The sequence below is a fragment of the Geotrypetes seraphini genome, chromosome 16 (assembly GCF_902459505.1).
Source record: "Geotrypetes seraphini chromosome 16, aGeoSer1.1, whole genome shotgun sequence".
In the NCBI taxonomy this organism is placed as follows: domain Eukaryota; kingdom Metazoa; phylum Chordata; class Amphibia; order Gymnophiona; family Dermophiidae; genus Geotrypetes; species Geotrypetes seraphini.
Window position 1 is genome coordinate 8,786,475 of NC_047099.1, and position 72,089 is coordinate 8,858,563.

General features: G+C 40.6%; 7 protein-coding genes across 7 annotated transcripts; all 7 read right to left on the reverse strand.

The window, feature by feature from the left end:
• Nucleotides 1-6,047: 6,047 nt before the first annotated feature.
• On the reverse strand, nt 6,048-6,968 carry LOC117350219 (olfactory receptor 4S2-like). The gene has a single exon (XM_033924337.1). It carries the CDS (start codon nt 6,879-6,881, stop codon nt 6,048-6,050), a length of 834 nt encoding a protein of 277 aa, XP_033780228.1. The 5' UTR covers nt 6,882-6,968.
• An 11,120-nt stretch (nt 6,969-18,088) lies between these two features.
• Nucleotides 18,089-19,893, reverse strand: LOC117350491 (olfactory receptor 4E2-like). The gene is made up of 2 exons (XM_033924786.1): nt 19,812-19,893; nt 18,089-19,037 (listed from the first exon to the last, which is right to left on the reverse strand). Exon 2 carries the CDS (start codon nt 19,019-19,021, stop codon nt 18,089-18,091), a length of 933 nt encoding a protein of 310 aa, XP_033780677.1. The 5' UTR covers nt 19,022-19,037; nt 19,812-19,893.
• Nucleotides 19,894-31,160: 11,267 nt separating this feature from the next.
• LOC117350492 (olfactory receptor 4Q3-like) lies at nt 31,161-32,090 on the reverse strand. The gene has a single exon (XM_033924787.1). It carries the CDS (start codon nt 32,088-32,090, stop codon nt 31,161-31,163), a length of 930 nt encoding a protein of 309 aa, XP_033780678.1.
• A 6,646-nt stretch (nt 32,091-38,736) lies between these two features.
• LOC117350493 (olfactory receptor 4E2-like) lies at nt 38,737-39,684 on the reverse strand. The gene has a single exon (XM_033924788.1). The coding sequence runs from the start codon at nt 39,682-39,684 to the stop codon at nt 38,737-38,739; it is 948 nt and encodes a 315-aa protein (XP_033780679.1).
• Nucleotides 39,685-48,591: 8,907 nt separating this feature from the next.
• Nucleotides 48,592-49,533, reverse strand: LOC117350494 (olfactory receptor 1509-like). Its single transcript, XM_033924789.1, has one exon. It carries the CDS (start codon nt 49,531-49,533, stop codon nt 48,592-48,594), a length of 942 nt encoding a protein of 313 aa, XP_033780680.1.
• A 10,735-nt stretch (nt 49,534-60,268) lies between these two features.
• LOC117350496 (olfactory receptor 1509-like) lies at nt 60,269-61,207 on the reverse strand. Its single transcript, XM_033924790.1, has one exon. The coding sequence runs from the start codon at nt 61,205-61,207 to the stop codon at nt 60,269-60,271; it is 939 nt and encodes a 312-aa protein (XP_033780681.1).
• A 5,286-nt stretch (nt 61,208-66,493) lies between these two features.
• LOC117350497 (olfactory receptor 1509-like) lies at nt 66,494-67,432 on the reverse strand. Its single transcript, XM_033924791.1, has one exon. The coding sequence runs from the start codon at nt 67,430-67,432 to the stop codon at nt 66,494-66,496; it is 939 nt and encodes a 312-aa protein (XP_033780682.1).
• Nucleotides 67,433-72,089: the final 4,657 nt, after the last annotated feature.

The following is a 72,089-nucleotide window of genomic DNA, read 5'->3' on the forward strand; positions in this document are numbered from 1 at the left end:
ATGTATAAAAAATATGTATTTTAAAAAATGATCTGAGAGAGCTCAGCCTCTATAATGGTCATAGTTAGAATTGAATGGAGCTGGGTGAAAAAAGGTCCCCTTTTATCAATCCACATTAGGGTTTTTTTTAAGCAGTCGCCAGTGATTAAACCCCCCCCCCCCCATAACACAGCTTGTTAAAATGGGGCCAAGATGGATCCCTGTAACAACCTGTCTCCCAAAATAGCAAAGACCTAGGGTAGAGGTTGGAAATCTCTTTAAAGCTTCAGTAGCCAAATCCTGCCAAATCTATACAGAAAATCGATCACAATAAAGAGCAGTAATGTCCAGGATTCAAATAACGACAACGCTGTAAAACTCTCTTATTAGGAGAGGTTAAAAGAAGTGATTGATGGGTGAAACAATTAGAAGGGGCCAAGGGGAATAGAATAGGCTTTTTATGAGAAATTGTATGCTACAGACGACAAATCATCAGAAGTATAAATAGTTATTTGGGGAAGGTACAACTCCTACAGCTGGCAATGCTGGATCAGATCTGAATGCCTAGGGAGATACAGGAAAGTGAGATAATGGCCACAATATGGGATATGGCATCAGCAGCAGAGGAGGATGTTTCTCTTGTGGAATTTTATAAATGCATGAAAGATCAGGTAGCCTCCTTGCTTACCAAAGTGTCTGTGTTTAAAGTGCAAGTTGTAGTTTTACCAAAAGCCAGGGAAAAACCCTGACCTATGTTCAAGTTATAGGTAATGCAGATATGAAAATAGTGAAGGTTTTGGCTGCTTGTCTCGAGAAACTTTTACCTAACTTAACCCCCCCCAAACCCCCCCCCTTTTACTAAGTTACGGTAGAGGTTTCCAAAAGCGTAGAATGTTTTTTAGCGCTGGCCGCGGTGGTAACAGCTTCAACGCTCATAGAATTCCTATGAGCATCGGACCTGTTACCGCGCGTGGCCGGCACTAAAAACTGCGCTACGCTTTTGTAAAAGGGGGGGGGGGTAAGTTAAGTACCTAGATTAGCTAGGTTCCTCAATCTAGGTGCATAACTTCAGGCTCTGTTTATAGAATCAAGTTTCAAGTTTATTCAAATCTTTAGATACCCCTTATCGAATATCAAAGCGGTTTACAATAATAGCAAACAGGGGAAAAAAAGGTAACTTACAAATACACATATAAAATCAGTCAATTAGATACATCAGGATAAAAGGGGAGAAATACAACCTTGTAGTAGCATTAGGGGGAATGGGATTAAGTTGGCAGCCTTTTCCTTACAAGGGGTTAGACAGTATTGTCCATGTCATTCCAACTCTTCACCTTGGCAGCTGAAACCCCTAGCCATAGCAGTTCGAAGTGATGAGTGAATTCAGCCAGTAGCAACAGGGAATGAGAACCTCAGATTTTGTTATACGTCGATGTTGCATTCATTTTTGAGAAATGAATCCCTGGATCCTTTAAAAGAGGCTCTGGATCTGTGTTGATTTTTTGTTCATCGCTGGATTTGTAAAATTAAGCTTGAGAACATATAAACATAACAACATAAGAATTTCCACTGCTGGGTCAGACCAGTGGTCCATCGTGCCCAGCGGTCCACTCCTGCAGCGGCCCTTAGGTCAAAGACCAGTGCTTTAACTGAGTCTAGCCTTAACTGCATATGTTCTGGTTCAGCAGGAACTTGTCTAACTTCGTCTTGAATCCGTGGAGGGTGTTTTCCCCTATAACAGCCTCCAGAAGAGCGTTCCAGTTTTCTACCACTCTCTGGGTGAAGAAGAACTTCCTTACGTTTGTACGGAATCTGTCCCCTTTTAACTTTAGAGAGTGCCCTCTCGCTCTCCCTACCTTGGAGAGGGTGAACAACCTGTCTTTATCTACTAAGTCTATTCCCTTCAGTATTTTGAATGTTTCGATCATGTCACCTCTCAGTCTCTTCTTTTCAAGGGAGAAGAGGCCCAGTTTTTCCAATCTCTCACTGTATGGCAACTCCTTCAGCCCATTAACCATTTTAGTCGCTCTTCTCTGGACCCTTTTGAGTAGTACTGTGTCCTTCTTCAAGTACGGCGACCAGTGCTGGATACAGTATTCCAGGTGGAGACCCTATTGTTCGATAGCATGGTAGGGGAGATGTAGAGGGTTTTTCGCTTTCAGGCGGTCCCTCAAGGATTCTGATATTTAGGCATTAAATTACAGTGAAGCTGGAAGAGCTTTATAAGCTCAGTTACTTGCCCCTGTTGGAGAACATTTGGAAAGACTTGGAGGGTTGGAGCAAATTAACTTTGCTATAGTGGGGGAGAATTGCTATGATCAAAATAATGATCTTTCTGAAATTTTTGTTTGTATTCATACAACTGCCTGTTGTAGACACTAGAGGCATCTTTAAATATTGGAATCGTATGTTGATTCATTCTTGTGACAAAAGAAAAAAACAAAAGTAAGTGTTCTATACTATCCCAAACAATCTACACAGTTGAAAGAGGTAGTACTCCCCAATCTAAGGCAATATTACAGGCCAAGGAGAACTCAGACTCCATTAACCCATCCCCCCTCCCCCAATCAAAGGCCATCATCAATGTGAGATGAACTCCACATTGGGATAAGTACTCCTTTTAGTCAATTAAATTCAGAAACAATTTAATTATTTAGTTCTTGAACATTGCTCTCAGCATTGCACAAGGCTATTTGACGTCACCCAGTTGAGAAGTTTTTTTATGCTGATGAGATAACTCACCCCGGTTGATTTCTCACACATTGTCCTGTTAAGGTTGGTGTGGGAGGAGTTCTGAGGCTTTTTCCTTCGTCCTGGGGTGTTTGATATGTCTTTGAGCATTGCACTGTCAGAGATCGATATACCAGACTCTGTTTTAATTCATCATCTGAGGAGTATGTTATTTGATATAAGGGTGTTGGATAGTTTACGATAATTGGTCACACCATTAAAAACCAATTAAAAACATATTTTAAAAAATTAGGTACCACTAGTTGCAATTCGGGATCAGCACCAGGCTCCAGCCTAGAAGTGGGTGCATTTACGTGCGGTGACAGACTTCAGCATCACTAGGCACCACTGGCTGCAACTCTACAAAGACCCTAGCTGTCAGAAATATAGCCCTATATAGCCTCAGCCTACATATCTGGTGCCTAGGGTCCTTGCTAGCCACCAATCTATAGGAACACCTGTCTGTGATTGACATGTGGCAGTCACCCTTTTTACAGGTCCCTGCCACGTCAGGCACCACTTACAGAATCCAGCCCTTTTACTTTTTTACTTTAATTTATCTCATTAGGACCACAGAAGGGCAGCTGAATTGTTGGAAATGCCTGTGCAATGGAATTAATTAAACCACCTACCCACGTAGAGACCATCAGAAGGAAACAGGTTTCTCTCTTCATTATCGTGGTATAATGCAAAGGATGGCAAATGGCAACATAGCGATCATAAGCCATCAGGGTCAGGTGAAAGCATTCTATGCCCCCGATTAAATGCAAGAAAAACAATTGACAATGCAGTCACTGAATGAGATGGTTTTACTTCGCAAAATAAAATTAACAAGGAATTTGGGGACAGTGACTGTGGAAAAGGAGAAATCTAAGAAAGACAAGTGGCTGATGGGTGGGTGCAGTTGAGAGTCCACATATACGGTTACCAGGATATGAGAAGATTCCCAGCTATGGTGAGCAAGTACATCACCAGAAATAGCACAAAGAATACAATCTGTAAGCCTGACCGGAGTTGCCCACCCCTGGACTACACAGTAGATTGGTTGCAGTTCTTGATGAATTCCCCCCTTAGTCACATTGTGGATAGAAGCCCTGAAATAGGTAGAAAGGATTCAGATCTGCAGGGGGAAAAAACACCCAAATTGTTTATTTGTTGAGTTAAATAGTTTTCAGTAATCATTTATCAAGCAAATATTCCTCTATTAATTCATCTCAAATAACTGTCCAGTTAAAGATCACTGAGAAAAATCTAATTAAACTAAACAGGATATTTTTTTTTCATCGTACAGGTAGGACAAAGTACACATAAAACATAATTTGTTGATAAGCAAGATACACAAAACAACAACTTCAGAAGGTGATAAGCAAGATGAGATGCAATTCAGGAGACAAAGCAAGTGACAAGGTTCCGATAAGGGTGAGGATAAATGTCTGATGGTCCAATAGAATGAGCATCACATCTACTCACATCCAGTTATTTAAAAAAAAAAATCTGCATTACGGATGACCATACTGTGAACCATCACATAATAAAAGTGTTCTGGAAGACAAAAGGTAACATAAAATAGGAAGCATTTATTTGGTTGATATATGTATATATGTGTGTTGGGGCATTTTCAATATGATGTCCAAATCCGATCTTGGATGTTTTGCAAAAAAATATCCAACAATTCAGTCTCAAACATGGCCATTTTCGAACCTGAAGAATGTCTACCATTTTGGCTTGAAAATCGCCCTGTTTTAGAAGTTTTTATACTCCGTGCATCTTTCTTTTAGGTCCAAGGGAAAAATGCATCCAAACAAACCATTGGCATGTCTAGGGAACAACAGTTTTACTAGACTGGCCACACAGACATCTCGGCACAGCAGTGGGGCACACTAGGAGACAATGCAGTGAAACTCACATAAAACATCCCATAGCCCCCTTACATTATATGGCGAGCCCTCCAAAGTACACCCATAACCCACTGCATCCAACTGTATAGCACACCAATATCCCTTATGCCTGCAGATGACACCTAGGTATGGGTACAGTGGGATTGGAATAAGGTTTTGGAAGGCACACAAGTAGTAGTGGCTAGAGTGGAGGATGGGTCTAGGACCCCTTCTCTATAGTCCACTGCATTGACCACTGTGCTACTCCAAGTTTATTAAGGGTCATAGCCTTCTGGGCAGCTTGCAGTCTAAAGAGCCAAATAATTACACAGATCTATATAAATAAACAATCTGAAATTAAATTAAAGTTACAAATCAAAAGCCAATACAACAAATAATAATAAAAAAATAATTCTGATATCTAATTTCTAATATCTGATGTCTCCAAGGTTCTCTCCATACCAAACCCCCATTTACCATTCTCATGTTGGAAAAAAAGAAATGTTCTTAGATCTGTTTTAAATTTATCTAAATTTCCTAACAGTCTAATTGTTACAATTCCAGAGTTGGGGGCATTTCACGGAAAAAGTTGCTGCTACTAGATCTGGCCATAACATCTGAAGCTGTCATACAGGCAGGTTTGTACTGTTTCAATCCCATCCTTGGAGGGTGGGAGGGAGGGTCAGTGACTACTGGAGAAATAGGAAGGTTCATGATTACATTCCTCCAGTGACCATCTGGTCATTTTGCTCACCTTTTTGACATTTATCGATTGTTAAAACAGAACTAGCCCGGATGGCCAAATTGCGCCATGAACATATTCTTAAATGTTCGATTATGGCAGAAAAATGTCCAAAGTCATAAGCCGACAGTTCTAACAAGCCCTCTTGATCAGTGGCATAGTAAAAGGGGTGTGGTCTGCCCCAGGTGCGGTCTTCCTCGGGGCTCTGCTCTCCGTCCCCCTGCTGTCAGCTTCAACACTCTCTGATGACACTTCTAGGACCCACGCCTAGAAAGTGACACAAGCAGCCACTTCATACAGGGAAGGGGCGCAGGGAAGAGGGTGGGAGAGGGGCGCCACCTCCATTATGCCACTGCTCTTGAGATTTAGATGAACTGCAGATGACAGAATAGAAATCCTCTAGAAAATAGGTTTTGAAAATAATGAGCGGGAAGGACATGAGGAAAAAATGTCTATCGGCTATTTTATGACACTTTTTAGATGTTTTTCTTTTTCGAAGATGAGCGTCATAGCTTCCGCTTTTCATTAAAAGAAAAACAGAATAATACGTTCTGTTTTATGAACCCTTTCAACAGAAATTATATTTAAAAATTAATTGATAGAAAACTAATCAGGTTTTTTCAGAGTAGATTATAGAACATACATTAATCAGAGAGAACAATCAGTTACACAATTGTGTCTTTCTTGACGTGGAAAGGAAATCAGTTTGTATACGTCCCCTAAAGAGACACCTTCCTACCGCCCAGCCTCTTCATGGCTTTTTTCACTTCCTGGTTTCTGAGAGTATAAATGAAGGGATTCAACAAAGGGGTCACGATGGTGTAAAAAACAGAGACCAGTTTGTCAGCAGCAAAAGTCACCGAAGGTCTCATGTAGATGAAGACAGAGGGGCCAAAAAACAAAGTGACCACCAGGAGGTGGGAGGCACAGGTAGAGAAGGCTTTCCGCCGTCCCTCAGCCGAGCGAATTTTTAAAATAGTGGAGATGATATATCCGTAAGAAATGAACAACACCAAGGAAGAGCCAAGGGCTATGATTCCACTATTGACCATATCGGCAGTTACGCTGATAAAGGTGCTAGAGCAAGCCAACAAATATAAGGCGTGGGTTTCACAAAAGAAATGATTTATCTCGTTCGGACCACAGAAGGGCAGCTGTATTATTGGAAAAGCCTGCGCAAAGCCATGAAGGAAACCGCCTACCCATATGCAAACCACCAATAAGACGCAGACACGCCTGTTCATTATTGTGGTGTAACGCAAAGGGTTGCAAATGGCGACATAGCGGTCGTAAGCCATCAGGGTCAGGTGAAAGCATTCTGTGCCCCCAAAGAAATGGAAGAAGAACAGCTGAGCAATGCAGTCATTGAGTGAGATGGTTCGGTTCTGCGAGGCAAAAGTAACAAGGGATTTGGGGACCGTGACAGTGGAAAAGGACAGATCTAAGAAAGACAGGTTGCTGAGGAAGAAATACATGGGGGAGTGCAACTGAGAGTCCACATAAATTGTTAATATGATGAGAAGATTTCCAGCTATAGTGAGCAAGTAAATCATTAGAAACAGCACAAAGAATATTATTTGTGTGTTCGGATCCCTGGAAAGTCCTACGAGGATGAATTGTGTGATTGTGGTTTCATTCCTAGGTGTTGTTTGCTCCACTTTAGCCACTGTAAGGAAATAGAAACACAAGAGAGAATCAAAAGAATGCATAAAACAAGATATATGCTCAGAGTAGTAAGGGGGGCAGGGGGTGGTCTTCCTCGGGGCGCTGGCACCCCTCATCCTCTCTGATCCCCTTCCCACTCCTCCCCCTGCCTCCCGCGTGCCCCTTCCCCCGCATCTTTTAAACTTTGGCCCGACCAGGCATGAGCTTGCTGCCTGCGTTGACTTTGGCGCTCTCTCTGACATCACTTCTGGGGCCACGCCTAGGAGGTGACATCAGACAGAGCGCCAAAGCTTATGCGGGCAGCAAGTTTATGGCTGCTTGTGCCGAACTTAAAAAGGTATGGGGAAGGTGCAGGGGGCAGGGCAGGGGGTGGGAGAGAGTTGCCAGCACCCCGGGTGTCGCTCACCCTCACTATGTCACTGGCTCAGAGTACATTGCTATTCTTTATAAGAACTTCCTGAGTTGCTCTGTCTCCTTCTATCGCTAATACTTTTAAAATTCAGGTTAAAATCTCATCCTTTTGAGATTGCTTTTACATCTTGACCACTTCTCTATAATAGGTTCTTCTTGAATCTTTTCTTTGTCATAAACTTTTATTTTGACTAGACTGTAAACTCTATGGAGCAGGGACCATCACTCTTATATGTGTCTGAACAGTGCTGCATATACCTGGTAGTCTTTTAGAAATGATAACTAGCAATAATAATAACAACTTTATTTTTCTATACCGCCACAATCTGACGACTTCTCAGCGGTTTATATGAAAGAGAGCTGGACAGTCAGCGAAATGCAAAATACAGATGGCAGAAGTACAAGGTTTTTCTTGAAAATTATCAGAACAGAGTTATTACAGTATTAAAAGATTAATACAATTTCTATTTAGGAAATAAATCTGTCGAATAGTACAGTTTTAATTTCTCTCCGAAAAGTCAACCATAAGTCAACCTGGCTCCATTAATGTAATTATCAAACCAGGCCTACCGTTTACTTGCTTGAAACATAAAAGTCCTGTCCAAAATGACTTATATCTACAACAGGTGATGTTTCAATATGCAAATACATTACGGTTTCTGGTATTCCTCGTGGGATAGTATAATACGAAGTGAGGCAAAAGATAGATGGGGGCCAGTCCCCATATCAGCTTGAAACAAATACAAGAGAATTTGAATATTTCTCGTGCCTCTATCGGTAACCAGTGTGATGATCTGTAATAGATGCTAATATGATCTCTTTTCTTCAGTCCAAATATTAAACGAATAGCCGTGTTCTGTACTATTCTCAATTTTCTCATTGTTTTTTTTTTAGGTATACCTAAATATACGATGTTACAATAATCCAATATGGATAGTACCAATGCCTGCACCACTAGTCTAAAGGACAGAGGATCAAAATATTGTTTGATAGTTTTTAATTTCCATAGTGTAAAGAAACACTTCTTCACCACTAAATTTGTATGGTCCACCATGGATAGATGTGTGTCTAAAGTAACTCCCAATATTTTTATAGATTTAGAAATTGGGTAATCGTGACCATTTAGATCAGTGGTCTCAAACTCACGGCCCGGGGGCCACATGCGGCCCGCCAGGTACTATTTTGAGGCCCTCGGTATGTTTATCATAATCACAAAAGTCAAATAAAACAGTTTCTTGATCATATGTCTCCTTAGCTATAAATGACAATATTATTATTAAGACTTAGCCAAAAGGAAAGATTTATAAACTAGAAAGAGTTTTACCTCATGCAAAATTGTCATTTCTTTAATAAGACATGAACTATTTTTTTCTGAGGCCCTCCAAGTACCTACAAATCCAAAATGCGGCCCTGCAAAGGGTTTGAGTTGGAGACCACTGATTTAGATGGAGTGATGTTCTAGTTATGTCATCCTTTGGGCTTGCTAAAAAGACTTAAACAGCCAGACTACTTTGGTTTCTCGTCTTCTGTCTTCTATTCTATTTTATTTTAGACATATATGAGCCATTTTGTAAGCTCAAGACACACTCATTAGCTCCCCCATGAGTGAATTCTACTGCCCTATTCTTAAACAGTAGACGTTCCACAGTTCTACCTCAGTAAGTCTTCAGACAGCAGCATCCAAGTGTTGAATTATGGCCCAGTATAACATAGTAACATAGTAGATGACGGCAGATAAAGACCCGAATGGTCCATCCAGTCTGCCCAACCTGATTCAATTAAAATTATTATTATTTTTTTTTTTTTTCTTCTTAGCTATTTCTGGGCGAGAATCCAAAGCTTTACCCGGTACTGTGCTTGGGTTCCAACTGCCGAAATCTCTGTTAAGACTTACTCCAGCCCATCTACACCCTCCCAGCCATTGAAGCCCTCCTCTGCCCATCCTCCACCAAACGGCCATACACAGACACAGACCGTGCAAGTCTGCCCAGTAACTGGCCTAGTATACTTTCTTTGATTTTAAATTGCCCTTGAAAACATAGTTTCAAAGACTGATTGCATAGCTCATTGCCTTAGATCAAGTTCTGCATGGTGATCCTGAGGATTGAGAATAAATATTTGCCCCTCCGCAGCCAAATCAGGGGCTCATTTTAAAAACTCTGTCCCAAGCTGATGTGTGAAGAGCAGCCCAAATCCTCAGACCAGCGCTTTTCCCACATGAAGTTTACTTACCGTGTGTTACCCGTCGGCTTCCTTCTTCCATACTCAGTTCTCTCACATGCACATAACCATCACTGAACCCTTATGTAATGTCACAATACTTCCAGTGAAGAATTCCTTTCTTCTGATGGGAATGGGTGTGGGTGTAAAAGGAAAACAATTTATTTAATCAAGCAAAGATAGCGCTGGCAATATCATTTCAATCTGACAGCCGCCTTCCCACTCTTCCTATTTAACCCCCGCTTTTACTAAAACGTGATAGTGGTTTTAAGCACAGGGAGCCGCGCTTCTGCCAATGCTCATAGGGACTCTATGAGCATCGGGAGCAGCGTGGAACATTCGGCGCGGCTCCCTGAGCTAATAACTGCTATTGCTGTTTAGTAAAAGGGGGAGGGTGTAAAATTGATGGTCTACTTAAGGGTTGTTTTTTTTTCAATGATTGTTCTTTCTTGATATATCAGGGAACGAATTGTAGAAAGCCTATGAGATGACAAAGGTAAGAAGAAACATGGTAGACAAAACATGGAGAACAATGTACAGTAAAACCTTGGTTTACGAGCATAATTTGTTCCGAAAACATGTTTCTAATCCAAAACACCCTTATATCAAAGCAAATTTCCCCATAAGAAATAATGGATACTCAAGACGATTCGTTCCACAACCCGCGTCTGCCTCGTATGAAGCCGGATCGAGAGGGGCGACCTCCTCTCCGCTCACCCCTAATCTATCCTGCCCCCCTTCCCCCTACTCCTTGCCGATTGGCCCCAAGGCTTCGGTCGATTTGTCTTCGCTCCCCCCTGTGTGGATCGGAGCTTGTTTTAAACTTGAATACAAAATACTATATGTACTCTTATTGCAAGACCTCGTTTGTTTAGAACAGTCACTACACTCCCGCAGTGTCAGAGAGAGAACCACTATCGGCTCAGTTGTGATGATGTGATGCATGTATACTGTATGTACCATATTGCAATAAAAAATAATAGAGAAATGCTTTCAAGAAGCGACATTCCCCTTCCTCTCTTGTTTTTTTTTTGAATTTAATATTTATTGAATTTTTTCCTCTCTTGTTATATCCCTCTCCTTTTTCCTTCCTTTTATTTTTTTATTTACATAATGTAATTAAAAATCTTTCACTCCCCCTTTTCCCTCTCGTCACCTAACCGTCTCAATTATGTCCTTATTTGGCCTCAATCCCCCCATTTTTTTTTTTTTTTAAATTTCAGTTTATTATTTTCTTTAAGCAATTTTAAATATTTATTTTCTTTAAGCAATTTAAAATATTTTAAATATCTTTTCAATTTCAATTATTGTAAACCTACTGCTTCTTTTACAAAGCCACGCGGCAGCAGCCCCGATGCCCTCTAAATCTCGATGGGCTTCGGGGCCATTAGCACAGGGCAGCCGCTAGCACAGCTTTGTAAAAGAGGTTGCAAGTTACTTACAATCCAAGGTTTTACTGCACTTGAACAGATTTTTTTTTCTGTTTCCTTGCTCCTACCACCCTTTTACAAAGCCACGCAGCAAAAGCCCCAAAAGGGGCAGTTAGTTTCAAGATTTTATTAAAATTTGATGCTATCGCTTATACACCTTCTAAGCGATTTACAGAATAAAAATGGGGAAACAAACTAAAATAAAAGCCGCCGATAACAATACAATTAAAGAGATTAAAACAGTGTAAGCAAATGGCGTAACACGAAAAAAAACAACTGGACCTAAAAGCTTACATGATACAATAGGAATTTGGGGTAGAAATTCAATCAGAATAGGACAGAAACCAGTAAGGAAAAAAAAACAGTATGGGGGGGGGGATACAATGATCTGATTCTTGTAGAAAACGAGCAGGAGTGTCTGAAAGGACCATTTAAATGTTAAAGGCATCTTTAAATAGAGAAATTTTAAGAAGACCTTTGAAACAATCTAAGTTACTTTCTTCTCTAATAGGGGAAGGGAGAGTGTTCCAAAGCGGGGGGGGGGGGGGGGAGGCTACTACCATGGTGGCAGCTGCTAGTGAGGTTTTATAAAAAGGGGGGGGTTAAGTGTTATAAAATGACAAAAAGATATTTTAATATTTATGTATCAAAGACTGAAAATTACTAGGCAGATTATACACTAAACACGTTACTTCGAGCACTTATTAATAGTTTATTTTATTATGGCAACTCATTAAACAAAGGCCCTCTTTTACTAAGGTGCACTAAGCATTTTAGCACGTGATTAGCGCACGCTAATATTTATTGAGCGCTAAAGAGCATAGCGCACCTTAGTAAAAGAGGGGGTTCAGTCTGTCAAGGTACTTTGCAGCTTATTAGACTATGGCCATCCATCTTGTCCATGATGCCAGATACTATGATTGTCGCAGCGATATCATAGTGAGCTTTAGAACCAAATTTAAGATCTGAGTCATGGCATTCCAAATCCACCCCACTTCTGCCTTGATGTATTTCTAAAACACTTCCAGACAAATTTGATTAACCTTAACATGCTAATGTAATTTCAAAAGTTTTCTGTAATATTGTTGTCTGTATACAGTACAGTCTCTTCCTCTGTAAACTGCTCTGAACTGTTTGTGGTATTACGGTATATAAAAAATAAAGTTATTATTATTAATAAGACTAGTTTGCATGCACCTATGTTTCATATACTCATATCTACTCTTTCTCTTCCTCTGCATTTCTCTGCTGACAAGTTGTTGATAATTCTCCAACCCTACTAGGGATCGGTGACAATGAATGTTGCTCCTCTTTGGGTTTTGGCCAGGTACTAGTGACCTGGATTGGTCACCGTGAAAACGGGCCACTGGGCTTGATGGACCTTTGGTGTGACCCAATAAGGCTATTCTTATGTTCCTGTGAATCCCACTTTTCAAATCCTTTACTAGGGAACTCTTCACCCAAACATATTAGACCGGAATCAATATTACCTTTCTTCAAAGTTGCTCTGTAAACATTTTTAAAACACTTGTTGGGTGCTAGTTTGTGGTTCAGAAGTAAGATATGATGACTGTCTTGTCCTCTCTCTATAATCTTCCTTTTATCTCTCTGATTAAATATAATGTAAAGCATTTTGTTATTTTTTATGAACAGTGGAATAGAAAATCTAATATGAAAAATAAAGACAGATGTAAATAGAGATAGATACTTACAGGATGTTATTTGAAGAGATCATCAACGGAATGAATGATTTTTGCCTTGCTCATTTCCAAATACCAAATATAGTCGTGAAAATTCAGTAAGTTCAGAAATTTTGGAGAATACGTAGTCTCTGCCTCAGTAGCTCTGCCGACAGTTGCAGGTTGAAGACAGTCTCCAGTAAACAGCAAAGTCCTGAATTTAAACTGTATTTGGGGCTCTTGGGATTATAATCTTTGGAGTACCTCAAAGAAGCAGGTGATTAAACAAGTTTGCAATTTCCACTATTCATAAGTACAGCTCTGAAAAAAACAATAGTTTGGAATTTATGGAGTCCATGTAGATAAAACCTGCATGAAAAATGAATGGAAGTGAATTTTCTCATTGATTTTTTTTTTTTTTTTCTTCTCAAAGTTCTAAGCATATCTGTTTAAGTCGCATGAAGAAAAGAGATGTGTATTCTTTCTTAGCCATCGTTCTTCCTGTATGTGCTCCCCCCTGGAAGTCCCACAGAATTTGTCCACCCCTTACAATTAAAACTGAAATGTTGATGCCTCAGCCCCCATGGTAGAAACACGACAGCAGATAAAGGCAAAATGTCCCACCAATCTGCCCATTCACAGCATCCACTATCTCCTCCTCTCCTTAAGAGATCCTACATGCCTGTCCCATGCTTTGTTGAATTCACAGTGGACAATATCAGAATACCTTCTTACACCCATCACAAAACTAGTGTCTGCCTGGAAAGACCCCCCTCTATTTCCTCCCAGCTCCGACCATGCCCTCTAACCCTCTAAAAACCCGGTACACCACATATAATCCCAATACTGAACAACAAGTCCCTTTCCCAGAACCCAAACAACGGCATATACAGAATGCCCAGACCCCAGACCCACTCACACACAAAAACTCAAACAAGGGGTGGGAAGGGAGGGCAAATTAGAAACAACACAAACAACCACTCCATCCAACACCAAAATATTCCCCGATTCTCCCTTAGCTCCTACCCTCATCAATAACCCAGAACAATTCAACGCCTCACTCTTGCACACAGTCTCCCACCTAAAACAACCAATCAGCAACACTCCCTGTACCACCCAATTCCCTTCATATCCAACCTGACCTTGCCCTATCTCCACCAGTCCTGTACTCCTAACACTCACCCACACTCTCTCTTTCCTTACCTAACTCAAACCGCCCCTACCACCACCACGACTATAACTCTGCAGTCATAATAGGTTTGGCCGGTGTTATCAACCCCCTGATTATCTCACTGGGCCACCCTTAGTGTTTATTGTGGTTTGGTAATAGGACCTCTTGGATTCTTATGAGACCCTGTGGTAGGAAGAGAGGGATGTTCGGTGTGATCTAGAAAGGGAATCAGGCATGCTTGGATATCTATAATGGAGGCATTTGATTTGTTTATTTATTTATCTATTCGATTTATTTGAACATTTGGAATACCACCATTTGACAGGCATCATGGTAGAGTCCAAGAATTGCAAAAAACAAAATTGGATCTGAAACAAATAACAGACATCTTCAGATATAAAGACTAAGAAAGACAGTCACAAATGGACAGGAAAGTAGGAATCACTGGACAGCCAGGATGGATAAGTTGTTTGAGATGTGGAGCCAATACTTATGTTTTTATCATGAGCAAGTATCATAATGATTAAATGCCAATAGTGTGCTCCATCTGCCCTGATTTATTAAGTCACTCTTGAATGACAAGGTATATTCACTCCTGTATGTTTGGAATTGCTTTAGGTCAATCTCCCGGTAGTCGTATCAAGGAAAGTGAACAAAGATCAGGCATATCTGTACGAAAGTTTTCAGCCCAACCAACCAACTTCCTAAGTTCTGAGTGTTATTTTGCCACTGTGTGAAAAGAGTGTTATCTTATTTCATTAAGTACCAATTTGCAGGAACAAAATTCTAAGTTTTGCATTGTTTCAGATCATTGATTGAACCATTCCCACGTCATTCTCTTCTTGGTTGAGCTGAGAGCTTTTCAGCCCCCTCTCATAGCCATTTTAGGAATCCTCTCCGTTTCTGTATTTCCCTACCTAATGCATAAAAATCAATGTCTTTGCTAGAATCAAAGTGTTTATAGTGGAATATCTGCCTATCTCATGTTCCTTTAAAAGACTTTTCCAGTTTCATGTTGGGCCATGCCCCCTACAGCAATGTTTCTCAACTCAGTCCTGGAGTACTCCTTTACCAGTCAGGTTGTCAAGAGAGCCACAATAAATATGCATAAACTTGATTTGCATATACTGCTTCCATTATATTACATTGCATTAGTGATTTCTATTCCGCCTTTACCTTGTGGTCCAGTTTCGCTGCTCTGGTGGCCAGTAGGTTGTCATACATTTTTCTTCGTTTGACATTTTTGGTTGGCGGGAGTGTGAATATTGTGTGGGTTCTCCTGTGTTTCTTTGAGTTGGAATGAAAATTTATTTCATGCATATTCATTGTGGATATCTTGAAAACCTGACTGGCAAGGGGGTAGTCCAGGACCGAGTTGAGAAACACTGCCCTACGGTAAAGAATTCCATGTTCAGACGGCTGTAACATTTTCCAACTAAAGATAATGTTAAATGGAACTAAAAGCTTCTTTTACTAAGGTGCGTTATGCTTTTTAGCGCGCGCATGCGTGTTCGTCTATGGATGCGTTAGCATTTAGCATGTGTGTAGATTTAGCTCGTGCTGAACATGTGCTAAAATGCTTAGGGGTCCTTTTATCAAGCCACGCTAGCGGGGTTAGTGCGTCGGACATTTAATCCCGCGCTAACCCCTGCGGCAAGCAAAAAAACTAACGCCTCGTCAATGGAAGCGTTAGCCACTAGCTCGGCAGGCGTTAAACCCCTACCGCGCCTTGATAAAAGGACCCCTTAGTGCAACAGGGGGTAAACGGGGGGTCTCAGAGTTACAAAACATTAGAGAAACTATTTTGGAACATATAAATTGCTGCGGTTTTGTCAACAGCAGATTCATTATTTTCACCGACTCATAATGTAATTTATTTTCCTTTTTATGGATTGTTTCAGTTTTCAGCATTCTCAACATACAAAGAAAACATGTGTAATATTTTCTTAACGCAGAACTAAAGACTGAAGGATGCCTTTTGGTGTGGTTCAATACTAAGACACTCTTGGAGAGGATTTTTTCAAAAGTAAAGTTATAGACATCAAAAAAACTTGATTATTGTAACATTGTCTACCTGACAAGTACTAAGAAAAACATGGCCAGACTCATATTGATCCAGAACACGGCGGTCAGATTGATATATGGTCTACGACCATGTGACGCCGTTCTATTGTGAGTTGCATTGGCTCCCGATGTAGACTTGTGTTTTGTTTACGTTGGGCTGTCTCTGTTATAAGGTTATGTATGGCACTGCTCCATTCTATATGGCCAATAGATTTTCTATAGCATCGCATAAACATAGTAGAAGATCTCATGCCCTGGTCACTTTTCCATCCGTACAGGGTTGTAAAAGCAAGAAATTTCTTGATCATACTTTAGCATTTCAAGCAGCTTCCCACGATAAAGAATTTCGATCATTATTACTTACATCTTGTTCTTATAAACATTTTAAAACTCAGTTGAAAACCTATCTTTTCACAAAATACTTGGTCAAATAATTCTTCTTGTACTTCATGATATTGTTTATAATCTTTTGTAAAGTAAACTAAAGCTTAACTTTATATATCGAGTCATCATTCTAAGAAAGCTCAACCCGGTTTACAGCAGTTAAATAAAAACGGAGAGGAATTTACGGTTACGCGGTTAAGAAGCACGATGTGATGTTATGTTATGTCAATATGGGGGAAAACCTAAAGGAGGGATGGAAACATCTGAGGAAGTAGAAAAGCATTGAGCAAAACTGAAATGATCTATTTTTAAGGGCAACAAAAAATTTTGTTAGCAAAATAAATAAAAGTATGAGGAACAGAGCATCACTTTTTCCTTTTCAGAAGTAATGGAACGAAAGAGAAAGAGAAAGAACGTATCCTTCATAAAACAGATGAAGGGCTGAAAACAAAACTGGAGATGACAATCGCAAATAAGAATGAAAGTATGGTAGACCTTGAAGGATTTTCAAATGACTGTGCTCATGAGGAGTTAGTGGAGCAGGATGAGATACGTCTGAGGAATTTCTGGCAGCTCCAATGACTGAACTTTTCAATTTGGGGGGGAGTTTTGAGTGGTCCCGGAGGACTGGAGAAAAGCAGATGTGGTCCCTCTCCACAAACGCAGAAGTACATTGGAATCTATAGGCTCGTCAGTCTGATCTCTGTAATGAGCAAATTGATGGAAACATTTCAAAAACAAAGGGCAGTGAGACTTTTTTGAACTGAGACGGCATGGCTTTGCTAGAGGTTGGTCTTGTCAGACAAACTTGCTTATTTTCTTTGAACGGGCGACCAGACTATTGGTTTGAGTGTTAGATGTGATGTGCTTAAATTTTAGCAATGTTTTTGACATGGATCTTTGTAGGTGACCTATAAATTGGGTGTTCTTGGGATGGGAATAAAAATGACTGATTGGGATTAGGAAGTGGTTGAATTAAGGTAATTAAGGATAGTGGTAAATGGAGTAATTGATCAATGGTCTAGCTGTTTTTAACATTTTTATGAGTGATATTACAGAAGAGCTTTCTGGTAAGGTTAGGTTTGCTATAGTGGCATATGGTGAGGGCTTCCAGCGGATTCAGTGAACCCCCAGCTATACGTACAGCCCTGCTTTTTTGTTTCTTTGTTTACTTTATGTTTGATGCAGTTTGATTTGTTGAGTAGGCAACCTGCTCAACCAGTCAAACTGCATCAAACAAAAAGTAACGCCCCACCCAGCAAAAGCAGGGCTCTTGGGCTGGGGATTCTCCAAATCCCTTGAAGGCCCTGTGAGTGCTGATCTGAATTTGATTGGCTGAGCAACATCTGCCTGTTGCCTGCTCAATCAATCAAATTCAGAGCAGTGCCTTCAGGGCCTTTAGGAGGTGGGGCGAATCCCCTGAAGACCATGACTGCAAGCCTCTGGTGTGCTCTTTTGTGAATGATACCAAAATCTGCAATAGGGTAGAATATATGCTCATCCTGCCCCAGTGATAGAATTGTATCCATAGCTCCAACCTCTTACTAGAAACAGCAAAATTCATTCAGCTTTTCTACACCTTTCAATGGAAATTCTATATACAAAAATTAACCAAGAGAAAATAGTCATCATTATATAGACTAAATTAAACAATAGACATCAATCGATGAGTGGAGATGGTTTATATGATGTTGCCATTCTTTAAATGGATAGTAAATCAGTTTACATACAGTATGTCACAGAAGAGACATTTTCCTATCTATCAGCCGCTTCATGGCTTTTTTCATCTTCTCATTTCTGAGAGTATAAATGAAGGGGTTTAACACAGGGGTTACAACGGTGTAAAAACAGGCGACCATTTTGTCACCTACAAATGTCACTGAGGGTCTCATGTACATGAAAATAAGAGGGCCAAAAAACAAAATGACAACCAGGAGATGAGAGGCGCAGGTAGAGAAGGCTTTCTGCCTTCCCTCAGCTGAGCGAATTTTTAAGACTGTGGCGATGATGTACGCGTAAGATATAAACACCACCAAGAAGCAACCGAGGGTTAAGATTCCACTGTTGATCATATCTGCAATCTCCGTCAAATATGTACTAGAGCAAGCCAGCAAAGATAAGGGATGGGCATCGCAGAAGAAGTTGTTTATCTCATTAGGACCACAATAAGGCAAATATACTACAGGAAATGACTGTGCTAGGCCATGAATGAAACCACCTGCCCATGTAGAAACCACAAGCAGAAGACAAGCTCGTGTGTTCATTATTCTGACATAACGCAACGGATTGTAGATGGCAACATAGCGGTCATAAGCCATCAGGACCAGGTGAAAGCATTCGGCCCCCTCAATGAAGTGAAAGAAAAACACTTGAGCAATGCAGTCATTGAATGAGATGGTTTTGCTCTGCGAGACGAAGTTAAAAAGGGATTTGGGGACAGCGAGCGTTGCAACGCCCAAATCTAATAAAGACAAGTTGCTGAGGAAGAAGTACATGGGAGTGTGAAGCTGAGAGTCTACACATATGGTCACCACAATGAGAAGGTTCCCGGCTACATTGAGCAGGTACATCATTAAGCAGAGTCCAAAAAACATCCTCTGTAAGTCTGGATCGCTAGTGAGTCCTAGTAGGATGAACTGTGTGACTCTGGTGTCATTGCTGACTGACATTCTTCCACTTTATCAACTGTAACGAAGCAGAAACATAAGAGAACAATAAAGGGAATAATTAAAATGAGTCAGATATTCAGAGTTATAACAACCCTATGAATTAGAGAGACTGGAGTACCAAAATATAAATTAAAAAAAAAAACTCCAGTAAGAAATAAGTGCTTATTTGTGCATTCCAACCACAGGCAATCCATCTTGGAGGAAAAAGGCCTCAGAAGCCATCGGAAGCAAATGCTGTCCTTTGGCTATGTGTAAGCTCCTCTATTCGCTTCTATCATTGGCCAAACAACCTCCAGTTTTATAAATCATTATTTTTGGTTTTCCCATAGACAAATTTTTTGTCGGTATCGCAAAAGTGCCCTGATGAAACAGTCGTTTGACTGTGAAACGATGGCCACCCTCGGCTGCGAAGAGCACAGTTCTGTATGAGTCACGTGGACCAAAGAATGCTGACTCTGAATTGAACAGCGGGGGTGCTTTTCAGATAAGCATTATTTCATTGGTGCCAATGTGTTACACATACTAAAATCTATATAAATACAAAAATAGTGATATATAACACTGAAGGTTGTTCGGCCAATGATAGAAGAGAATAGAGGAGCTTACACATAGCCAAAGGACAGCATTTGCTTCCGACGGCTTCTGAGGCCTTTTTCCTCTGAGATTGATTGACTGTGGTTGGAACACACAAATAAGCACTTATTTCTCAGATATTCAAAGAATATTAATATTCCTAAATGTCTTCCTGTGTTACTCCTCAAACCTTCCCAATTCTACTTTTAAAACTCACCTTATGGAGGTTATTGGCCAATCCTGACCATATCTCGATAATACATTCTCCTAGAATCTCTTGTTTATTTTATATGTTTCTCTTGCCTCGATGGTAAGCTGTTTGGAGCAGGGATGGGTCACTCATAGGTCTGTACAGTACTGCATACGCTATAGAAATGATAAATGATAGGAAGGACTTAAGCAGTCAGACAACTTTGGTTTCTTATCTTCTGTGCTTTCTATGCAAGGTTTATACATAGCTTTGTATTAAGAACATAAGAATTGCCGCTGCTGGGTCAAACCAGTTGTTCATCATGCCCAGCAGTCCGCTCATGCGGCGGCCCTCTGGTCTAAGATCAGCGCCCTAACCGAGACTAGCCCTATCAGCGTATGTCCTTGTTCAGCAGGACATACGCTAACTTTGTCTCAAAACATAATCATTTCCCTCTCTCCAAAGTAACCCTTCCCTCCAAATGGATTTTGCTGCGATATGCTCTTATTCTCACAGATATCCCATAATTATACCTGAGTAACTTTCTTTTGGTTTTTTTTATAGCCCTCAAAAACAACAGGGCTCCTTTTACTAAGCTGCGCTAGCGTTTTAAGCATGCGCTGAAATGCCCCGTGCCCTAGACGCTAACGCCTCCATTGAGCTGGCATTAGAGTTTCCGCACTAATCTGCAGCGCATGCTAAAAACGCTACGGCAGCTTAGTAAAAAGACTGATAATGTCAAAAGCGAAAGCTAGTTTGTTTAGTCCATTAAATAGGTCATTTTAAAAAGATACGTTTCACGTTTCAAGTTTTTATTCATGCTTGATAAATCGCTTATTTAATTTCCTAAGCGATGTACAATTCAAATTAAAAAGTGGACAGTGAATACAATAACATAAATTAAAACTTACAAAGTAAGACACACATGAGTCGTGAGGGGTAGGAGGAAAAAGTTACAATTTCTTTTCAGAGTATGAAAAACATAGAGGGGAAATTAACACGAGGAAGGGTAAAATGTAAAATATTGAGTCAAAAAATTTAAAATTCTAAATCGGTAAGTCATAAGCGCTTTTCCCTCGTGAAATCTGCTCACCAGGTGATACTGACTGGCATCCTTCTCCCAAGCTCAACAACAGCTCAAGATATACTTTAAATATATGGCCGTAATCATCAATGGAAGTTTTTATAGTCTCACAATGCTTCTAGTGAGCAATTTATTTCTTCTGAAGGGAATGAAAGGCGTTTCTCCTCACTCTGGGTCTAAAAATAAATATTCGAATGAATGTTTTTTGTAATCAAGAAGCAGTGGAAGCGGTTATACAATTCCAGTCTGACAATTGCCTTCTAACTCTTCCTATTTCAACACAATGGTCTATTCAAGGTTTGCTTGGCAATGGCTTCTTTCTTTTGATGTGTGAGGAGAGGGGGCAGATTAATCCAAGTTTATTTCGTCTTTGATATACCGTTTATCAAAAACATACCTAAACGGTTTACCATTATCAAAATATTATTAAGACAGAACAAAAACTTAGAAGTAAAAAGTGGAGGGGGACGACAGAACAAGTAGACTGACTGGAACAAAAAAGAAAAATGGGAAAAGGTAAGAGCTTAAATACAATGAAAAAAATAAAATCTTAAAAGGGAGGGAAGAAACGGAGGGGCTTTAGCACACTAGGGGTAGGGGGTCGCTTCAAAAGAAGCGTTTCAGATCCCCTCTCATCGCAGACATATGAAGGAAAGAGTTGGAAAGAGACAATAAGATCCAAGTTTCCAAGTTTATTAATAATTTGGGGAAGGGGAAAGAGCAAATTGGTACGAGGACATTGATATAACAAGATACAAGAGGAGTTTGGGAGAGGGGAAATAATGACATCATAAAAAGATGCAACAAATGAAAAGAGAAACGGATGAAAAGCTTACAACTAGTTAGAAATCTTAACATATTCTTTATTCGGCATTAGTACAGATATTACTTGCAGATCACCTGGCGTTGTCCGGATATTTATTTATCCCAATGGCCCTGTGTATGGGGCTGAACTTGTACTTAAACGGCATCATGAGTGTCAGCATTCATCTCAGCGTGTCCGAAAACTATGGCTTAGGCACTAATATCTGTCGTTTTCAAATATTTCTCCATACCATTCCCTTCCCACCCCCCACAGTATTTTCCCCCAGATAGTAAGTGATATTTATATCAAGTTTGGTTGAAATGTCTCCATGCGTTTCAGAGTTATGCTGGAACATACACACACACACACATAGATACTTCCGATTTGATCTCTATATAGGCCCTCTTTTACAAAGGTGTGCTAAGCATGTTAGCATGGATTTAGTGTGCACTAAATCAACACATGTGCTAACCACTGGTGCGTCATAGGATAACATGCATGCGTTAGCGTTTAGTGCGTGTTTAGCTTAGTAAAAGAGGGGGCTAGATTTTTGTGTTTCCCTGCTTTATTCAGTCAGAGAATTTTATGTACCAAATGACATGTTCAAACTTTTATTAAAAGTTTGGAAATTAGAAGTTGTTCAAACAATCATATAAAAAGAGTTAGATACTTACAGAATATCATTTGGAGAGATCATTACATGATTTTCGCTTTTGCTGGTTCCCTGGAAGTCACCGCAAAGTATAATTTTGAGAGAGCGTGAATTCAGGAATTCTAGAGACTAGGTCCTCTCTGCCTCACCAGCTCTGCCAGCAGCTACAGGCTGGAGGCAGGAACGTGATGAACTTAAACTGTGCTCGGGGCTCTTGGGATTATAATCTTTAGAGGATCTCAAAAGAAGCAGGTGCTTAAGCAACTTTGAAATTACCATTCTTCACCATTACTTCTATGAGAAAACAAGAGTTTGGACCTTATGGATCACGCTCGGCAAACGGACGCAAGTCATTCTGCCACCAATTTTTCTCTAGTTGTCTAAATTTAAAGCGTATCTATTTTTCTTTTGAGAGCAAAAATGTTTTAAGTCATTTGTAGAAAAGAGAGAGCCATGCTCGATGCTCCCTCAACGGCACACTGCAGTACTCTGTCTGTGCTTCTACTAGTCCGGCTGATGCAGCAAGATGATGGTTTCAATTGTACGGAGCAAGCAGAGCCCCTCAAAGTCCCACCAAACTCGCTTGCCCCTTACAATTGAAACTGACCCACTCATGCACCAGACTCCAAGCTAGGAACTCTAGCTGAGGATTCACACGCACCTTTAAGGGATTGCTGTTCATTGCATGTCAGCTACAAACCAAAGTCTTTTCCTTATCATTGACAGATCATAATAATTTATTATACTAGTTCTGACTCTGAAACTTCAACAGAAGTGTAATTGGCCATTATGCTTCGGTTCTATAACAGAAGTTCTGTGTGGAACTGCCATTATAGCATACTTTGTTTCTATCGTGCCAGGGAAAATATCTGATACCAGTAGTCAGTCAAGTTGTATGGAGGGAGGAAAGTGATTGTGTTAGATAAAGGCCCAGAGAGTGAACCAACCTTGAAATGCGCTCAGAAAAATGAAACTCTGAAGAGGGGGAGGTATCCCCCTCTTGGGGCAAGAGTTCACCATCCAGTCATAGCGTATTTGGTACAAAATAGGTCATACTCTGAGGTGAAATAAATGTTTCTAAGATCTTCACTATGTCTTCTTAAATATAATAAAAGTTCGCTTATATTTTTATATATTTTTCCAATTGTCTTATATAGTTGCATACAGTTGTCACTGAAGTATGAGAAGAAACCTCACTTATCTTATGTGAGATGCATACTAGCATTAAGTCCATATTGGCGTGTTTAAATTTAGGTGTGAGCGCTTAGGCAAATTGAAAGGCTTATGTTATATAACATGTGCACTGGACCTGGGCAAACCCCCCCCCCCACCCACCGGTCTACCCATGCTCCTCCCCAGTCCACACCCCCATTGCATACACATGTTACAGAATATGAGGCCTAGACTCTCAAAAGTTTTCCGACAGTTTGGCCTGCACGCGTTTTAGCAGCGGGTTATCAAAACAGTTTATCTCTGTTTTTAGCGAGGTTTCTAGCAGTCTCCAACACTGACACGCAAATGGGCTTTTCAACGTTAAAATGAGCACTCTGGTGGATTCTTTAAAATCGCCGAGCCATTCTCCAAGAGCAGCGTTGGCATTTGGCAACAATAATCAGCGACTGGTCCAGGGGTGCCGGAACAGTGACAGCAATGTTTAAAACCCCGGCATAGCAGTGTGGGAGACTGCTACAAAAGCTGTTTTGAGGAGCACCCCCCTCTGCAGTGAGAAAGATGCCCACTCTCTCCCACTAACAAAGAGGAGACTGAGAGGGGACATGATTGAAACGTTCAAAATAATGAAGGGAATAGACTTAGTAGATAAAGACAGGTTGTTCACCCTCTCCAAGGTAGAGTGAATGAGAGGGTACTCTCTAAAGTTAAATGGGGATAGATTCCATACAAACGTAAGGGAGTTCTTCTTCACCCAGAGAGTGGTAGAAAACTAGAACGCTCTTCCAGAAGATGTTATAGGGGAAAACACCCTCCAGGGATTCAAGACAAAGTTAGACAAGTTCCTGCTGAACCAGAACGTATGCAGGTAGGACTAGTCTCAGTTAGGGCGCTGGTCTTTGACCAAAGGGCTGCCGCGTGAGCGGACTGCTGGACACGATGGACTACTGGTCTGATCCAGCAGTGGCAATTCTTATGTTCTTATGAACACCCCCCCCCAGCAGCGGGAGAGATGACTATTCTCTCCCTCTGCATCACAACTCCCCTCTTGCCTCCGACCCTTCTCTCCTGTACCTTTAATTAGATCATCACAAAAGAAATCCTGCATCAGGAGTCAAGGTAGAGGCAACGGTAACTTAAATAACCTCAAAACATTTCGAAAAGAAATCAAAACCCTGCTATTCAAAAAATTTATCCGGTCACCTTAACCCCACCCATCTCCCCTCCCCTCCCTGATATAACCCCTCTCAATTCCACCGCTCTTCTGGTATTCTTTTCCACTCCAAAATATTAACCAAGAATACAGTACCCTAAAATGTAATGCTTCTGGAAATATCCCGCTATTTTTCTGTTATCTTATCTGTTATCTTATTTGTAATATTGCCTAGAAATGTCCAGTTGTTATACTTGTTATCTAATTTACAATATCTCCTGGAATAACCAGCTATCTCAGCTCATTTGTAACCCAAAATTGTAACCTTCCTGGAAATGTCCAGTTAGCTCTTTTGTAATCCGCCTTGAACTGCAAGGTACAGGTGGAACAGAAGTCCGTAATGTAATGTAATGTAATCTTCTCCTCTGTCCATCCAACATCTGTCCCCATCTTTCTTCCTTCTCCCCATTACCCTGTCTACTCGCCTCCCCACCACTGCTGTATACTTCTCAAGTAGCAGCATCTGTAAACTTAAATGTAGCCATTGTGGAATCTTTCTGCACTTCCCTACCATTACCGGCTCTGCTGTGGTGGAACAAGAAAATGATGCCCGGGGGGTGGGGGGGGGGGGGGGGGAGAATCAGCAGACATAGAGACATGCAGGAGGGTCCATGATGGATGGCTGAATGGAAAGTTTACTGCTGCTGGTTTTGGAAAACGGCAGAGTAGGTTGTTTCTGGATGTAGTGAGCCAGCTGTCCACCCCCTAGAAACATAGAAACATGATGACAGATAAAGGCCAAATGGCCCATCCAGTCTGCCCATCTGCAGTAACCATTATCTTTTCGTCTCCCTAAGAGATCCCAGTTTTTCTTGACTTCAGACTGACTCTTTCTCCACTACCTCTTCTGGGAGAGTGTTCCATGCATCTACCACTCCTTCTATTAAAAAAAGTATTTACTTAGATAACTCCTGAGCTGGTTTTAAGAACGGTTTGGACAAATTCCTGGAGGAAAAGTCCATAGTCCGTTATTAAGACACTAGTCTTTAAGCCCGTTACATTAACGGGTGCTAGAATCCCTCTCCCTAACTGTCTCTCCATGGCCCTCTTCTGTCTTCCCCCCCCCCGAGCAAAGCTGTCTGTCCCCAGCACACCTCCCCCCCCCAAAGTAGCCCCCTTTCCCTCTCCCTATCTCTCCATGGCCCCTTATGTCTCCTCCCAGAGCAAAGCTGTCCCCATCACACCTCCCCCCCCCAAAGCAGTCCCCTTTCCCTCTCCCTATCCATGGCCCCTTCTGTCTCCCCCCAGCACACCCCTCCCCCCAAAGCAGCCCCCTTTCCCTTTCCCTCTCTCCCTGGCTCCCAGTATTGATCCCCTTCTTACTCTCCCCTCCATCCCGGCATCTTCTGGCCTGCTCCTCTTCAAAGCAGCCTGCGATCGTGGTGGCCGGCTTTAGCGAACCTCGCAGGCTGCTCTCCAACTCGGTAGCATGTTCCCTCTGACGCGATCCTGTGCGTCAGAGGGAGCGTGCTACTGAGGTTGGAGAGCGGCCTGAGAGGTTCTTTAAAGCCGGCCACGATCACAGGCTGCTCTGAAGAGGATCGGCGGCGGCGGCGAGTGAGGTGACACGGCGAGGATGCGGGCAGACAGCGAGTGAGAGGCAGCGGTGAGTTAGGGTGGGCGGTGACGTGCAGAGGCAGGGAGAGAGCACAGTCGCACGCCTTCAGCCCCTGCATGCGCCATGAGGTTAGAATGTTGCCACAGAAGCACACATCACGGCGCCATACCGCACGAATTTTCAAGAGCGCATGCGCGCTCTAGCATTTTATTATTATGGATAGGGAAGCCTCTACTGGATGGGTAGCATGGAATGTTGCTACTCTTTGGGTTTTGACCAGGTACTAGTTACCTGCATTGGCCACTGTGAGAACAGGCTACTGGCCTTGACCCAGTAAGGCAATTCTTATGTTCTCATTTCAGAGGTTACTTTCAAATGAAAGACTCACCTCATGCACATTTATGCCATGTAGGTATCGCATCTCCCCTCTCCCACCTTTTCTCCAAAGTATACATATAGTGAGATACATACACCTTAGCATCCTTCTAGCTTTTGCTGTCACCCCACCCTTGTTACACAGTGCAGCTTGCACTGCACCTCTCAATGAAGTATTTGGGCTAGTTAGACCCTGTGCAGGGTATTCCCCAAACTCAGTGGATATTCAGCCACACACACATAAAGACTGTCTAAACCTTTGCTAATCCACAGTGTTGGCACACATTTCCAAAACACAGCCTTCAGTTAGCTCTGTAGCTCATAGAGATTTTTTAAAAAGCCCCATTGTCTGACAACAGATTATTACCCAGAAATTTATTTATTTTTTTTAGTTCAAAGAATTGATTGATTTTGTAAAATAATACAATACAATATAAAGCCAACAATATGAGTGTTCCCAAAAGGGGAACACACAATAGTAACAAGCATTAACACATGTGAAGTGTAGCAATCTATAAGATAACAGTATACCCATATATGCGGTAAAAAAGGGTGGATAGTGGTAAGAGGAGAGGGCAATAATTAGAATATTTGTCATAATATACAAATCAAGAAAATATATATATATATATATATATATATAAAGCAGTAGCCAGTATAGATAAGTCAGTAAATAAAATAGAACAAGAAATAACATGTGAAAATAATAAAACAAAAGGGAGTTATCAAAGGTTAGATTTGCAATAATCAAGTAATATCGACCAGGTTTTGGTATAGAAGGAAAGGAGTTGTGGCGTTCAGCAATGTAGTGTTCATATTTTACATGTAAGCAGACTGAATTCCACCATTGAGCAATATGTAATTTCGACGTATCCTTCCAATGTTGGAGGATAAGGGAGAGACCAATAAACAATAATATTATCAGCAAGCATTCATGGTGTGTAGGTAGAGAGGAGGTTAATGGTAATGTACCAGTGAGTAGTATATCTAAGGAGAATGGGTCATTGATATGAAAGATGTGGAGAACTGTAGACCAGACACCCGACCAGAAAGAGGAGAAATATTTTACAATACCTCTGTGACACTCAGAAGAACATTGCTACCTACAAACCATAGCCATATGTAATGGAAACCCCCCAAAAGGCAATCATTGGTTGTAGTACAACACTATATATGTGGAAAGAGAGGCACTTTTCTTCCTCCACTGTGCAAAATCAAGAGAGGACATAGTGTTAGGGGTTCCATCTTGCACTATTAACTATTTCAGTTCTGGCCAGAGTCATGGTAAAGCCTGGTAGTCAACGTTTGAGGACACTTCTAAAATGTATTGACCAGCCATGTCTCATACCAGCTCAAGCAGAATACATATTCACTAGAATGCTCTATTCTATTTCCCTTCCCCCCTCAAAATATCTTGTTTAAGGTCATAAATTGTATGACTCTCAATTAATTCAGCATTTCTAGATATAGTTGTTTTTCACAACTGTTTTCTATTGAATTCTTTGATACACCCCATTTCCAGCTCTCAGGAAAAACAAACAAACAAAGAGAATGCTCACGTTTGCTGTTGGTTCAGCAAAGAAAATGGCCATTTTGGGTCACACAACTGTGACATCATCACAACATCATCAATATGCACCCAGGTGGGACAGATACCGCAAAAATGATTCGATGTGGTTTTGAACACCCTACCTGTTAGCCACAAGGCATTAGCTGACAACAATGTCGCCTTAAGCTGTTGAGCCACACAAATTTGTTGCTGGATACCGCTTAATGATATATGGTAAGGAACTGGTAGTGAGCCTTCATGAAGCATTAGATATTCAAAAAAGTTTATTAGGATTTTATATACCGCCTATCTAAGCGGTTTTTACAATCAGGTGCTCAAGTATTTTCCCTCTCTGTCCCGGTGGGCTCACAATCTATCTAATGTACCTGGGGCTATGGAGAATTAAGTGACTTGCCCAGGGTCACAAGGAACAGCGCAGGGTTTGAACCCACAACGCCAGGGTGTTGAGGCTGTAGATCCAACCACTGCGCCACACACTCCTGAAAAAGAAACAACCCAGAGCTCAAATTCTGATGTGGATACACAAGTAGCTCTTAACTGGTTTATATGTTCCACAGGTGGTGAGTTCAATTCCACTTTTTGGTGAACAGGTATCTAACAGTTGCAACATGTTTGAATGGGGATAGATTCCGTACGAACGTAAGGAAGTTCTTCTTCACCCAGAGAATGGTAGAAAACTGGAACGCTCTTCCAGAGTCTGTCATAGGGGAAAACACCCTCCAGGGATCCAAGACAAAGTTAGACAAATTCCTGCTGAACAAGAATGTACACTGATAGGGCTAGTCTCGGTTAGGGTGCTGGATTTTGACCAGAGGGCCGCCGCTTGAGCACATTGATAGGCACGCATTGATAGTGATTAGCGCCTAAGTATTAAATATTGGTGATTAAATATCTTAATTGGCCTCATTTTCAATTTTAGTTGGCGCCTAACTAAAAAAAAAAAAATCTAAGTCCGACTTGGAGTTTCCAGCTCAACCTCTAAAGTTGGAAGTACAAAAATGGCCATCTTTGAATGGCAAACTGCTGGATGTCCAAATATATATATTTTTTGAAAACTGTCTACTTATACATCTTGGCCATTGGGATATCTAGGCCGCCAGAACATCTAGGTTTATACTCCATTTTCGAGCAGAAAAACATCCAGGTTGAAAACATCCTAATCCTGACCATTTGGACATGGTCGGGGCCAGTTCAGTAATGGACTGGCCACATATACATCCCAACAGAGCAACGGGACACCTTAGAGGGCACTGCTGTGAACTTCTCATAAAGAGTGCCAGCTGTATATCTCAACATAACCCCCTTGGAATTTAGGGTGAGTCTCCCCAAACCCCTATAAAACCTCATTTACCCTCCTGTGTACCATCCCAATAGCACTTATGGCTATAGGTGGCACTTATATGGCAGTATGGTAGGTTTTGGGTGGGCTCACACATTCTACCATAAATGTAGTGGTTAGAGTGGCTTATAGGCCGTGGTCATCCTCTATGGTTCATTAGCCCACTCACCAGGCTACTTAAAACACCTTGTGCAGCTCTACTAGGTTTCTCCATATTAGATGCTTATGTTTTAGACAGCTATGTACCTTTTTGTTCTCATTTTTGTGTGGTGGAAGGGGGTCAGTGAGCACCGGGGGAGTGTGGTGGTGTTTTACCTTGATCTGGTCAGTTTGAGCACCTTTGTGGCACTTAGACCTTTCTAAAACAGGTCTAGTTCCAAACGTATAAGCTCCATCCAGGATGTCTTACAAAATGTTTGATCATCACTGCAAGGCGTCCATGTCTAACCCACCTTTGAGACCACCCAAAGTTTGCCCATCTCATGCTCTGAATACAGAGGATGGAACACCTCACTAGATGTACAGAAAGACAGCTTTGAACGTCCAATTGCCGATTTAAGATGCTTTTTTGATGTCTTTGTTTTTTGATTATGAGCTTTGATTATGAGCATTCTTGAAAATAAGATTTAATACATAGGCCCTCTTTCACTAAGGTGTGCTAACCAATTTAGCGCATGCTAAACGCTAATGCATGCATGTTAGTCTAGGGATGCGTTTGCAATTAGCATGCACTAATTCGATTAGTGCACTTATCGGTTAGCGCACCTTAGTAAAAGAGGGGGATAGTATTGAATTCTATATATTATGCAGTTTATAGAATAATGCTTATGCCCAGGAGCTGTGCCTACCTTTAGGTGCGACCATTTGCATCAAAGAAAATGTTGCACCAAAGAACATGGATGATCGGTATTCTATAATTATGTGTGTAACTTTGATGAACTCCCCTGAACCGTCCATGACCCTAATATTTCTGTACCCTTTATTGGTTCTATGCGTAAATTATAGGCACGGATTACGCACCTAAATTTACAAGCATTAATATAAATTAAAATCCATTAACAGTAATACTTGCTTGTTAATAAACCAAATATCAGTGCTAATTGAATTAAGTTACATGACCAAATTGAGTGACTGACCAAATTTGCACACGTAACTCAAAGTTTAATTTATAAAATTTGTGGAATAATGACTAAAGTGTAATCACATCTTAGAAAAACAACTGCTACTGAATCTCCAAAAATAAGTTTTATAAAATAAAATCAATACAAGTTTAGTCAGCAAATATTTACATAGCTCAGGGTTCTTGGATTTAACGAGATAAAACTCATACTTTTCATTAAGAACAGAATGATTCATTCAGCTCTGCTAAACCGTACAATGGACATTTTATTAAAAAAAATTTAATCAAAGGGCAAATAATCAAAATAATAAAGATTAAAGACCATACATCAATCAGTGACAGGAGATGTTTGCACTCTCGAGCAAGGACTGTTTTATTCTTTTCTGTGACTTTGTGAAGCGCTGAGTGCGTCTGGTAGGGCTGTAGAAATCATTAATAGTAGTAGTAGTTGACTTTCTTTAAATGGGAAGAGATCAGCTTATGTGTCTCCTCAACAAAGACATTTCCTACTTCCCAGCTTCTTCATGGCTTTCCTTGCCTTCTCATTTCTGAGAGTATAAATAACAGGATTTAACCAGGGAGTCACAATGCTGTAAAAAAGAGCGAGTGGTTTATCAATTGCATATGTGACCGGAGGTCTCATGTAGATGAAAACAATGGGGCCAAAGAACAAACTGACTACCATGAGGTGGGTGGCACAGGTGGAGAAAGCTTTCTGCCTTCCCTCAGATGAGTCAATTTTTAAGATGGTAGAAATAATGTATCCATAGGATATGACCAGCACTAAGAAACAACTAAGACCTAACGATCCACTGTTGACCATATCCAAAGTTTCGCTGATAAAAGTACTAGAGCAAGCCAACAAAGTTAAAGTAGGCCCATCGCAAAGGAAATGATCTATCTTATTAGGACCACAAAAGGGAAGCCCAATGATCGGAATTGACTGCGCAAAGGCATGAATGAAGCCGCCTGCCCACGTAGAAACCACCAGCAGGAGACAGACTTGTCTATTCATTATGGTGTTATAACGCAAAGGATTGCAGATGGCAACGTAGCGGTCATAAGCCATCAGGACCAGGTGAAAGCATTCCACCCCGCCAATAAAATGCAGAAAGAACAACTGAGACATGCAGTCGCTGAACGAGATGGGTTTGCTGGGCAGGAGAAAGAGAATTAGGGATCTAGGGACAATGACTGTGGAACAACACAAATCTATGAAAGACAGGTTACAAAGGAAGAAGTACATGGGCGTGTGCAGTTGAGAGTCAACGTATACAGTTATCATAATAAGAAGATTCCCAGTTATAGTGAGCAGATACATCACTAGAAAGAGCAGAAAGAAGGCTAGCTGTACATCTGGATTGCTAGAAAGTCCGAGGAGGATGAATTGCGTGACTCTCGTTTCATTGCTGACCGCCATTCCTTCCGCCTCGTCAACTGTAGGGAAACAAACACGAGAGAGGATTGAAAGAATGCATGCAATGAGAACATCCTACACTCTTTAGCAAAGTCTTCCTGAGCTGCTGTATCATGCGCTATCTTTAGCCCTTTCAAATCCTGTTTAAGAACTCAGGTTTTCAGGAAAACATTTTTTTATATATATTAACCACTTCTTTCTAATACATTCTCCAGGACTATCTGCTTGTTAGAAATCATTTTACATAAGAACATAAGAATTGCCGCTGCTGGGTCAGACCAGTGGTCCATCGTGCCCAGCAGTCCACTCACGTAGCGGCCCTCTGGTCCAAGACAAGCGCCCTAACTGAGTCTAGCCTTACCTGCGTATGTTCTGGTCTAGCAGGAACTTGTCTAACTTTGTCTTGAATCCCTGGAGGATGTTTTCCCCCACAACAGCCTCCGGAAGAGCGTCCCAGTTTTCCACCACTCTCTGGGTGAAAAAGAACTTCCTTACGTTTGTACGGAAACTTCACAGTAACCCCTATATTTGTATGTTCATAGCTGCATATATCTGGGAGTGTTTTAGAAATGACAAATAGCAGTAAGGACTTAAATTGTCATCTATTCTATTTTAGGCTTATATACAGATTTCTATACTCAGATCCCATTCAGTAGCCTCCCTCCACTAAAGTAAATTATGCCCCTCTTTTGCCCGTTTGCTCTTATTCTTATAGATATCACTTAATTATAACCCTTCAGAGAGCTCTATACAAGTGTCTATCTTAAGGTACTTAAGCCCCCCCCCCCTAAGCCTTACCTGGTGGTCTAGCAGGTTTTCAGGCAGGAGCGATCTTCCCACGCTCTTGCCCCGAGCAGATCGCTCACAGGAAATGGCTCGAGTGACTAGGGGAGCTCAAGGCAGCCATTTTCTGTGAGCGATCTGCATGGGGCAGGAGTGTGGGAAGATCGCTCTTGTCTGAAAACCCGCTAGACCACCAGGTAAGGCTTAAGGGGGGGCTTACAGGGCTAAAAATAGCCGGGGGAAGCGGAGGATAAGGGCAGAACCGGCCCAAATATTATTCACAATTTTTCCATATTCGCGGGCCGGCTGTGCCCCTACCCCCTGCGAATATGGAAGGGGAAGTGTATATTTAAGCTTAAATTTAATTACACTCCATTTTAAGAGTAGGCTTTCATGTGCAAAAAAAAGAATATAAAGAACCAGGAGCAGGTCAACTGAATGATTGGCTGGGTAATATTATCACGCACTCCTCATTCTACCTAAGTTTCAAAAAAATTAGTAAAACCAAACCTGTTTAACCGATTTGTAACCTAAGACCTCTTATGCCTTATCTCTTGTTTCCCAAGATCTCTTATGCCTTACCTCTGTATCCTGCTCACCTGTTTTTGTATGACTTTACATTGTACCTATATTCGCTGATTGTCCAGCTCTTCTTTGTTGTAAACCGCCTCGAACTACTACAGCTTTGACGGTATATAGGAATAAAATTATTATTATTTAGGATTGATCGGTATATGAGACTGACCCTTCTTTATTTATTTTCTTTGGGCTTTTTGATATTTATGGACTTCTAAAAAAATAAATGACAGCATTAATGATTTATGTGGAAAAAAAGTGAAGGGGATGGCGATAAAAATCCAATCTGACAATTGTTTACCAACCCTTCCTATTTTAAATTTGAGAGTTTTCCCAAGGATTTTTTGGGGAAATCATTGTACTCTTTTGTTATATTAAGGAAGCACTTGGAGAAAGAGATGAACAGATGCGTCAAATGAGACGAGATAAGGAGAAACAAGGTGAACAAGACAAGAAATGAGTGTACGCTGACAATACTATTAGTCAGGAATCATAACACAACAGAGAAACAGTACATGACGACAGATAAAGCCTTGCACTGCCCATCCAGTCTTCCCAACAAATTAAACTCATAAGGTTTGACGTGAAACTACATACTTGAATTGTCCTTGCTCTTATCAGGGCACAGACCGCAGAAGTCTGCCCAGAACTGACATTGCTTCTCAATTCCAGGGATTGGCATCTCATCACCGCTAAGTCTGTTTCCATGCTTTCCCAGCACATTTTTGAATGTCATTGCCATCTTCATCTCTACCTCCTCCCATTCCTATCCTTCACCTGAATTGATAGTCTTTTCATTTTATCTACCTTTATTCTGTAAGGGACATGCACTTACAAAATTGCATTTTAGCATATGTTAAGAGACCGACGACTACAGGTTTGGCAAGCATTAAGGATAAATGTAAAGCAAGATAGATACTTACACCATATATGAATTAAAGAGACCATCAGCTGAATGGAGGATTTTTGCTTTCCATAGTCCCAAGCACAAAAAAATTCCTGAAAATTACCACAAAGTTTAATTCGGAAATGCTGAAGAATAGGTTGCCTCTTGCCTTACTAGCTCTACCAACAATCAAGTGTTAAAGCATTTTTCCAGTAGGCAACAAAGTGATGAACTTAAATAGTATTTGAAGCTCTTATTATTATGATCTCTGGAGGATCCTAAAAGAAGAAGGTGCTTAAACAACTTTGCAACTTACACTAGTCACCAATATATCGGTGGAAAAAAAAAGAAGCCAATAAGAACCTCTGGAGTCCATGTGGATAAGTCTGGCATGAAAACTGAAAAGTATGAGGAGCTGCTGAAAAGATCTCAGCCCAACCAAGAAGTGAATGATGTGGAGCCTTAAAACTTACAAGATATTCCACACTCCTGCTGTTTGCACTGTAATTTAAAAGTATCAGAATCCTGTATTTCATTTGGAAGACCAAAAACACTGGAGCAGATGCACACTTTGGTTTCCCCTACTTGAGACTAGCAGCTCCCTGCACTCTCCATTTTCTTCAGCCTTTCCTGTATCCACAAGACATGAAGGGGCATTTAAAAATAAAAAAAAAAACCATCCATGTCAGAATTGAGATATCCTGATCATAATGTTCAAAAAAATAGTCAATTTCATAGCCATAATCAAAAAGAAAACATGTCCAGGTTTTCTGTTCAAAAATATGTTAGGACAAAATGAAATGTCATTTTCCAAAGAGAAATGTCTGAATTGTACATGACAAAAACAACAAGGACGATAGTGTTTGGCTGAAATCATTTCATAAAAATGGTCACACAGACATCCCTGAAGAGCACATGGACACAGTGGCATAACGAGGGTAGGAGGCACCTGGGGCGGTAGTGCCCCTGCATCCCCATGCCCTGTTCTCCACCACTCAGGCCACACTTATGTCTTCCCTTCCCCACCACCTCTTTAAATCTTAACCAGCGTGAGCAGCTTCTCCGGCCTGCTGCTCGTGCCAGCATTGGCTTCCCTTTGATGTCACTTCCTGGCCCCGTGAGCGAGCAAGGCATGGGAGGAGGGGCATGGAGAGATGCTGGCGCCCCCACCAAAATGGTGCCATAGGTGGTCTATACCTGCCCCCCTTACTATGCCACTGCATGGACAGCCTAGTGGTCAGTGCAGAAATCAAGAAAGACTGTCCAGTGACTGAGACATTTTAGCACTGATTCTGTAAAAGATGCTTAAAGTTAAGCACGTACATCGGCAAGCCTAGCTGATCTAGGCATCTAACTTAATTATTTAAAAGACTAAATCAATTAATATTAATTTGGTGGTAGATGCCAAACTCAGTAAGTACCTAGCAGAAGACGCCTACCAGAAAGCAGGCATGGTTAGGGGCAGGCTGTGAGCAGATTGTGGGCGTGATTTGTGTTTAGATCCCTGAAGTGGACCTAGGCGCTGGTAGGCGCCTAATTTAGGCACCAGTACTTACCCCTCCCCCCTTTTACAAAAGTATAGTGCAGTTTATAGCACTGGCCTTAGCGGTAACAGCTCCTATGCGCATAGGAATTATATGAATGTCAGAGCTGTTGCTACCACAGCCGGCACTAAAAATCCACACTATGCTTTTGTAAAAAGGGGGAGGGGGGGCTAGGCAAAGAAAACCCTGGCATAAATAGGGCACGCCTAAAGTTCAGATGTCAACTGGTGCCTGAATCCCATTTAGGCGCTGCTAGGCGTGATTCTCTAAATGACGCCTAACTTACGATTGACATGCGCTAGGCATCGCATTCCTAGTGGGGGCCTATGATTTAGGCATCATTTACAGAAACGGGCCCTTTTGTGCTGGACGTAAAGCCTTGTAGCAGTGTTGACATTCCAAGCTGTCTGTGAGCAGCCAAAGCTTTGAGAATATTTTGTGGCTACCAGACCTCTGTCAAGCAGACACAAATTAATATCTGAAGGAAAATTGCTAGGTCTCTGATGTAAATGACTCATTAAGAGACTAATATTCAATTAAGCCCTCCACTGTGGATTTGAAAGTGATTGTTTAAAGGAAGACTTCTAGAACTGGTGATTAAGCTGAGTATTAGTTTTTTTAAAAATTGTATGTGAGCAGCTCTTTAGAGATAAGGAAATTAGATGGAGGCAATTAAAAGAGCTCCATTTCATAAGTACGACTCCTATGGCAGCAGTAAGTAGGAAGAAGCAATTTAGTTGATGTCTTAGTTTACACAGGCCAGTAGGTATCATTGCTTCAAGGCTGAAGCCAGAAAGTAAAAATACCTTGGCATGACCAGAGATCACTGCCCCCCCCCCCCCTGAAAATGAAACTAGAAGGGGATACTAGGCTTCATGACAACATTAGGCATTATGGGCCGGAGTCTATAAATGATGCCATCATCATCGGCTGCCTGAAAAAATGGCCGCCGATTATACAACGGCATCAATTATAGAATTGTGACTTAGTGGCTTAGTGAAAGGGAGGCGCTGGAAATGTAAGCCAGGGTTTTCAAGGCCTACATTTCCACCGCCTACCTTTCATGTGAATCGTGTCTACAAAAGTACTTTGTGATATATACAGGTACTTCAAGCATTTTCCTTATCTGTCCTGGTGGGCTCACAATTTATCTAACATACCTGGAGGGCAGTGGAGGATTAAGGCCCAAATTCTGTAGCCGGCACCTATTTCGGAGGCGCCCATCTAGATAGGCACCTTTCTAAATCGAGTAACAAGCACAATTAAGCTTTTTAATCAACAATAATTGAAACTTAGGCGCCTATCAAGAAAGAGCGATTCTGCAACAAGGTGCCTCTAAAAATTTTATGGTTATGAAATGGACTTCTTTTTTTCTTTTCTTTTTTTAATGTTATGAGCAGGACATCTCAATTCTGCCATGGCTGGCTTTTTGAAAATGCATGGATGACCCTTACTCTATAATTATGTGTATAACTTAAGGAACGCCTCCAATCCGCCCATGACTCTCCTGTTTCCGCATCCCCTTTTAGGTGCCATACATAAATTTTAGGGACAGATCCCATGCCTTAATTTACTACTACTGCTACTATTAATTATTTCCATAGGGCTATCAGATATATGCAATGCTGTACGGAGTCACAAAGGAGATAGTCTCTGCTCGAAAGAGTTTATGATCTAAACAGACAAGACAGACAAACAGGATGCCAGGGTGGGGGGTATAGTCAAGTGTGATGGTTAATCTGCTGGCTAGGGTGGTGAGCGGGGAACGGGGTTATAGACTGAAGGCTCTGTCAAAAAGGTGGGTTTTCAGTCTGCTTTTAAACAAGGTAAAGGAAGATGGGCGGCGGACATACTCAGGTAGCTTATTCCAGGCATACAGGGCAGCTAAATTAAAGGAACAAAGTCTGGACTTGGCAGTGGAGGAGAAGGATACAACTAAAAGGATCTGATCTGAGGAGCAGGAAGGCGTATAAGGAGAGATAAGAGAGGAGAGATACTGAAGGGCTACGGCAAGAACACACTTGTAGGTTAGTAATAGGAGTTTGAACTGTATGTGAAGGCAGCTAGGGAACCAGTGAAGTGATTTAAGGAAATGAGTAACATGAGTGTAGTGAGGTTGGTAGAAGATGAGTCATGCACAGATTGTAGGGGGAGACCAGTTAGAAGTAGATGGCAGTAATCTAAGTGTGAGGTTACGAGATTGTGGACAAGGGTCTGAGTAGTGCGCTCAGAGAGGGAGGAGCAAATTTTGGTGATGTTGTAGAGATAGAAGCGACAGACCTTAGCAGTTTGTTGGATGTGTGTAGAAAGTGAAAGGTTGAATCGAAGACGACTCCAAGGTTGCGAGCAGAGGAGCCTGGAACAATGACAGTATTATTTACAGAGACGGAGAACGGCATAAATTTACAGACATACATGTAAATAAAAACCCATTGACACTAATACTTGAATGTTAAGAAATTAAATAAGTGCTAATTGGCTCATTATTCAATTAAGTTGCACGCACAAATTGGACATATGACCAAATTTGCATACACAACTCAAAGTACCATTTATAGAATTGGGGGATAGTGACTAAAGAGTAGTCACACATTAGAACAAAAACTGCTACTGAATCTCTTAAAACAAGCAACTATTTGCATAACTCAGGGTTCTTGGAAGTGACAAGAGATTTAACTTCGATTTTTCACAAAGAACAGTATAATCCATTCAGCTTTACTCACTTGTTACAATGGCCATTTTATTTTTATTAAAGTATAATCAAGAGACAAATAATCAGAATAATAAAGATTAAAGACGGTACATCAATCAGTGACAGCAGATGTTTACACAAAGGTATCTTTCTTTAAATGGTCATCGATCAGTTGATACGTTTCCTAAAATAAACCATTTTCCTACTTCCCAGCTTTTTCATGGCTTTTCTTGCCTTCTCGTTTCTGAAAGTATAAATAATGGGGTTTAACCAGGGGGTCACAATGCTGTAGAAAACAGCAAGGGGTTTGTCAACTGCAAATGTCACCGAAGGTCTCATGTAGACAAAAACAATGGGTCCAAAGAACAAACTGACCACCAGGAGGTGGGTGGCACAAGTAGAGAAAGCTTTATGCCTTCCCTCAGCTGATGGGATTTTTAAAACAGTGGAGATAATGTATCCATAGGATATGACCAACACTGAGAAACAACTAAGGGCTAATGATCCACTGTTGGCCATATCCAAGGCTTCACTGATGAAAGTAGTAGAGCAAGCCAGCAAAGATAAGGTATGGCCATCACAAAGGAAATGATCAATCTCATTTGGACCACAAAAGGGAAGCTCAATGATTGGAAGTGACTGTGCAAAGGCATGAATGAAGCCTCCTGCCCACGTAGAAACCACCAGCAGGAGGCAGACCTGTTTGTTCATTATTGTGGCGTACCGCAAAGGATTACAGATGGCAACATAGCGGTCATAAGCCATCAGGACCAGGTGAAAGCATTCTGCACCCCCAATGAAGTGCAAGAAAAACAATTGAGTCATGCATTCGCTGAAAGAGATGGCTTTGCTCGGCAGGAGAAAGAGAATAAGAGATCGGGGGACGGTGACGGTAGAAAAGCACAAATCTATGAAAGACAGGTTGCAAAGGAAGAAGTACATGGGCGTGTGCAGTTGAGAGTCCACAAATATAGTTATCATAATGAGAAGATTCCCAGCTATGGTGCCCAGGTACATCACTAGAAAGAATACAAAGAATACTGTCTGTAAGCCTGGATTGCTAGAAAGTCCGAGGAGGATGAATTGCGTGACTCTCGTTTCATTGCTGACCGCCATTCCTTCCACCTCATCAACTGTATGGAAACAAACACGAGAGATGATTGAAAGAATGCATACAATGAGACAAGCTCAGAGAACATCCATACTCTTTAGAAATGTCTTCCTGAGCTGCTGTATCATGCTCTATCTTTAGCCCTTTCAACTCAACTTTTCATGGATACTTTTTTATATTAACCATTTCGATATAATACATTCTCCAGGAATATCTTGCTTGTTAGAAATCTCATATATCTGTCTGTTCATGGCTACATATATCTGGTAGTGTTTTAGAAATGACAAATAGTAATAAGGACTTAAATTGTCAGACAACTTTAGTTTCTCAAGTTTCAAGTTCCTGTTTATTTAAAATTTATTATACCACCCACTCGAGCCTTCTAGGCGGTGCACAAATATGCCTAAACAATATACCAATTAAAATATAATTTAATCTAAAACAAACCAAGGGAAAAAAACAATTTAAGGACACAGACGAACGGGAACAGAAAAGAAAAAGGGATTGGAACTACAATTGATAGAAAGAAAAGAAAACACTTAAGGGGAAGAACAAAAGGTTGGGGAACTGAAAGTAGAAATATTTCTTAAAACTAAGTTGTCCTGAAAGGACAGTTTAGATTACAAAGGCATCGCGGAAAAGGAATGTCTTTAGCAACACCTTAAATTTGATAAGAGTTGTATTTTCCCGCAAGTAGTTGGGGATACTGTTCCAGAGAAGAGGAACATTAACAGAAAAAATTGTGGTCCTTATTGTACTGATATGTTTTTTAGGCTTATATTCAGTTTTCTATGCTCAGATCACATCCAGTAGTCCCCTTCCCCAAAGCAAATCACGCCCTTCTTCAATGAATTCTGTTGCCCTTATTTACATCCCACAGTTATATCTCATGTTGAATTATAGTCTTTCTTAAGGTATTTATTTATTTTAGGTATTTATATACTGCCTATCAAAGTTATCTATCATAGAAATCATAGAATCATAGAAAGATGACGGCAGAAAAGGGCTATAGCCCATCAAGTCTGCCCACTCTACTGACCCACCCCATTAAGTCTGAGTACTAATGACCTAGTTCCTTAACTCGACCCTCGTAAGGATCCTACTAGGGCATCCCATTTATTCTTAAAGTCAATAACGCTGGTGGCCTTGATCACCTGCTCTGGAAGCTTGTTCCAGTGATCTACAACCCTTTCTGTGAAGAAATACTTCCTTATGTCACTATCGAAGTGGTTTACGATCAGGTACTCAACCATTTCCCTCTCTCTCCTGGTGGGCTCACAATCTATCTAACGTACCTGGGGCAATGAAGGATAGAGTGACTTGCCCAGGGTCACAAGGAGCAGTGTGGGGATTCGAACACACAACCTCAGGGTGTTGAGGCTTTTGCTCGAACCATTATGACACTCCCTCCTACTTTCTGTGGTTTTAAATTAATCTTGAAAACAGTTTCCCAGCTTGATAAGAAAGATTTATTTAATCCATTATATAGCTCATTGCCTCAGTACAAGTTCTATATGATGATTCTGAAGATTATAAATGAAGCTTTGCTGATCTGCAGCAAAACAAAAAGCTTGTTTAGAAAAAAATCCATCTCAACCCTATGTATAGAGAAGAGCATAGTCCCTCAGATCAGCAATTTCCCCAAATTAAGTTTCCTCACTGTGTCATGTCCACTGACCTCCTTCCTCCAAGCTCATGTACAGTTTATCAGTTCTCTCAAGATGTTTTTTAATTACATGATGATAATAACATTTTAGAATCTCACAATACTTCCAATGAAGAATGACTTTCTTTTGAGGAGAATGAAATGTGCTCTATCTCAGTCCAGATCTACAAATAAACAACAGAATTAATGATTTACATAAACAAGAAGTGATGGGATTGTCAATAAAATTCAAATTTCACAATAAATGTGATGGCTTTCTCAAGGGTCATTTGGCAGCGATTGTTCTCTTTCGATATGTTAAAGAAACACTTGGAGAAAGTAATGAAAAGATACAGCAAATAAGGTGAACGAGACAAGAGATGAAGTGCTGGGAAGATCAATTTCAAGAAAATGTTAAAAACAAAGCTTTTTGTTAATGCTTTCCTGAGATAATACTTCCACAGCTGCTTCAGTTTTAAGATACAGTTTAACGAATATTTGGTCTTGAACTTAATATTCAATGTTTTTTCTGCAGTGTTATTTTTGAATTCCTGATTTGATAATGTCTGTATTGGTATTGCATTATCTATCTTGGGGTGATGGGAAATTTGCGTCTGCCTACTGTTTGTACCATATGTGTGCGACTAAAGGACGACCAGGATAATATGTACACTTCTCCCTCTGTATTCATGGTTTCAGTAATCGTGGTTCCGATTATTTATGGTTTTTAGCTTGTTGGCTCCTCCCCCTCAAATTACATCAGCTTGCATAGAGAACTCGCTGATTCCAAACATTTACAGAAAAAATTGCTGATTCCCGGCACTTTCTTCACCGTGTTTTGCCTCTCCTTCAGGAACAGGCTCGGTCTCCCACCATGTTATTCGCGGTTTCACCATATTCACAATAGTTTTTAATAGAAAACAGCGAATAACATATGAAAAAGTTATTCACGGTTTTTCTGTGTTTGCCGTTCTGTTAATCCCCTATCACAGCGAATACGGAGGGAGAAGTGTATGTAACCAATGTGTTAACCGCATAGTTTTATGCAGTATATAAATTGTTAAATAAATACTCTGATAATTTAACTCTGATAATGGTTTTAGTCCTCTATTTAGCACTGAAACAGTAATTGTGGCCATTCTGGACAATTTGCGCTACTAATCATGCAATTTGACATGAGTTCCGCCTTTGACTTGGTGGACCATGGAAAACTGTTACAATGCCTAGACGCAATCGGAATCAGAGGAAAAGTACTAAACTGGTTTCGAAGTTTCCTTATATCACGCACATACAAAGTCTGTTTTAATCACGATCTCTCAGATACATGGAGCAATCCATCTGGCGTGCCACAAGGATCACCGCTATCCCCTTTGCTCTTCAATGTTTACATGTCCTCATTGGGTGCACAACTGTCCCAGTTTTGTTTGCCAATGACTGCACTGTTTTGATATATTAAGAAAAGAGTAGAACACATATAATGAGACACAGCAAGTGAGGTGGGGCAAGGAGAAACAGTGACCAAGACAGGAGACGAAGATATACTCAGATTGGCAGAAAATTCTGCTGCTAGTGAGGGATCATAATGTATTCTTTATCCTGTGCCTGAATAGATTTTCTTTTGGTTGTTTCATATATTACTCTTTAACCCTCCCTTTTTCAAAATCGTTGCATGGTTTTTAGCGCCAGCTGCGGCAGTAACAGCTCTGATGAGCATCGGAGCTGTTACTCCCATAGCCGGTGCTAAGATCTTCACTACAGTTTTGTAAAAGAGGAATGAAATATATTTTCAAAATGACATTTTAATACTTATGTTTAAAGACAATTAACAAGGTAAGTAAGCAGTAAAGATACATGTAAATAGAGAAATTTACTTACAGCATATTATTAGGGAAGATCTTCACCACAAATTATAATTTTCTGTTTCCGTAAATTCAGAAATTCTGTAGGATAGGTCATCTCGGCCTCACTAGCTGTGTCAACAGCTACAGGCTGAAGGTTTTCTCCAGTAGGCAGCAAAGCGATGTACTTAAATTGTATTTGGGGCTCTTGGGATTATAAATCTTAGAAGGCTCTCAAAAGATGCAAAGAGTTGCACTATTCATCAGTACATCTGTTTAAATTCAAAATGGATACAATCATTTTCTTGATGATTTTTAAGGTCAAAATTCATAGCATTTTTGTCAAGAGCAAGAAATCATTTGTCGATAGATGTGCATTCTTTCATAGTCAATGTTCTCTCAAAGGCACAACAGAGTACCATAGTAGCATAAAACAGAGCAAATGACGGCAAGAGTATTCTGCTCCTTCTTCTACTGTTTGAACTGATGCCACAAAAAGCATGGCTTCCATCATGAGTTGCAGATAAAGCCTTGGAACTTGATTTCCTCTTGCAATTGAAACTGACATATTGGTGCATCTGACTCCATGATTGGAACAGTAGCTAAGGAATCCCACATACCTTGGAGGGATTCTTGATCATAATATATCAGCATTACGACCCAAAGTATATGGGTGTTTTTTTTCATAAAAATATAATAATAATTTGTTATAGAAACTGTGACTATTTGAATGGTCAACAGAAGGGTATTTGGGCATTCACCCATTCCTACTATTTTCTTCCTTTCTGTAGCCCAACTCTCAAATACTGGCATTACATCTGAGGCCTAGCAAACAATCCTTCTACAGTAAGATACAGAAGAGTCTGCTATCCACATCCCTCCCTTACAGGGTGGAACAGCAATGTTTCTATTTCAATCATGAGAGTGAAACAAGTTCTTTAAGTCTCCCAGAACTCCCTGCCCCTCAACATTGAAAGCACCTCTCCTAAAGTGTTCAAACTGCATAGAACGTTTTATCCAGAATTATTTCTTTTTTAACATTTCAAATTTTATGTGACTTGGGATGATGATGAAAACAAAATAGCAGACTTTCTATCTAACCATAATTTATCCAAATCATGAAAGCAGCAGCCGCAGCATTAGAGGTGGCACCGATAGCAAAAGACAGCACTGGGACCTGTGTGTCATGTCTAATTGCAGACAGTGTAGTTACTTACCTGTAACGTAGGTTCTCCGTGGACAGCAGGATAGTCAGCCACATGTGGGTGTTGTCCCAACACCTCCCAATTTGCGGATAAGCTCTCCAATAGCTCAGAGATATTTTTTTCTCTGAGCACGTGCAGTGCCCGGGCCCCACTGGGCATGCCCGAGCCCTACCCCTTTCCCCCTGCTTCCCCCTAATCCCCAGGATGTTCCTAGCTGTGGCCGGGTCGGCCGTATGGGAAGGCGGGTGGGTTGTGTGGCTGACTATCCTGCTGTCCATGGAGAACCTACGTTACAGGTAAGTAACTACACTTTCTCCTAGGACAAGCAGGATGAGTCAGCCACATGTGGGTGACTCCCTAGCCGAGGGATGTACCGACTGGACCTGCGCCTTAGCGCTTTATGCATCCCTCGCCTGGCTGTAGAGGCCGAGCCGGGCAGGGTAATCAGGCAAAGCAGGTGAAGTTGTGGAAGTAGGGACATTTGAACAAAAGAGGCAATGTTAGAAAAAAGGGGTGTGGCCATGGTAAGGCATGGGTGGGTAAGGAACATTCACTAAAAATATGTACTTTATTAAAGATTATTACAAAGCCACAGTAAATGTACCAAAGCCCACAGGAATTGAATGGGCGTTGGTGCATTTACTGGTAGCATCACTACCGCGGCTTTGTAAAAGGGGCCCTTAGTCAAATAAATTTATACCAGGGTCCAGTTGGTGTAAATCCTCACACCCGCAACTTGGCATAGCATTAGGAGTTATTCTGCAAATGGTGCCCAACTTGGAGCACTCTTTATACAGTAGAATAACCATCAGCACTTATTTTTGACACCCAAATTTGGATGTCATTTTCTGAATCTAGTCCATAGGAACAATGCTGGAAAACGGAGAAGATGGAGGCATAGAAAGGGCAAAGTCTGGAAAAGAAGTGAGGTGCAGCAATTGGGGTGGAAACGCTGAAAAAGGGAAAGATAGGGGCATAGGGATAATGCTGGAAATAGGGGCGATGAGGACGAAGAGAGGGCAAAGGCTGAAAAAGTAGGTAAATGCGGAAACTGAGGGCAGTGCTGAAAAAATGGGGAAATAGGGGTAATGTTGGAAAGGGAGGAGATGAGGATACAAGGAGATAGTCCTGGAAAGGTGGGAATTGGAGACTCGGGGAGGGCAGATCCTAGAAAATGGGAGCAGAGGTACAGGCACAGAGGGATAATGCTTGAAAATAGCAGAGATGTGGACACGGGGTAGTGTTGGAAAAGAAGGGGCAATGGGGAGATTGAGATGGCAGATGAAGGAACATGGAAGAAATGGGGACACAGAGGACGATAATGCTGGTGTAGGATAGTGAGATGATGGAAAGGAAAAATAGGGGTGGAGAGGGAAGAAAGATGGTGGACAAAGAGGAGAAATGTCAGATGGACAAGAGGCACTTTAAAGACAGAAGAAACAGCAAAAAACTGACGAGAGACATTAGGGTCAAAGCAAATGGGGAAAAAAATAATTTTTCAAGCAACAAAAATAATGTTTTATTTTAAATTTCATATAAAATGGAATGTGACAGTTTTTGGACATGGATATCTCTGATATCCTGCATTTCGGAACCTGGTGGTGATCAGCGTTTTGCAAACCACTGCCGGTATTATCCTTGGATATTCAATGGTGGCCCATGTCTGGGCATAGACACTGAATAGGTGTTGTCTCCTATATTTATCAGTTTTCTGTTCTGTTTTCATTTTCAAGGTTGGCACATATGAATAAAGTTGGAGGAAAGCGTTGCTTCATAGACTGCAAAAGGATATTTTCCTGATCATCTGATGATAACATACCATCTATCAGATAATCATTTGAATCCTTCCTTTAATATTAAAATATATATATATTATTATTATACACATATTTGATGAAGGGGCAGAAACAGGAAGGAAGGGCTCAGATCTGTAGAGAAAAAAAAAAAGAAATTGTATACTTGTGAATGTATAATCATTTATATATCACCCCTTTTACAAAAGTGTAGCACAGTTTTTAGAGCCGACCATGGCGGTATCAACTCCAACGCTCTTAGGAATTCTATGAGCGTTGGAGCTGTGCTGCGGCCAATGCAAAAAAAAAAAAAAAAAAAAGTGCTACACATTTGTAAAATGGGGAAGATCGAAGGAACCAGGCGTAGAGGGCAATTTGCAACCAGATGGTTGAACATGTTGAAAATAAACAAGGGGATGGCGCTGGAGGACCTTTCCGGACTAGCACAAAACCGATTTCTGTTTAGATCCGCAATTCACCAAGTCACTAGGACTCAAGCATGAGTCAATGGCACCTAATGACAACAACAATCATTTAACCCCCCCCCCCTTTCATAAAACCGCAAAAACGTTTTTGAGTACAGGCCGGTGCGCTGAATGATCTGTGCTGCTCCCAATACTCATTCCCCCTATGCTTTTTAGCGCTTAGTAAATATTAGTGCAAGCTAAATGCTAACGCGTGCATGTTATCCTATGGACGCATTTGTGGTTAGCTCATGCATTGTTTTAGCGCACCTTAGCAAAAGAGGGCCATAGAGTTTGAGAACAGCGCAGAGCATTCAGCGCACTGGCCTGCGCTGAAAACCACTTTTGCGGTTTTATAATAAAGGGGTTAATAAGGATATGATATTTTAAAATAATTTATGGGCTCCTTTTACAAAGGTACGCTAGTGTTGTTAGCGCACGCACAAGATTACAAGGAGGCGGTAGTGGCTAGCACGTGCTAAAACCGCTAGAGCACCTTTGTAAATATGTCCTTTATATCACCTTCTTTTACAAAGCCATGCGGCAAATGTCCCGAAGCCCTTTAACCCTATGGACTTTGGGGCAGTTACCGTAGCAACTGCTGCTAGCATGGCTTTATAAAAGGGGGGCATTTGATTTATATTTTGTGTGATTTTTATGACTGATATATGTTTTTCTTTAGTGGACAGTGTGGGATATAAGCTTGATAAATAAATAGTTTACTCAATTAATTGATTTCAAATAATAATCCAGTCGTTTAAGGATCGCCAAATAATGCATTAAACATGATTTCTACTTTGTTTTATTTTCTTAGAATACAGGTAGGACAAAGTCTACATGAAACTTAAATCTGCCTCTGATCTACTTTGGTGACAAGAAGCAAATTCTAAGTTTCCAGCAAGATAGAGAACAAAGCCAATTCAGAAGATGATATACAGTGCAAGAACGTAAGAACTAATATACTGGGACAGATCACAGGTAGAGAATGACACGGTGACAAAATTCATCACCGTTCCCGTCCCCGTGGATAACCGCGGGAAATAGTCCCATGTCATTTTCTAGTGTCTATTTCAACCTCGGTCTTTCTACACCAGCATTCTTCAACGCAAAGCTTGAGGGTCAGTTGTTGTGGCCATTCATACTCTGATTCTTCCCTTTCTCTTTAAAGAATGACATGAAGATGGTTTCCCACGGTTATCCGCGGGGACGGTGATAAATTTTGTCACCGTGTCATTCTCACAGGTCAATCAAGCACAGTATCCTGTTTCCAACAGTGGCCAACCCAGGTCAGAACTACCTGGCAAGATCCCAAACATATTTTGCATTAGTTATCCTAGGAAAAAGCACTGGATTTTGACAAGTCCATCTTAATGACTTAAGGACTTTTCTTTTAAGAAGTTATCCAAACCTTTAAAAAACCCTGTTCAGACATGGTGCGAAAGACAAAGGGAGTGAGAGGGATCCAGTAAGAACCTGGCAAAACATTAGATGGTTGAGTCAGAATGAACTTCAAATCTTTTCACACCCAGAAAGAAGATATTAGAGTCACATCTGGGTATTGCTTATAAAAATAGGATCACCGTACAATGTTTATGCTGTAAAGTATCAAAGAGAGAGAGCATTCTTGAAAACAAAGGTTAACATGTCATAACTAAACATTATATAATCATTAGATACAGTATATCAAGTGTCTTAGGACAAAACTGCTTCTGACTATCAAGAAATAATTTAGAAAACAAAATCAGTAAAAGTAAAATGAACAAATATTTGCATAATTCAAGGTTCTTTGATATGACAAAAGATAAAACTTCACAAAAATTTTCACAATCCATCTGGAAATTTTATATTACAAAAATGTAATCAAGATATAAATGATGAGAATATTAAAGATTTAAAAACCGTACATCTATTAGTGATAGCAGATGGTTTACACAAAGGTATCTTTCTTTAAATGGATAGAAACAAGTTTATATGTTTCTTAAAAAGGTCATTTTCCTTCCACCCAGCTTCTTCATGGCTTTTCTTGCCTTTTCATTTCTGAGAGTATAAATAATGGGGTTTAACCAGGGGGTCACAGCGGTATAAAAAACAGCAAGTGGTTTATCAATTACAAATGTCACCGAAGGTCTCATGTAGACGAAAACAATGGGTCCAAAGAACAAAGTGACCACCAGGAGGTGGGTGGCACAGGTAGAGAAAGCTTTCCACCTTCCCGCAGCTGAGTCAATTTTTAAGATAGTAGAAATTATATACCCATAAGATATGACCAAGACTAAGAAACAACTGAGCGCCAAGGATCCGCTGTTGGCCATATCCACAATTTCACTGATAAAGGTACCAGTGCACGCCAACAAATATAAGTTAAGGCCTTCACAAAAGAAATGGTTTATCTCATTCGGACCACAAAAGGGAAGCTGAATGATGGGAAGTGACTGTGAAAAGGCATGAATGACACCTCCTGCCCATGTAGAAACTGCCAGCAGGAGACAGACGCGTCTGTTCATTATTTTGGTATAATGCAAAGGATGGCAGATGGCAACATAGCGGTCATAAGCCATCAGGACCAGGTGAAAGCATTCTGTACCCGCTATCAAATGTAAGAAAAACAACTGAGTCATGCAGTCTCTGAAAGAGATTGTGTTTTTCAGCAGGAGAAAGAGAACCAGGGCCCTGGGGACAGTGACTGTGGAAAAGCTCAAATCTATGAAAGACAAGTTGCAGAGGAAGAAGTACATGGGAGAGTGCAGTTGAGAGTCCATATATATGGTCATTATAATGAGAAGATTTCCAGTTATGGTTCCCAAGTACATCACTAGAAAGAGTACAAAGAATATTATCTGTAGGTCTGGATTGCTCGAAAGTCCTAGGAGGATGAATTCTGTGACTCTGGTTTCATTGGCGACTGCCATCCCTTTGGCTTCATCAACTGTAGGGAAGAGAAACACAACAGAAAAAAAATCTTTCAAATGAAAGAGATGCTCAGAGAACATTAATATTCATTATAAGGACTTCTTAAGCTGCTTTGTCATGCTCTATTTCTAGTTCTTTGAAATCCCACTAGGAACTCAACTTTGCTATTTATGTTTCTCTTGACAGAGTGTAAGTTCTGCGTAGCAGGTGCTGTCTCTCTTATATGTATCTGTACAGTGTTGAATTCTCCTGGTAGTGTTTTAGAAATATTATAAAGGGCTGCTGAAAAGTTCACAGCCCAACCAAGAAGAAAATGGTGTTGAGCCATGAAACGTACAAGTTTTTCCGTACTTTTCTAGACACTTTTCATTTCAATGAGACAAATACATCTAGTAAATGGGCACAAGTATAGGGAAAACAAGCCATTGTGACATCACTGATGAGGTTGGCTCTTAGGCATTGGTGGAATGAGGCATTATGACATCACAATACAAGGGGCCACTGAAAAGTTCTCAGCCCAATCAAGAAGAGAATAATGTGGAACCAATGATATGAAATGAAGCGTTAAGAAAAGTGTGGAATAACTTATACGTTTCATGGTTCCACATTATTTTCTTCTTGGCTGGACTGAGAACTTTTCAGCAGTCCCTCATAATTGATAGTGAGGAGTTAGACTGCCAGATAACTTTCTATTTTCTTCTATACTTATATAGAGATTTTTATTCTCAGGGCACACTCATTAGCCCCCCTAAAGTAACTCATATCCCCCTAATGGATTCTGCTGTCCATTTGCTCCTATTCTTACAGATGGCCCACAATGTCCATATATAGGCAAATGAAAGATTAATAATAATAAAAAAATCCTTCCCAGTTCTATGTATGAAGATCAGCAGAAAACCTCAAATCAGAACTTTTCTCTTGAAATTTAATGAACATATGCTTTCCACTGGCCTCCTTCCCCCATACATAATTCAATCAAGATGTCATTTACAGTAATTATATACACATTGAAATCAATGAAACTTTTTTTCATCTCATTATATTTTCAGTGAAGAATTCCTTTTTCTGAAGGGTATGAAATGCATTTCATCTCAGCCTGGGGCTAAAATAATTAATGATTTACGCAATCATTCCTACTCTTCCTATTTAAGCATGCTGGTCAACCTAAAATTTGTTTTTGCAACAAGTCTTTTCTTTTGATCTATTAAGGAAAGAGTTGAGAAGAGACGATGGGATGAAATTGGATAAAAACCAAGTGAACAAGACAGGCAATGAATGTTTAGTGAAATTGGAAGAAATGTCTGCTGCTAGATACAGATCATAATATATTTTTTTATTCCGCACATGATGAGATATTAGTTTAGTTTTTCCCTCATTTTAACATTTATAATAAAAGACTGAAAATTAGCAAAGTGAACAGTAAAAATGTATGACATGTAAATAGACATGGATACTTACAACATAGGAGTATTATGAGAGATCATCACCTGCATTGATAATTTTTACGTCCCTCATTTCCAAATATCAAACATTTCGGAAAAATTACCACAAAGTATAACTTTCTGATATAGTAAATTCAGAGATTCTGGAGAAGAGTCTCTGCCTCACTAGCCCTGTCAACAGCCACAGGTTGAAGTCTTTCTCCAGTATGCAGCAAAAGGATGAACTTATATATTTTATTTCGAGCTCTTGGGATTATAATCTTTGGTGAATTTAAAAAAAAAAAAAAAAGCAGGTAGTTACAGTTCATCTGTGGAAAAAAAAATAATAGTTTGGAACCAATAGTTTCTATTTGCAAAATTGATTCATGCAAAATGGTTACAAATCATTTTCTTGATGTCAAAATTCAAAGCATATTTTGTTTGAGCAAGAAATCATTTTTTAAAAAGAGGTTTATGCTCTTTCATAGTCAATGTTTCTCCAAAGACCCACCAGAGTATTCAGTCCCTGCTTCTACTGTTTGAGCTGAGGCCACAATAATCATGGTTTCAGTTATTTCCTTATTCTACCCCAAACAAAAATTGTAACTTTTATCTTTTCCTTCCCACTGTATGTTTGTTCAAGTTAAATGTTCTTATGTTAAAATGTCAACCCCTTTGCACTTGATATATTTTTTGTTATGTACATCGCTTAGTGATTATAATAGGCGATTTATCAAATTGTGTTAATAAACTTGATAAACTTGACAAAACCCCTGGAAGTCCCACAAAACTTGCTTTCCCCTTGCAATTGAAACTGACACATTGATGCATCTGGCTTCATTGTTTGGAACATTAGCTGAGGAATTCCACACACCTTAGAGGGATTCTTGGTCATAGTATCCGATTGCAGTGTTCTTCAACCGCTGGTCCATGGACCGGTGTAGGTCCACAGAAATTTTCTGTCGGTCCACAGCGCCGGCACCTCCATCGGGCCCAAGACAGTGTTCTGCCACCGCCGGTCCACATTGTGATCAACGCGCCATCTTCGGGCCAGCTCCTTGAGTGCTGTAGTGCACAAATCCATGGTAAAAGGCTCCTACGCACGTCCTGCGCCTAAACCGGAAGCCTTCTCTCTGATGTTGCAACGTCAGAGGGAAAGCTTCCAGATGAGGCGTGGGATGAGCATGAACCCACAGCTTTGTGCAATCCAGCACTCAGGGAGCCAGCCCGAAGACGTCGCTTTGATCGCACCGTGGACCGACCCAAAGATAACACCGGGGGAGGGGGTGGGGGGGGTGAGGTAGGCAGGCCAGAAGGCAAGGCACGGCATGGAGGGAGAGAGACAACAATGGTAGGGGGAATGCTTTTATTTTTTTATTTAGTGATTGATTTGTCTGTTCAGGAAGAAATGCATTTGTTTCTTTTCCTCTGGGGTTGTACTGCTTGCAGAGTCTTGCATCTTAGCGTTTCTTTGTAAATATTAGTACTTTTAGTTTTTGGTCCTGCATTTGAATGGGGTTATCTGTTTTCTGATAGGAATGGATGTTGAAAAGCATACAGTGTGCTTTGTGTATTTTAATTTTGTGGTTAACCATTATGTGTTGTTAATGCAATTATATTGTGTGTGTGTGTATATATATGAAAAATGAATGGAAAAAATGGTGTTACAATTAGTGCTATTATGGGGGCAGGGTCTGGGGTGGAGATTAGATGGAGATGGGCACGACGTAGCCCAGTGTTCTTCAACTGCCGGTCCGCAGACTGGTGCCGGTCCACAAAATAGTTATTTTATTTCCGCTGGTCCATAGGTGTCAAAAGGTTGAAGAACAGTGTTCTAGAGCACAGAGGATCTGCTAGCCACATTCCTCTCATACAGATTGGAACAACAATTTCTTTGTTTCAAACATGTGGGCAAAACAAGTTAAGTCTCCAAGATCTCCCTGCCGCTCAACTTTGAAATCACAAGATTTCTGCACCTCTCCTAACAGTGATCCAACTGCAAACCTTAGAACAGTGTGTCGGAACCTTTTATCCAAAGGAATTCCCTTTTAACATTTCCAATTAACGTAACTATGAAGAATCAGTGGAATCTAAGACAACTTAGGTATTGTCTTATTAGTTTTTTTTTATTTATCACATTGCTCTTCGATCATGAAAACTAGTTAACTTCCTTTTGTATATTTTGAATATGCAAAATAAAATTTTGTGAAAAAAATTGTGTGACTACAGATTATGATGAAAACCAAAATATCAGGCGTTCTTTCTATCTTCACTTATCCAAAACATGAAAGTAGCAGCCATATCAGAAGCTAAATGTAGGCTCTTTTTGCAGTCCCCTAAAAGTTTTCATTACCTGCTACTGTGATGTTTCTGCTGGGATCTCAGAACAGCAACTAGTCTCCCAAGAATCAAAAGAAAAAATATTTTGTTCTAGATAGGTCAAACCGTGGAATTCCTGTCTTTCAGATATCTTATTGATTGTGAATGGAGAAGTAGCCTTGTAAGAATAATACAGTAAAAGCTAGGGAATTCAGGGTTCAAATCCAGCTTCTCTCACTGAGGAGCAAGTCACTTCACTGTCTATCACCTCAAGTGGAACTTATATCAAAAGTCATTGCTGACATGGAAATAATAAGTACCTGATTCTAGTTTATTTTGAACTCAGGTTTGGAAAAGGAAAATAATTTCAATCTGATATCCAAGCATAAAGAATAGACTGCCCCACCACAATTAAAGAGATAGGAAATGCTATCAGGTGTGATAAAATTCTAGTCAGTTTTTGTGTCTTTTCCTTCTGTGATGCTCATAGTGGTAGGAACTTAAATACACTTTCCCTTGGGAATGACAAGCAGGGCCACTTTTACCAGTGGGCAAAGGAGGCTGCTGTCCTGGACCACTACATATAGGGGACTCAGTCAACCCATTGCCTATCAAATAAGAACATAAGAATTGACATACTGGGACACAGAGAAGGTCCATTAAGCCCAGTATCCTTTGTTTCCAACAGTGGTCACAGCTACCTGGCAAGATCTCAAGGAGTAAAACAGATATTTGTGCTGCTTATCCTAGGAATAATCAGTAGATTTCCCCAAGCCATGTCAATGAGGGCCTAGGGACTTCTCTTTTGGGAAATTATCCAAACCTTCTTCCTTCTTCATAATCTTCTGCAAGGGTCCTGCATCTCTCCCTGTCCCTTCACCCACTCTCCCCCCATTTTCCTGGTCCTCTGTACTTGTCCTTCAGCTGCAACAATTGAGATAAGCAGCCTTCTCTCAGCATTGGCAACTTTTCTTAGGTGCATTCCACTTACTGTGCCTGAGGAAAGACCCCAATACAGAAGGGAGAAGAAGAGATGCAGGACTCACTTGTGAATGAAGCTCAGGAAGGGGAGAAAGAGGGAGAGACTGGCTTGGAGGAAGGAAAGAGGTGTAGAAGGGAGAGGGGAGGAGAGTGTGATAAAGAGAAATGAAAGGGTAAACTACCTACAGGGAGAGATAAGGACATAGAAAAGAGATGCTGAGCAGGGACAAGGATGCAGAGAGTCAGTGGTGGAAAGGGAGAGGGAAGGGACAGAGGAAAACATAGAAGCAATGCTTGAAATGGGGGAGCTAAGGAAAGAGGGCTCAATGCTGGAAAAGGGATGAGATGGGGACCTGGGACATATCTGGAAAAGGGGTGAAGTAGGGACTTAAAGGGGCAATGCTGGAGAAGGGGGGGGGGAAGATGTCACCCAGAGAGGGTGAACGGTGGAAAAGGAAGGAGATGCAGACACTTGGGTCAAGGCTGGAAAATGGGGGATGGGGATGGACAGGGGCAATGTTGAAAAAGGGGGGTAGATAAGGTCACAAACCCCCAAATTCTATCAATGGTGCTCAAAATTGTGTGCACCATTTAATTGAATATCAAGCCAATTTGTGGTCATAATTGGTGATGCCAGTTAGCCTATTTGACACACATATCGTGCTAGTCAGTGTTCTATAAAGATGCATGCAAATGAAAAGGGGGTGTGGCCGTGAAAAGGCATGGGTGAATAAGGGGTACTCACTACAAATATGTGCATTATTATAGAATCTGGAGATGTGTATCTAACACATAAGAACATAAGAGTTGCCGCTGCTGGGTCAGACCGGTGGTCCATCGCACCCAGCAGTCCGCTCACGCAGCGGCCCTTTTGGTCAAATACCAGTGCCCTAACTGAGACTAGCCCTACCTGCGTACGTTCCAGTTCAGCAAGAACTTGTCCAACTTTGTCTTGAATCCCTGGAGGGTGTTTTCCCCTATAACAGCCTCCGGAAGAGCGTTCCAGTTTTCCACCACTCTCTGGGTGAAGAACTTCCTTACGTTCATCCGGAATCTATCCCCTTTCAACTTTAGAGAGTGCCCTCTCGTTCTCCCTACCTTGGAGAGGGTGAACAACCTGTCCTTATCTATTAAGTCTATTCCCTTCAGTACCTTGAATGTTTCGATCATGTCCCTTCTCAATCTCCTCCTCCCTTTTATAAAGCTATGTTAGAATTATTTTTATCACTGGCCGCTGCAGTAAAATCTTCAACACTCATAGAATTCCTATGAGCATTGAAGTTTCTACCGCAGCGGTTAGCAATAAAAAAACACTAACGTGGCTTGATAAAATGTGTGTGTGTGGGGGGGGGGGGGGCTGTTAGTCATAGGGATTTACACCAGAGCTCGGTTGGTGTAAATCATCACTCCCAGAACTGGTCAAAGATCATGCAACTAAATGCTAGTGTATGAATGGTGCCCAACTTGGAGCACTCTTTATACAGTAGAATGGCATTCGGAACTCATTCTTTCTGGCATCCAAATCTGGACACCATTTACTGAATCTAGTTCAAAGAGACAATGCCGGAAGATGGAGACAAAGAAAGAGCAGATGCTGGAAAAGGAGTGAGGTGCGGTCACTGGGGAGGAAATGTTGGAAAAGGGAGAGAGGGGGGACATAAGGATAATGCTGGAAATAGGGGCCATGGAGATAAAGAGAGGGCAAAAACTGGAAATGTAGGGAGATAAGGAAACTGTGGCCAGTGCTGAAAAAAATGTGAAAAGAGGGGTAATGTTGGAAAGGGAGGAAATGAGGATACAAGGAGGTAGTCCTGGGAAAAGTGAGAATTGGAGACTTTTGGAGGGCAGATCCTAGAAAATGGGGACAATAGGGACACGGGGGGAACTGCTAGGAAAGAGCAGAGGTACAGACACAGAGGGGTAGTGCTGGAAATGAGCAGAAATGGAGACACAGGAGGTAGTATTGGAAAGAAGGGGACATTGATTCGGGAACTTTGAGGAAATGGGGACAAAACGGAAGATGATGCCATTGTGCGATACAGTGAGGGACACAGAAGGGAGATGATGGAAAGGCCAAATAGGGGTGCAGAGGGAAGAAGGATGGTGGACAAAGAGGAGAAATGTCAGATGGTTTCAGGATGGGCATTAACTGGATATTTCCAGTGCATCGAAAACGTTAACTGCTGTTGAATATGACCAGAGAGCACCGAACATCGGTTTAACTGGCCAGGAGCCATTTCTGTCTGGATAAATTGCTTTGAAAATTGACCCCTAAGTTTCAATTTCTCTGGTTTGCTTTATAAATGGAGTCTGAGTTCTTGAGGTTCCGGTTCAGAAGTTTGCCTTCATTTCTCTGTTACTCAAGTGTGGTCCAAGTTTCGTATTTGTGGTTGAGACCAAGGTGTGTTGAACTGTGTTCCTCCTAACAATTGGAGCAAGGAATGTTCTACTTCCCAAAAATATAATGCCTTTATTATACTTACCCTCTCATAACTGTATCTTTCTGTTTACAGAGCACAAGAATTTCTTATTGGTCATGTGAAGTTGTGTTCTCAGGGTACATTTTTGTGGCTCTCAGCAGGAATTCAAACAGGCACTCCTAGGCCTTTTCTCTGCTCTATGATTAGAGCTCTTCGACATTTGCAATGAAGCCTTAGGAGAGCAGAGCCATCTCTGGGGAAAGGGAACTCCAAGTTACAGACGCATACAATGAACTCCTCTTGTTGAATGCTATACACCAGTCCATAACCCTATCTCCTATGCGGCAAAGAAGAGGTTGGGAAAATCCATAAGGGATTCTTGATCAGACAAAAGAACCATCTGGCATGTGTATCTGTGTTTTATTGGATTAGATTGTGAATGTGAATGTGAGTTATATGTTTATTTTATTTTTATTTATTTGGCTATTTATATACCACTTATAGCCTAAGGCCCTCATTTACAAAGGCGCAATAAGCGTTTTAGCGCAGATTTAGCGCATACTAAATCAACGTGTGCGCTAACCGCTAATGCATCCATAGGACAGCATGCACACATTAACGTTTATCGCGTGTTTAGTGCACGCTAATATTTAGTGCTAGCTAAAAAGCTTAGCGCATCTTTGTAAAAGAGGGTGGGTAAGTGGTTTTACATTCAGGCCACTCAAACATTTTTCCCTGTCTCGGTTACATGATGTACCACTTATCATAATGTATTTAAGTGGTTTATATATATATAAAAAAGTGTTTATGCAAAAATTACCCAAGGCAGTAACAGACAAATTCAACTCACAGTATCCAAAAAAGGCCACGTCTTTAGTGCTTTACGAAAGTCTAATTAGCTGGTGATGCTATTTATGGAGACTTGAACCCACCACCTATGAATGATGGAGCAGGAATTCTTAGCCCCCGGGCCATCTCATCTCCTCAATAGGATGCCATTCCCGTGAGTGTTAAAGGACATTGCCCCTCTGAGGAAACGGGGCCTACAGTCTGCAGACTGAGGGCAAGGTTCTCTCCCCATGTTTATAGTGTGCCTTTCATAATCCTGATAGGAAACAGCCCCCCTAGACCCTCCAGCAGACGTATTAATGTGAGTACACTGCAACAAAGACCCTCATTTGCCCACTGTTAGAACTCATTAGTCAGCTTGTGAACCCACCAGGACCGGTAGGGTGAAATATTTGATTACCTGAATGTAAACCCCATAGGCTATAAGTGATGTATAAATACTTAAATAAAAAAAAAGATGTATAAAGCACGCTGAATGATGCATTGTCATGAATTGTGCATTAAAAGTGGGCTAGCATTCAGAAAGCCTAAATATAGGCATCGTTATTTGGTGCCTAGCTAAGCCCGATATTGTCAAAAAATGCCTAGGTACAAACAGCGCCCCCCACCTATCTCTCTAGGCACCCAGCATCTCATTGTGTGACTCTAATTATTAGGAGCTTTGTTACAGAATACACTCACGTCGCTATGCACCTATTTCAGGGAGTGTGGGGTACAGTGGTTAAAGCTACAGCCTCAGCACCCTGAGGTTGTGGGTTCAAATCCCACACTGCTCCTTTTGACCCTGGACAAGTCACTTAATCTCCAATGCCCCAGGTACATAGAGTGGGAACCCACCAGGACAGTTAGGGAAATATGCTTGAGTACCTGAATAATTTATAATTCGTATAGAATTGTAAGATATCTGGAGTATAAATTATTTTTAAAATATATATATATATATATCAAATAAGCCTCGTAATTGGCAACATAGTTTCTGCAAGGGGAGATCGTGCCTAATGAACTTATTGCACTTCTTCGAAGGAATTAACAAACGGATGGACAAAGGAGACCCCATAGACATCATATATCTAGATTACCAAAAAGCCTTTGACAAGGTGCCCCATGAACGCCTACTCCAGAAACTGAAGAACCATGGGGTGGAAGGAGACGTACATAGATGGATCAGAAACTAATTGGCGGGTAGGAAACAGAGGGTAGGAGTGAACGGCCACTACTCGGACTGGAGGAGGGTCACGAGTGGGGTCCCGCAGGGCTCGGTGCTCGGGCCGCTGCTATTTAATATATTCATAAATGATCTAGAAACAGGGACGAAGTGCGAGACAATAAAATTTGCAGATGACACCAAACTATTTAGTGGAGCTCGGACTAAAGAGGACTGCGAAGAATTGCAAAGGGACTTGAACAAACTAGGGGAATGGGCAACGAGATGGCAGATGAAGTTCAACGTTGAGAAATGTAAAGTATTACATGTGGGAAACAGAAACCCGAGGTACAACTATACAATGGGAGGGATGTTATTAAATGAGAGTACCCAAGAAAGGGACTTGGGGGTAATGGTGGACATGACAATGAAGCCGACAGCACAGTGCGCAGCGGCCGCTAAGAAGGCAAACAGAATGCTAGGCATAATCAAGAAGGGTATTACAACCAGAACGAAAGAAGTTATCCTGCCATTGTATCGGGCGATGGTGCGTCCGCATCTGGAATACTGCGTGCAATATTGGTCGCCGTACCTTAAGAAGGACATGGAGTTACTCGAGAGGGTTCAGAGGAGAGCAACATATCTGATAAAGGGGATGGAAAACCTTTCATACGCTGAGAGATTGGAGAAACTGGGTCTCTTTTCCCTTGAGAAGAGGAGACTTAGAGGGGATATGATAGAGACTTATAAGATCATGAAGGGCATAGAGAGAGTAAAGAGGGATAGATTCTTCAAACTTTTGAATAATAAAAGAACAAGAGGGCATTCAGAAAAGTTGAAAGGGGACAGATGCAAAACGAATGCTAGGAAGTTCTTCTTTACCCAACGTGTAGTGGACACCTGGAATGTGCTTCCAGAGAGCGTAACAGGGCAGAGTACGGTACTGGGGTTCAAGAAAGGATTGGACAATTTCCTGCTGGAAAAGGGGATAGAGGGGTATAGATAGAGGATTACTGCACAGGTCCTGGACCTGTTGGGCCGCCGCATGAGCGGACTGCTGGGCACGATGGAGCTCAGGTCTGACCCAGCGGAGGCATTGCTTATGTTCTTATGTATTGATTTAGACTATTAATCAATTCTTAGGTGCTTACATCAGGATCACTGAACAAAGTCTAATACAAATAAACACAATTTATTTTATTTTTTTTAGAATACAGGTAGATCAAAATCTATATAAAACTTAAATCCATTTCTGATCCACTTTGGTAAAAAGGAGCAAATATCAAGCTTCCAACATCAGCAAATTCAGAAGATGATAGGTGGGGATAAGATATTGTACGGGAGCCAAAGGGATTGAGAGGGATCCAGTATGAAATTGAGAAAACATTTGGTGGTCGAGTCAGAATGAACTTCAAATCTTTTCACATCCATAAAGAGGACATTAAGTCACATCTATGTATTTCTTACCAAACAAGGATCAACTGACAATATATATATATGGTACAGCACCACCCAATGAACACATGTTTGAAAACAAATCTTAACATGTAATAACTAATGTTTATATAATATATCAAAGGCCTTAGAACAAAACTGATTCTCAAAAAATATTTTTCTTTACATGAATAAAGATCAGCTTCTTCATGGCTATTCTTGCCTTCTCGTTTCTGAGAGTATAAATTATGGGGTTTAACCAAGGGGTCACAGTGGTATAGAAAACTGCAAGTGGTTTATCAACTACAAATGTCACCGAAGGTCTCAAGTAGACGAAAACAATGGGGCCAAAAAACAAACTGACCACCAGGAGGTGGGTGGCACAGGTAGAGAAAGCTTTCCACCTTCCCTCAGCTGAATCAATTTTTAAGATAGTGGAGATGATGTATCCATAAGATATGACCAAGACTAAGAAACAACCAAGAGCTAAGGTCCCACTGTTGGCCATATTCACAATTTCACTGATAAAGGTACCAGTGCACGCCAACAAATATAAGTTAAGGCCTTCACAAAAGAAATGATTTATCTCATTTGGACCACAAAAGGGCAGCTGAATGATTGGAAGAGACTGTGCAAATGCATGAATGACACCTCCTACCCACGATGATACCACCAGCAGCACACAGACTCGTATGTTCATTATTTTGGTATAATGCAAAGGCTTGCAGATGGCAACATAGCGGTCATAAGCCATCAGGACTAGGTGAATGCTTTCTGCACCTGCAATTAAGTGTAAAAAAACCAACTGAGTCATACAGTCTCTGAAAGAGATGGTGTTTTTCAGCAAGAGAAAGAGAACCAGGGCCCTGGGGACAGTGACTGTGGAAAAGCTCAAATCTATGAAAGACAAGTTGCAGAGGAAGAAATACATGGGAGAGTGCAGTTGAGAGTCCACATATATGGTCATTATAATGAGAAGATTCCCAGTTATGGTACCCAAGTACATCACTAGAAAGAGTACAAAGAATATTATCTGTAGGTCTGGATTGCTAGAAAGTCCTAGGAAGATGAATTCCGTGACTCTGGTTTCATTGGTGACTGCCATCCCTTTGGCTTCATCAACTGTAGGGAGAGAGAAACACAAACGAGAACAGAGAGAATTTTAAAATGAGAGACACTGAGAAAACATTCATATTTGTTATAAGGATGCCCTGAGTTGCTCTGTCTCTAGTTCTTTCATATCCCAACTAGGAATTCAATTTAATGAGGATTCTTAAATATTCGGTTAGTTATATATTTTTCTCTTGTCAAGATTGTAAGATGAGTGAAGCAGGGACTGTCTCTCATATGTGTCTTTTTACAGAATTGAAACCACAAAAGACAGGTGATTTCTCCTATCTTTGGAACATTTTTATACCATGTTGCACACACATGTTAGTGTTTTTGAAATGATTGTAAGTGAGATGTTAGACTGCCAGACAACTTTACTTTCTCATATTATATTTTCTATTTTCTTTTGACTTAGATACAGCTTTGGATAGTCATGACACCCTGATTAACCTCCTAATGTAACTCTTGTCCCATTATTCTGCTGCCCATTTGCACTTATTCTTACAGACATCTCACAGTGTCCATATATAAGCAAAGTAAAAGCTATTATTAAAAAAAAATTCTTCCCAGTTCTAAGTATCAAGAACAGCACAATCCCTCAAATCAGAACTGTCCCCCTTTGAAATCTACTGACCTTATGCATTCCACTGGCCTCCATTACCCATACTCAGCTAAATCAAGATGTCAATTAGGTATATACAGTAGACCAACATCAGTTAAACTTCTTTTAATCTCATAATACTTCCAATGAAGGTTTCCTTTCTTCTGAATGGTATAAAATGTGCTTCTTCTTAGTCTGGGTCTGAAATAATTAACTGAATTCATGATTTATACAATCAAGAAATGATGGCGCCGGAAATCCAATTTCATTCCCACTCTTCCTTTCTAAACATGTTGGTCTACCCAAGGTTTGTTTGGCAATCATTGATCTCTTTTGATATACTGAGGAAAGAGCTCAAAAGAGACAATGGGAAGAGATCGATAAAATCAAAGCGCTCATTTTACAAAGCCATAGTAGAAGCTTCTACTGTGGACTGGCGAGAAAAATGTTTCGACGCTCATAGGAATTCTATGAGCATCAGAGCCAACCCAAAAGTAGAAACCTCTTACCTCAACTTTCTAAAGCCAGCAAAAGTGAATAAGGGAGGAGAGGAATGTTTACTGAAATTGGAATAAAAGTCTGCTGCTAACTAGAGATCATAACATATTCTTTATCCTGCGCAATGAATAGATATTAGTCTGGATTTTTCCCTGCTTTACCCTTCAAGCTAAATATTTTTGCAAAATGACATGATAACATTTATGGTAAAGAAATGGAAATTAGCAATGTAAGTGTAGAGATAGATACTTGCAACATATAGTATTATGAGGAGAGATCACCTATATTGATCATTTTTACTTTCTTCATTTCCAAATATCAAACATATTTCTGAAAATTACCTCAAAGTATAATTTTCTAATACAGTAAATTCAGAGATTCTGAAGAAGAGTTTCTGCCTCACTAGCTCTGTCAACAGCAACGGGTTGAAGTCTTTCTCCAGTAGAAAGCAAAGGGATGAACTTATGTTGCATTGGGGGGCTCTTAGGATTATAATCCTTGGAGAACTTCATAACAAACAGTTAGTTACAGTATTCATTAGTTCATTAGATCCCACACGCCTTTGAGCAATTTTTTAGATCAGTATCACAAATGAAAATGTATCATTTGTCATTTTGATGACATAATAAAGTGATATAGGTAATATGTATAAATAAAACAAAAACACTAAAAAAATATATCTTTTACGATTAGCTTTTGAAGGTAACCCCTTCTTCCTCAGATCAGAAAATCTAGAAATTATGACTGGATAGTTAACAGTAAGGTCTTCCAGCATTCACCCATCCATAGAAATATAAACAGTTGTTTCATCCTTTGGAGTGACAAGCAGGGTCACTTTTAACAATGAGCAAAAGAGGCAAATGCCCAACCCACTGTATCCAACCAACCCATTGACTATTGCTAAATTTATTCCATAGTCTAGCATCTCTTCCTTCTCCACAACCTTCTACATGGGTCCTGCATCTCTTCCTGTCCCTTCATCTACTCTCTCCCAGTTCCCTGGTCCTCTGTACTTCTCTTCCAACAGCAATTGAGATAAGCAGCCTTCTGTAAGCATCAGGAACTTTTCTTAGGTGTATCATACCTACATTGATGCAACTTCCTCTTTTCCAGAGGGCAGATCCTAGAAAATAGGGGAAATAGGGACCCAAGGATAACTTCCAGAAAAGAGCAGAGGAGCAGACAGACACAGAGGGTTAATGCTGGGAAAGAGCAAGGATGAGGACACAGGATAAGAGGGAGCAATGGGGACATTGAGATGGCAAATGCTGGAACATGGAGGAAATGGTGTAGGATACAGAGTGAGATACTGGAAAGGACAAATAGGGGTGGAGAGGGAAGAACGATGGTGGACAACAGAAGACACAGCCAAAAAGACTGATGAAAGACAGGATCAAAGCAAATGGAAAAATTAATTTTTCAAGCAACACAAATAGAAAAAAAAAAGTATTTTATATTAAATGGAATATGACCATTTTGGGACATAGAAACATAGAGTATGACGGCAGAAACGGGCCGACAGCCCATCAAGTCTGCCCACTCAAGAACCCTCCCTCCTTGAGAAACTGTTTTTTAAGCATTCCTCTGGAGCGATCCCACCTGATGCTCCCATACTTCTGATATCTTGCATTTCAGAACTCAGTTTTCAGCCAGTAGCAATCGGCATTTTGCTAAACAATGCAGGCATTATTATCCTGGGAAACTCAATGCCGTCCAATATCCGGGCTCTGACTTTACAGACCGGGCAAAAACATAGCTAGTGAAGAGTGATATTTGGTACTTAATTGACTGACTTTAATCTGGTCCTATTTATATGATTATCTTGGCAGAATAAGTGCTGAATATCAGTAATTAACCAGCCAAGGGCTGACTCCGTCCCTGGAAAGTCCCCTTAATAGCTGGTTTCAAGTTTGGTGCTAACTGGCCATTTCACGTGGCACTAACATGCTAATTGCTGTTAAATATGACTGGCTAGCCCTGAACAATTTAACTGGCCATGAGCCATTTCTGCCCAATTAAATTGCTTTGAAAATTGACGCCATAGTTTCTATTTCTCTTTTTTGCTTTATAAATGGAATATGAGTTCTTGAGGTTCTGGTTCTGAATTTTGCCTTCATATCTCTATTCCTCAAGTGTGGTCCCCTGTTTCATACTTGTTAAGCTTCTGTCTGTATTTTGTGGATGTGACCAAGGTGCTTCTAAGGTTCAGTATGTTCAACTGTATTCCTCTAACAACTGGAAAAAGGAATGATCTATTTTCCAAAAATATAATGCCTTTATTATAGTTACCCTCTCATAACTGTATCTTTTTCTGTTTATAGAGCACAAGAATTTCTTACTGGTCATCTGAAGTTGTGTTCTCAATGTACACTTTTGGGGGGTCCCAACAGTGATTCAACCAAGCACACCAGGGCCTTCCCTCTGCTCAGTGGTTAGAGCTCTTTGACATTTGGCATGGTGCCTTAGGAGAGCAGAGCCATCTCTGAATGTAAAAGTGAATTGCCCTCTGGGGAAAGGGAACTCCAAGTTGCAGACACAAACAGTGAAGTCCTCTTGAAGACCTATCTGCTATGCAGCAAAGAAGAGGTAGGGAAAATCCATAAGGATTTCATGATCAGACAAAGGGACCATCTGGCATGTGTATCTGTGTTTTATTGGACTGAACTGGATGTGAGTTACTTGCTATATTGCTTATCACAATGTATTTAAGTGATTTATATTAAAAAAGAGTTTATATAAATAATATCCAAGGCAATAACAGACAAATTCAACTCACAGTATCAAAAAAAGAAAGTCCTAAACAGCCATGTCTTTAGCACTTTACGAAAATCTGATTAGCTTGTAACACTATTTATGGAGACTTGAACTCACCACCTGTGAATGATAGAGCAGGCATTCTTAGCCATCGGGCCACCTTGTCTCCTCAGTAGGACAGCCTGCCCCTCTGGAGACAAAGACTGTGTTTGAATTCAAGAAAGCATGGGACAAGTACGGGGGATCTCTTAGGAAGAGCAGGAAAGAGTGGATGTTGTGGACAGGCAGACTGGATGGACTGAATGGCTTTTATTTGCTGTCATGTTTCTAGGTTTCTATAACCATAATGCTCAATGATCTCACAATGCAGGTGGAAAGAGCCTTAGCCTATAGAGAGAGGAGGAGATAGTGGGTCCTGTGGATGAGCCATTTGGTCTTTATCTTTTATCATGTTTCTATATTTCTGTGAGGGTTAAATGACATTGCCGCCCCCCTCCCCCCCTGAGAAATGAGGCTTAGAGTCTACAGGCAGAGGACAAGGTCCTGTCCCCATGTTTATGGTATGGATTTAATAAGCCAAACACAAAACATCCACCCAGACTCTAGCAGACCTATTAATGTGGGTACACTAATAATGATACTCATTTTCCCACTCTTAGAACTCATGCTGATGGGTGCATTGTCATGAATGGCCCTTGTTATTCACCTCTAGCAACTTTGAAAGAATGCATCATTATTCAGCACCTAGATAACCCAACTCTGTAAAAAAGCACCTAGGTATAAACCACGCCTCTGCCTATATCTCTAGGTGCCAAAAACTCATCGTGCGACTCCTAATTATTAGGCACATTTTTATAAAATACGCTCACATTGTTATGCCCCTAAGTATCAATCAATGTCAATAAAGCCTCATAACTTGCAATTATCAACACCAAATTAGCTTATTAATCAATTAAGATAGGAGTCTCCATCAGCTAGGCACACCGATGGAGGCATCTAACTTCAGGCAGACTTTAGATAATTTTGGGGTTAAGGATCACTGAACAAAGTCTAATCAACAAAATAGGATTTAAAAAAAAATTTTGTTTTGTTTTCCTAGAATATCGGTAGGTTAAAATCTATTTGAATCTTAAATCTGTTTCTGATCCACTTTGGTGAAAAAGATCCAATTCTAAGATTTCAACATAAGCAAGACAGAGAAGAAAACAAATTTGGAAGATCAGAGGTAGAGATGGGAGGGATCCAGTAAGAAATTCAGAAAACGTTTGATGGTTGAGTCAGAATAAACTAGGATCAACTTACAATATTTATATGGTAAAGTATCACAGAGAGAGAACCTTCTTGAATACAAAGTTTAAAATGTAATAACTAAAGTGTATATAATCATTAAATATATCAAGGGTCTTAGAACAAAACTGCTACTGAATCTCAAGAAATATATTTATTTACATGAATAGAAATCAGCTTCATCATGGCTTTTCTTGCCTTCTCGTTTCTGAGAGTATAAATAATGGGGTTTAACCAGGGGGTCACAGTGGTGTAAAAAACAGCAACTGGTTTATCAACTACAAATGTCACCGAAGGTCTCAAATAGATGAAAACAATGGGTCCAAAGAACAAACTGACCACCAGAAGGTGGGAGGCACAAGTAGAGAAAGCTTTCCACCTTCCCTCTACTGAGTCCATTTTTAAGATAGTGGTGATGATGTATCCATAAGATATGACCAGAACTACGAAACAGCTGACTGCTAAGGTTCCGCTGTTTGCCATATCCACAATTTCACTGATAAAGGTACCAGTGCACGCCAACAAATATAAGTTAAGGCCTTCACAAAAAAAATGGTTTATCTCATTCGGACCACAAAAGGGCAGCCGAATGATTGGAAGTGACTGCGCAAATGCATGAATGACACCTCCTGCCCATGATGAAATCATAAGCAACAGACAGAATCGTCTGTTCATTATTTTGGTATAATGCAAAGGCTTGCAGATGGCAACATAGCGGTCATAAGCCATCAGGACCAGGTGAATGCCTTCAGCACCTGCAATCAAATGCAAGAAAAACAACTGAGTCATGCAGTCTCTGAAAGAGATGGTGTTTTTCAGCAAGAGAAAGAGAACCAGGGCCCTGGGGACAGTGACTGTGGAAAAGCTCAAATCTAAGAAAGACAAGTTGCAGAGGAAGAAATACATGGGGGTGTGCAGTTGAGAGTCCATATATATGGTCATCATAATGAGAAGATTCCCAGTTATGGCTCCTAGGTACATCACTAGAAAGAGTACAAAGAATATTATCTGTAGATCTGGATTGCTCGAAAGTCCTAGGAAAATGAATTCTGTGACTCTGGTTTCATTGGTGACTGCCATCCCTTTGGCTTCATCAACTGTAGGGAAGAGAGACAACAGAGAGATGCTCAAAAAACATTCATATTTGTTATTAGGACATCCTGAGTTGCTTTCTAATGCTCTGTCTCTAGTTCTTTCAAATCCCAACTAGGAACTCAATTTAATGAGGATCTTTTTATATTTTGTTAGTTATATATTTTTCTCTTGTCTAGATTGTAAGCTCTGTGGACTGTCTCTCATATGTGCCTTTATACAGTGTTGCATAGACATTAGTGTTTTTGAAATAATGGTTGATAGTGAAATTTTAGACTGCCGGACAACTTTACTTTCTCTTTTTGTATTTTCTATTCTCTTTTGACTTAGATAGAGCTTTGATAGTCATGACACACTGATTAACCCCCTAATGTAACTCTTGTCCCATTATTCTGCTGCCCATTTGCACTTATTCTTACATGAAAACAAAAACAATGGATACAGATGTTCTGGAGATAATTTATTAAACACTGACATATAAAACCATGAAAATTAAATTTAAAAAGTATAATGATAAAAATACAGTGATAAAAATCCAACCAGACCCTACACGGTCCGTGTTTCAGCGAACACGCCTTCCTCAGGGGTCCAATGGTGTTCTTTGCTCACATGTTTAAAGATAATAGACTGTTTTTAGTCCAATTCTTTATATGTGAGGTTGCAAACCATTGGACCCCTGAAGAAGGCATGTTCGCTGAAACACGGACCGTTGGATTTTTATCACAGTATTTTTTATCATTGTACTTTTTTAATTGAATTTTCATGGTTTTATATGTCAGTGTTTAATAAATTATCTCCAGAACATCTGTATCCACAGTTTTTGGTTTTGTTTTCATCGGTGAATTTTTTCACTGTGGATCATTGGGTCTCCCCATTTTTCTTTGTTGTGCTGCACTTATTCTTACAGACATCACACAACAAAATAAAAGCAAAAAATTATTCCTATTTCTAAGCATCAAGATCATCACAATCCCTCAAATCAGAACTATCTACTTTTGAAATCTACTGACCTTATGCATTCCACTGACCTCCTTTTCCCATACTCAGATCAATCAAGATGCCAATTAATTACATAGACCAACATCAGTTAAACTTCTTTTACTCTTATAAAACATCCAGTGAAGATTTCCTTTCTTCTAAATTGAATAAAATGTGTTTCATCTAAGTCTGAGTCTAAAATAATTCACTGAATTAATGATTCATATAATCAAGAAATTCCATTCCCTTGTTTCCTGTTTAAACGTGTGATCTGCCCAAGGTTTGTTTGGCAACCATTGTTCTCTTTTGATATCATGAGGAAAGAGACAATGGGAAGAGATCGATAAAAACAAAGGGCTCTTTTTACAAAGCCATGGGGGGTTTCTACCATGGGCCATCGAGATAAATGTTCCAATGCTCATAGGAATTCTGTGAGCATCAGAGCATTTACCTCGCCAACCCACAGTTGAATTTCTTACCTCAACTTTCTAAAGCCAGCAAAAGTGAATAAGGGAGGAAAGGAATTTTACTGAAATTGGAAGAAAGGTCTGCTGCTAGCTAGAGATCATAACATATTCTTTATCCTGCACATGAACAGATATTAGTCTGGATTTTTCTCTGCTTTATCCTTCAAGCTAAACATTTTTGCAAAATGATATTTTTAACACTTATGGTAAAGACTGAAAATTAACAATGTAAGTGAACAGTAAAAATAGACATAAACAGAAATAGATAGTTACAACATGCAGTATTTTGTGGAGAGATTATCACCTGAATTGATCATTTTTACTTTCCTCATTTTCAAATATCAAACATATTTCTGTAAATTACCTCAAAGTATCATTTTCTGATACAGTAAATTCAGAGATTCTGGAGAATAGTCTCTGCCTCACTAGCTTTGTCATCAGCTACAGGTTGATGTCTTTCTCCAGTAGAAAGCAAAAGGATGCACTTATATTGTATTTGGACCTTATGGGATATAATCTTTGGAGAATCTCAAAACAAGCAGATAGTTACAGTATTCATAAGTTCATCTGTGACAAAAGCAATAGCTTGGAAACAATGGTTTCTATCTGGAAAATTCATACATGCAAAATGGATCCATGTCATTTTCATGATGATTTCTTGATTTCAAAATTCAAAGCATATTTTGTTCTTCAAGAGGAAGAAATCTTTTGCTGAAAAGAGATATGCATTCTTTCATAGTTAATGTTCCCCCAAAGACCCGCTACAGCATTCTGTCCCTGCTTCTACTGTTTGAGCTGAGGCCATAATAATCATGGTTTTAATTACGAGGGGCATTCAGGGTCTCTGGAAGTTCCAAAGAACTTGCTTTCCCCTTGCGATTGAAACTGACATATTGATGCATTTGGCTCCATGGATGGAACACTAGCTGATGATCCCACACGCCTTAGAGCAATTTTTTAAATCAGTATCACAAATGAAAATGTATCTTTTGTCATTTTGATGTCATAATAATGTGTTGTAGAAATTTCAGCATTCATCTATCCATATCCATATTTCTATAGTGCTACCAGACGCATGCAATGCTGTACATTAAACACACAAAAGACGGTCCATGCTCAAAAGAGCTTACAATCTAATTATGAAAGACACACTGGACAAAAATGGTGAATTCATGTTGGGAAATGCAAAAGGGAGAAGAGGTAAAGAGGATAGAGAGCTACAGAGGGAATGACAAACAAATGTGGTTCTTTACAAACTGGAAGGGTTAAGTCTTAAATGCAGTTTCAAAAAAAATACTGAGCACTCAGCCAGGACTTGAATATCACCAGAAACGAAGCACGATGTACCTAGTCAAGCAGGTTGTTCCAGCCATATGCTGCAGCAAGGCAGAAGGGATGGAGTTGGGAGTTAGCTGTAGAGGAGAAGGGTATAGACATGAGAGACTTACCTGACAAACGGAATTCTATGGGTAGAGTATAGTGAAGGATAAGAGACAAGAGATATTAAGGAACCCCAGAGTGAATACACTTATAGATCAGTAAAAGGAGTTTGAACCGTATGTGGAAGTGGACAGGGAGCCAATGAAGCAACTTGAGGGGGGGGGAGGTATAATGTGGTGGAATACAAGATGTGCAGCAAGATTCTGAACATATTGAAGGGGAGACCTGCAAGAAGCATGTTGCGCTAATCTAGGCGAGAGATGACAAGAGCATGGATGAGGGTCTTGGCAGCATATTCAGAAAGAAAAGTATGAATTTTAGCAGTGTTGTATAGAAATGAGTGACAAGTTTTGGCGGTCTTTGGATTTGTAAAGAGAAGAAGAAAAATGAGTCAAAGATGACCCCGAGGTTGCGAGCTGATGAGACAGGGACGGTGAAAGTGTTATCTACTTAAATAGAGAATGAAGGAAGGGGAGAGACAGGTTTAGGAGGAAAGATAAGGAGTTCAGGCTTGGCCATGTTTAATTTTTGACTACTGCCGGCATTATCTCAGGAAATTCAATGTTGACCCATGTCTGGGCTCTGACTTTTACAGAGCTGGCGAAAACATAGCCAGTGAAGTTTGATATTTAGCAATTAATTGGCCATAGTTAACCACCTAAAACGACTGACTTTAATCATAAGACCATAAACATTGCCTCTGCTGGGTCAGACCAGAGGTCCATCATGCCCAGCAGTCCGCTCACGTGGCGGCCCATCAGGTCCAGGACCTGTATAGAATTCTTCTATCTATACCCTTCTATCCCTTTTTCCTTCAGGAAATTACCTAATCCCTTCTTGAACCCCGATATCGTGCTCTGTCGTATCACACCCTCTGAAAGCTCATTCCAGGTGTCCACCACCCTTTGGGTGAAGAAGAACTTCCTAGCATTGGTTCTAAATCTGTCCCCTTTTAATTTTTCCGAGTGCCCTCTCGTTCTTGTAGTGTTCAAAAGTTTGAAGAATCTGTCCCTCTCCACTTTCTCTATGCCCTTCATGATCTTGTACGTCTCAATCATGTCCCCTCTAAGCCTCCGCTTTTCCTATTTATGTAGTTATTTTGGCTGAATAGGTGCTGAATATCAGGATTTAACTTCCTAAGTGCTGACTCCATCCATGGAAAGTCTCCATAATAGCCGGTTTCAAGTTGGGCGCAACCTGGACATTTTCAGCGGCAGTAAGAATTAACAGCTGATGAATATGACCGGTTTGCCTCAAACAATCAATTTAACCGGCCAGGAGCCATTTCTGTCCAATTAAATTGCTTTGAAAATTGACCCCCCTCCATTTCTATTTCTCTTGTTTGCTCTATATACATTCTGGGTTCTTGAGGTTCCGGTTCAGAATGTTGCCTTCATTTCTCTTACTCAAGTGTGGTCCCCTGTTTCATAATTGTTGCACTTCTGTCTGTATTTTGTGGTTGTGGCCAAGGTGCTTCTCCTAAGATTCAGTGTGTTGAACTGTATTTCTGCTAACAAACAAAAAAGGCTTGGATAATTTCCTAAAAGAGAAGTCCATAGGCCATTATTAAGATGGCTTGGGGAATTCCACTGCTTATTCCTAGGATAAGCAGCATAGAATCTGTTTTACTACTTGGGATCTAGCTAGGTACTTGAGACCTGGGTTGGCCACTGTTGGAAACAGGAAACTGGGCTAGATAGACCAATGGTCTGACCCAGTATGGCAGCTTTTTCCTTATGTGAGCTAAGTATAGGACAATC

Coding starts and splice junctions, on each gene's coding strand:
- LOC117350219 (XM_033924337.1), bottom strand. CDS start 6,881: ATGATTTACTTGCTCACTATAGCTGGAAATCTTCTCATCATATTAACA.
- LOC117350491 (XM_033924786.1), bottom strand. CDS start 19,021: ATGTCAGTCAGCAATGACACCAGAGTCACACAGTTCATCCTACTAGGA.
- LOC117350492 (XM_033924787.1), bottom strand. CDS start 32,090: ATGGCGGTCAGCAATGAAACGAGAGTCACGCAATTCATCCTCCTCGGA.
- LOC117350493 (XM_033924788.1), bottom strand. CDS start 39,684: ATGGCGGTCAGCAATGAAACGAGAGTCACGCAATTCATCCTCCTCGGA.
- LOC117350494 (XM_033924789.1), bottom strand. CDS start 49,533: ATGGCAGTCGCCAATGAAACCAGAGTCACAGAATTCATCCTCCTAGGA.
- LOC117350496 (XM_033924790.1), bottom strand. CDS start 61,207: ATGGCAGTCACCAATGAAACCAGAGTCACGGAATTCATCTTCCTAGGA.
- LOC117350497 (XM_033924791.1), bottom strand. CDS start 67,432: ATGGCAGTCACCAATGAAACCAGAGTCACAGAATTCATTTTCCTAGGA.